Here is a 67987-nt window from a genome sequence, read left to right as displayed (position 1 = left end):
TTGGTTACATGTAAAATCTGTTTCATTAAAAATGATGAATGAAATTGTAAGCTGATTGTATTTAGTACAGATTTAATACCCATATGAATAGCTATTTCTGTCAAAATTTGGAAAGCAATATGATTTTCGATCTCGGAACATAAAGGTCATGGAGGATAATTTTCATAAATTTAGTTTTGGTCGAATTGCTTTCAATACTTATCAACCAGCTGGGAAATGATCTCAGCTACATACACATAATTTCCATTCAGTTTTCCGATGAACACTCAAATACCCAGATAGCATTGGTATGTTGGCCCATAGTTGGCCCATAATCACCAGTTTGGTTGGCCCATTGTTGGCAAACTGACGATGGGCCCACTTGGATATGCTCATCGGGTCCATGTTGGCCCATCTTGTTGGCTGATTGTTGGGCCAACGAATGAAAATTCACACAAAACCATGGCCCATAGTTGGCCCAACGTAGTGATTTTGTTGGCCTTATGTTGGCACCACCGTGTTTCAACATTTAGCTCTTTCTTGACCTTTGTACTAAACCATGGCCCATACTTGGCCCAACGATGTGATTTAGTTGGCTTTATGTTGGCACAACTGTATTTCAACATTTAGCTCTTTCCTGACCTCTGCAATCAGAAACATATATAAACAACACAACAAGTTAATCAAGTGAACTATTTAATTCTTTTTTTTTCATTGTTATTTGAACATTATTGTATTTCTTGAAAATATTCTTGTCTTAGGTCTTTTTGCTGTCGCCGCTGACAGGTTTTTCGAACTGCTCCTGAAAAAAAAACAACCCAAAACTTTCATGAAAATGTCAGATATCATAATTTTAAACATGAGAACTATCGTAAAAGGACATAGTATTTGACCTTATGTTTTATTTGAAACATACAACTTAATGATTGAAAACTTCTTGTTTATTGCACAGAGTGACGTTCGGATGTAGATTCTTACACTGTTATCAAGCTAAAACCAAATGATGAGAAGTATATATGAGTAGTATGTTTTGACAATCAGCAGTTTGACATTAACAACATGTAATTGAATAACAACTGGTACATTATTGGGAGAGGCCAGATGGGGACTAAGAACAACAAATGGAATGGTGATGAAGCCAATAAACAAGGGGGGATTCAGTTGTAACAACAAGCTGATAGGGTGCTTTGATAGAGTCTATAGTTTGATTAGTTCTTCATTGGTCTGTCGTTTTCATGTGACTGCAAAATTTGGTTTTCTTGCAATTACTAGTATTAGATTTTGTGTTAGTGAGCAATTCATTGGTCTCAAATGAAATCAAACAGACTATGAGTTGGTGGGTTACTGGTTGAGGCTCGTGAAGACATGTTGTAGGTGGTTCTGCTCATGTTCTAGGTCATGGCTGCTGGAGGAATGTTCTTAGCGTGCTTGATCAGGGTTGAGATGACGCCAAACTTAGTTTTAGGGGGTTGGTTTGACAAATTTGAAATCTTATCCACCAAGAATCAGGACTTCACAAAAAGAAAACTTTTGGAAGCCATCGAAATCAGCCGCCACAAACCTTTGATCAATAGAGACCAAGGATACTACATACCATCGGCCTATGAAGAACTAATCAAACTATAGACTCTATCAAATCACCCTATCAGGTTGTTACAACCTAACACCCCACCCCCTCCCTTCCTTGTTAATTGGTTTCATCACTAGATCCATTTGTTGTTCTTAGTCCCCAACTGGCCGCTCCCAATTATGTTTATTTGACAAAACATACTCTGTACATGTATATATACTTCTCATCATTTGGTTGTAGTCACTTTTAGCTTGATAACGGTGTAAGAATTTACATCGAAACGTCGCTCTATGCAATAAAGAAGAAGTTGTCATCCATAGAGTTGTATGTTTCATTTTGGACTCACCAACTTCTAGAATGCTGTTCAAATAATGTGTTATTTGGATATGACATGTAACTACTATAACTGTGACACATATATCTGATATGATGATGTTTAGCAATTATTGGTTGTAAAGATGAATAATAGAGAGAGTTGTATATGGAAACAGGAGTGTAACTGACAAACACATTATGTTAATAAAGTAAACACAATAAATTTAAATAATTTAAAATGAAATGAGATTTATCAAAGTGGTTAAAACAGGCTACCTAAAGAAAAGAGTCAATTAAATCTTTTATCTACTTAAGCAATTGCCTTTCAATACAGTATGTGTCAGTTTCTTTAGCCTAAATGATGATTTAAACCAATTATTTCACAATATATTCGCAATTCAGTATCACAGAAATAACAATGCATATTTACCAGTTGAAGGCCTCCAGAAATGTAGTGTCGTCTGCTCTTTGAATATCAGGTAAAGCTATCAATGATGACAAGTTTGGTATTCAGTTTGGAGAAAACAATGCTGTAAACTTCACTGCATCATAGTTGAAAGACAGGGAAATGGATTCATTCTTTTTTGTCTGTGTAATTATTTCAACTGTCATCAAAATCTTTATAAGAAAACATGGCTATAAATGGCCGTGTGCTCACTCTTTTATTCACAATGTTGGGCCAACGGTGGCCCAACTTTGTGAAATAGATGTAAGATCAGGGCAAATAGGCAGAGTTTTTCAAATGTTGGCCCACCGTTGGACCAACGTGTCAAAAGCCACCGTTACTTTTAAGTCATTAAGATAACGTTGGGCCAATGTTGTCAAACTGTTGGCCAACCAACCAACCATATACCAACATTGGCCCAACACACCTTTGCTATCTGGGTACTGTTACAGTTAGTTGTGAGAAAAAATCTATTTATACTTCCATGTTTCACTTCCGCCACGTTATATAAAAACATGATCGGCGACAGTAAACGGGGCAGGACACATCGGTGAATAGCTAATTAAATATCATGATTAATTTTGTTTCATTAATTCAACGAACGATGGAATAAATTTGGAAATACGGCTAAAATATGGAGATAACTGTTCGCTAGCCAGTACATGTAGCTGAAGATGATTTCCAAGATGTTTGCAAAATATAAATATACAACGCTCAAGACCCGTGTTCGATTCCCCACATGGGTACAATATGTTTAACACATTTCTTGTGTCCCCTGCCGTGGTATTGCTGTAACATTGCTCAAAGCGGTGTAAAACTATACTCACTCAATCACTATTATTGAGACTGATCCATCTAAGCTTAAAAGCTCAAACTAAGCTTATTTACAATGTGACTCTAGCCATGTTCACATGGATGCGACTGGACATTGTTGATGCAGAAAACCCCTGCACATAATGCACAAGTTGCTAACATCGAGGCCAGTCTGAACCACCTCCCTTCCTTAGTGATGTAAATATTACTAAATGGGAAAAGATTTACATGTACTTTTATCATATAAAATTCTACCACCAAATCCATGTTTAAATATGAGCTTATTAAACTGTATACAGTGTATCCATAATGTTTAAACAAGGACCCTGAACCCCAAAAAGCATCAACCAAAGTTTGGACTCTTAATTGGCATAATCTAATGTGTGCTTGAAATACCATCAATTGATAACAGTAAAACCCAATGTGTCTCCAAATCCAATCAGACGAAATATCCTGCCACATCATTATGCATAAAAGTATGCTACATCTTCAGAAAAAGAACATAGATTGTGTTTGTTTTTCATCTTTGAACAGTGCAACTACAACCTTGAATGTAGTGGTAGTAAAAAAAATTGAAATAATCAATGATTGGTCGCAATTACTAAAATGACCAAGCAATCAATCGTGTTTTCTCATAATCGAGTGAGTGAGTTTAGTTTTATGCCACACTCGGCAATATTTAAGCTATATAGCAGCGGTTTGTAAATAATTGAGTCTGGACCAGACAATCCAGTGATCAACTGCATGAGCATTGATGTTGACCATCAACGGCATTGGGAAATGATTCCGTGTCAACCACAGGGGCGTGTCACGCTTAGAAACAGCGTTAGAAAGACATATAGGTATATAGACCCTACCCTAGTACTATATAAAAGGAAAGGGATGTAACGACGGAACCACCCCCTCCTCAATCTAAGTTAGATTTCACCACGTAAACTATTTTTAAGGCCCCGTCGAGGCCTACGGATCAAAGCGAGATGATTTCCCTACAAAATGAGCTATAAATAGTCACAATCGGATCATTATTTCAAAAGTTATACGCCACGACTCACCGAAAACAGCTACCTCCGCTATTTCAAGCCAAAATCATGGATCACCCAAGACGGCGAAAACTCACCTTTTAAATTCGTTTATTAATTCCAGCCACGTTGACAGCACCTATGTAGGGCTAGATTCGATCGGCAGCGCCATTCCACGGGTCTAAAAACTTATTGCAACATCTACAAATCATTTCCTCGACAGTAAGCAGGCATTTTATCCAAAACCATTGGCAATCATACTCACTTGTCGGCCATAGATGGCCTTGACATTTAAATGACCTGAGCAGTAAATTTGTAAGAATAATTTTAGAGGTTAAATATTTATAAATATAATTTCCTAAAAATGAATCAATATCGAATGCATTTTTACAACCTCTAAAACTATTCTTAACAATTTACTGTTCCGAACACCATCCAAAATAAAGGATTATTGCAAAGTTCATATTTCGCGCCCATTAGCAAACCGTCAAAATAGTACAGTATATTATATTTTCCACCAATCGGATGGCCCAATTTCGTTTCTGCGGATCTGCTCAGATCACTTGAATGTCAAGGCCATCTATGGCCGACAAGTGAGTATGATTGCCGATGGTTTTGGAGAAAATGCCTGCTTACTGTCGAGGAAATGATTTGTAGATGTTGCAATAAGTTTTTTAGACCCGTGGAATGGCGCTGCCGATCGAATCTAGCCCTACATAGGTGCTGTCAACGTGGCTGGAATTAATAAACGAATTTAAAAGGTGAGTTTTCGCCGTCTTGGGTGATCCATGATTTTGGCTTGAAATAGCGGAGGTAGCTGTTTTCGGTGAGGTGTGGCGTATAACTTTTGAAATAATGATCCGATTGTGACTATTTATAGCTCATTTTGTAGGGAAATCATCTCGCTTTTGATCCGTAGGCCTCGACGGAGCCTTAAAAATAGTTTACGTGGTGAAATCTAACTTAGATTGAGGAGGGGGGGTGGTTCCGTCGTTACATCCCTTTCCTTTTATATAGTACTAGGGTAGGGTCTATATACCTATATGTCTTTCTAATGCTGTTTCTAAGCGTGACACGCCCCTGTGGTGTCAACCATGCCAGCAAGCCTGACCACCCGATCCCATTAGATGCCTCTTGCGACAAGTATGTGTTACTGAAGATTCATCCTAACCCGTACCTTCACGGGTCTTCTCATAATCGAACTCAAACAATTTTGGAAGTTATGGAACACTTCTTTACATTAACCATATTTTTTACAAGGTTGGTTTTGTCTCTCTAATTTCAAAAGCACTACAAGCTCGTACCAAGTCATGACTGAAATTATCTCATAGACTCCAGGAAATTTATATTCCTAACATACCAGGCATCATTTAAGGATGTTGACATTCCAACTGCATTTTGTGCAATTTGCAAAAAACCCTGAAAGAACTACCTGTTTTTTGGTGCTTTAACAAACATAACCAGGAAAATCTGATATATATGTGCCAAGTTCGACATTATTAGTTTCTGTGAGTCGTTTGTACGCAAAGCCAATGAGTTCAGCGATTTTCTCGTCGGCTACAGGTTAGACTACACTAAATGAGAATCGCTTGCTCACTGAGCGAGAAGCGTATGTAAACAAATGAAGAGATAGAGACATGTGACAGCTGTGATTGGATGAAATAGTGTAAGATGTTTATGTTTCTTAAAAGCATATCCAACCAGCAATTAAAACTGACCACAATTTTAAGTATTCAGTGCTGTCATTTTCATCACCATGACTTATGCTTATTGTGTGTACAGATATTTTCCAGTAGGTGACATTTGGTGCGGAACTGGGGTTGATGTGTTCCGCTTCCTGTCCTCGCAAAACGAGCCGGACAAGTTGGCCTGATATTGTGTTTTATTGTAGTTTAAAGGCCAGAGTGTACCCATGTGTACATGGAATGGCTGTTGATAGCTTGTCTATTTTTAAAAAAATTATAAGGTTACTATAGAAGTCTATGGGAAAACATTTGGTGGTGTGTAACCTGTAGGGTTCGAGCACTTTTCAGTAATTCATACTTTACATGATTTCCTGTGCTTATTTCACCATGGAAACATGTTAGCATTAATGTAGAGGCAAATTTAAAGGTACTGGGAGTAAAGATAGGGCTGTTTTGAGTGGAATAGATTGTTTTAGTGTCCAGAATATGAACGTTGCTTCGTTTTGTGGTCGAACAGTGGGAAAAGACCCTCATGGTGAGTCTTACCATCAAGTAGTGGTTCCCTGGCTTCTAAATTTGTTGGAACTGATGAATTTGACAACAAATTAGGTTAAAATCACCACTGCCACAACAATGTGAGTGTCTAAGTTAATCTCATGAGGGTCAATTTGAAGTCAAATGATAAGAATATCATGAAATATGTTCACTGCTGACAGCAGAACATGTCACAAACCCTTGTTTTAAATGCAAACAGTGTAGCATATGATCAATTCTTTCTGCCTGTCCCCCTTTTGAATATGCAACGACCTAATTTTCTTTTCCTTTTTTAAAAATATACCCCTTTTTTCACCCATAGGACTTTCAAAATGAATTTCTGTTTTATTAACAACTGTCTCATTGCTGTTATAGATTTTATGATTTGACATTTAATGTAATCTCAACACTATTTTCAGCTTGTAGAATGCCTGTTGGTGAATGGGGAGGTGTATCTTCACAAACACAGCAGAGAAGCCTTCACATCCAATGTGGTATTTCGACAAGCCGGCCGAAGTCTGTTGTTGGCAGTGTCTAATCAAGCATACTCCCTTTGCTTCGATATGCTTCACCGCCTTGTAGAAGTTGCAGTACTTGGACATGTAGGTACATATAGTACATTTAAGTGTCCCAGTCCAGTTAAGGCACCACAATGTCTCACTACCAAATTCCATCACTCGGTCATCCTCATACATTAGTGTCCCCTTAATGCCTCAGTGTAGTATTTCAGCTTCCCAGACATGAAATAAGGGCTGTACATCTATCCCAATGCGCTGATACTTAAACTACCCATTGTAGTATCAGCAATGTGCTGACCCTTAAACTACCCATTGTAGTATCTGCAATGCGCTGACCCTAAACTACCCATTGTAGTATCTGCAATCCCATGCTATTATTAACGCCTTGTTGTAGGTCCATGTATGTCAACAGTTTTAAATATAATCTATTCCGCTAACCCTTAAACTACCCGTTGTAGTATCTGCAATGTGCTGACCCTTAAACTACCCATTGTAGTATCTGCAATGTGCTGACCCTTAAACTACCGATTGTAATATCTGCAATGCGCTGACCCTTAAACTACCCATTGCTGTATCTGCAATGCGCTGACCCTTAAACTACCCATTGTAATATCTGGAACATGCTGACCCTTAAACTACCCATTGTAGTATCTGCAATGCGCTGACCCTTAAACTACCCATTGTTGTATCTGCAATGCGCTGACCCTTAAACTACCCATTGTAATATCTGGAATATGCTGACCCTTAAACTACCCATTGTAATATCTGGAATATGCTGACCCTTAAACTACCCATTGTAGTATCTGCAATGTGCTGACCCTTAAACTACCCATTGTAGTATCTGCAATGCGCTGACCCTTAAGCTGCCCATTGTAGTATCTGCAATGCACTGACCCTTAAACTACCCATTGTTGTATCTGCAATGCGCTGACACTTAAACTACCCATTGTAATATCTGGAATATGCTGACCCTTAAACTACCCATTGTAGTATCTGCAATGTGCTGACCCTTAAACTACCCATTGTAGTATCTGCAATGCGCTGACCCTTAAGTTACCCATTGTAGTATCTGCAATGCACTGACCCTTAACTACCCATTGTAGTATCTGCAATGCGCTGACCCTAAACTACCAGCTGTAGTATCTGCAATGCGCTGACCCTTAAACTACCCATTGTAGTATCTGCAATGTGCTGACCCTTAACTACCCATTGTAGTATCTGCAATGCGCTGACCCTAAACTACCAGCTGTAGTATCTGCAATGCACTGCCCCATAAACTACCAGCTGTAGTATCTGCAATGCGCTGACCCTTAAACTACCCATTGTAGTATCTGCAATGTGCTGACCCTTAACTACCCATTGTAGTATCTGCAATGCGCTGACACTTAAACTACCAACTGTAGTATCTGCAATGCGCTGACCCTTAAACTACCCATTGTAGTATCTGCAATGCGCTGACCCTTAAACTACCAACTGTAGTATCTGCAATGTGCTGAGCCTTAAACTACCCATTGCAGTATCTGCAATGCGCTGACCCTAAACTACCCATTGTAGTATCTGCAATCCCATGCTATTATTAACGCCTTGTTGTACGTCCATGTATGTCAACAGTTTTTAATATAATCTATTCCCTGTCTTTCTTTTTAACGGTTTGTCTTCAACTCATCCAATTTAGAAATTGTAAAGCCATAAAAAAGATCTTTCAATTGGCCAATACGACATTGTCGTTTATTGGTTGCTCAGTCATGTGAGCAGAGCGGGTAACACAATGGCTGATGCTGCCGCAAGGGCAGCTCTAGAGAAGCCTGTGACACCAGTACAATGATTATAGAACTTTCATCAGATGCTACATTCGGGATCTTATGCAACTAATTGGGACACCCGAGTAGATATATATAAATTACACGATATTACACCAACTACAGGGTGCACCAGTTAGGTTGTCAGTCCAGATTTGAAGCGGTCATATTAAGACGATAGAGTATCTCACGTCACAATATACTCATGACTATTTGTTGAAAGCTGACGATCCTCCATTTCCTTATCCAGTGAGATGAAAGAACAACGGTGAAGCATGTTCTGAATTTTCCATTAGAATTTTCCATTTCAAGGCTTCATCCATGAATGATCTTTTTCAGCATCAGCCCGTATTTAGTTTTAATTTGATATGGCATTGTTTGTTGTTGCATACTTTTGCGTTAGTGAAACAAATGTGGACAACTTAGAGCTGATGTATGGCGTACTTATGGCAAAGGCTGAGCGGAAGGAGAAATAACATGGTTTCGGCACTGTGAGACTATTAAGAAAGGTCACATGCAGCGCAATAATATTCCAATTTTGTACTGCCCAAAAATATTTTACAGTAGTGAGCTGAATAGACTTAAGAATTACGAGTTGGTACGTGTGGCATATTTGGCTGTGCTCTAAGAGAGACATCCTCGATAATCTCCAGGGCATACGTTACGATAACTCTCCACTATACCCTGGATGCATCCACGGCTTAGGGCGATGATTTTATTACCTCCCTTGGCTGGCTCCGCATTCTCACAGTAGCCAATCAGCTAAGCCGCCGTTACAACCGAGCTTGCCAGTGTCAACAAGGATAGCGGTCGCAGTCGCGAAGGTTTGTTCGCAGTGCCACTCAGATTTTTGGGGAAATAATAAAGACAAATTGACAGATCTGAAACTTTAAAAAATATATGAAAGAACTCCTTCTACTTCTTCCTTCTACTACAGAGTACCTCTGCATCATTTGTGTTGCCAAGTTTTAATGGTAAGATAATTTAAGAAGCGAAAGTGAGTTTTGATTGGTACGCTCAACTTCCCAGGGTAGGCACCTGATTGGATAAAAAGCCAGCCAATTGAGGTAATAAAATCATCGCCCTAAGCTGTGGATGCATCCAGGGTATAGCGGAGAGTGATCGTAAAGTATACCCTGGAGATTATCGAGGATGTAAGAGAGATAAAGTGCTATTCTATTGGGACAGCTAGGGACACTTGAAAGCACAAAGAGGCACCTCATCGCCCTTTGTTCATTACTGAACCTTTTAATCCCTCGAAACAAGCACCTCACAAGATCTGCCAACACCGCAGACATGACGTAACTGATACTGGTAGCAAGAGCGAGTGCAGCTTAATAAGGCGTGTTAGCTTGCGTAATACTGCTTTCTTTGTCAGGCTCTTTTGGTGATAAGAATAATGAGTTCACGTGGACGTGCAGCACATTGAATACTCGGATGATATACTCCAGTAGAAAATACATATAACTATATAACTAGATATAACTATATATATAACTATATATATATAACTATATATATATAACTATAACTATATATAACTATATATAACTATATATATAACTATATATATATAAAACTATATATATGACAGGAATGATGAAACAAACCAATGAGGAAAAAGTAATTGCTTTTGTATCTACTTATAATCCGTTGAACCCAAATGTGTTCCAGAACATAAAAACAAATATGTGCACCTTAGAACAAGATGAAAAACTGAAATCAATGCTGAAATCTAGAAAAATAATAAATAGCAAAAGACAAAATCAGAATCCTAAAAAGATACTAACAAAAGCTAAATTTATTATAAAGAAACAGAATTTATCAAATCCTACTGTGTCTAGATGCAACAGAGGTAACTGTGAAGCGTGTCGACATATTGTTGAATGACACTCTGTAACTTTCACGAGACACGGAGAATTCTATGTAAAACAGAATTTTGACTGCTCTTGCAAGAACATAATATATACACCTGGAACTTAATTAAGCACCCCCCCCCCCCTATTTTCTGGATGATGAGAAACAAAACTTGCTGTAACTTTCTCACTATTCCAAAGATAGTGGAACCTTAGCTATTGTGAAACATACGATCTATTGGCAAATGAAAAACAAGACTGATTCCAATTCGTGTTGTTTTAATAGCGTAACCAATGTGATTTGGTCACTATTGATTTTTGATGAAAAAAGTCACTGAACAAGTATGGTCGTAGCATTGTCAATGGTTGACTATTACAAGAAATGATGCACAAGGAATGTCACATGCTAACATCTGATGGGTCTGGAATCAGTATCGGGTGTATCCCCCACGTGCTTGGATGACAGCTTGAATCCTTCTCCTCATGCTACTGGTAAACCTTCTGATTCGATCAAGTGGCAATTGCCGCCATTCGTCATGCAAAGCAGCTTCCAGCTGTGCAAGATTCTGGAGAGGGGGTTCTCTCAACCTCACACGGCGTCCAAGAAAGTCCCAGATGTGCTCCAAAGGATTCAAACCGGGGCTCATTGCTGGCCAAGGTAATGCCATGATAGCCTCATTCTGGAGATGTGCGGCCTGGCGTTGTCGTCCATGGGATGAGTAGCCAACGGATGGTTGTCAAAGTGAGGCACGACAACTGGATGGAGAATATCCCGGATGTACTGCTGACCATTAAGATGTCCTCGGACAGTCACCATTTGAAGTTTACCGTCGTGTGAAAGACAAACCCAGATCATAACCGATCCTCCACCATAAGGAACAGTAGGGTGGATATTCCTAGGCACGTAAGCAGTGATGTTATGCCCCCACACTCTCATTCGACCATTTGTAACGTGGAGGAGGAACCTGCTGTCATCTGACCAGTGGACCCTCCTCCATGTCCTCAGGTTCCACTGCCGACGGGCCATACACCACTCCAGACGTCGTCTCTTAAGGAGATCAGACAGAGCAGGACGTTTGATGACTCTTCTGAACCTCATACCAAGTGCCCTAAGGCGATTCTGACGGATCTGGTGGATAATTGTCTGTAGGGTAACCACAGGCGCTTCAAACCCGAACTTGTGGCAAAGGGTTCTCGCCTTACCAGACGTGCCAGGCTGCGATCATCACGGGCCGTTGTCTTCCTGGGTTGTCCAGGCCTTGAACGATCTCTCACGATCTCTCACATCTCCTGTCATCTGATGTTTCGGACAAGTCGGCTGATGACCGAGTGACTGTAGCCCAGTTGTCGTCCAATAGCTTTGAAGGACATGCCTGTTGCATGTATGCCTACAATTTGCCACCTTAGTGCTTCAGAAAGTCATCTCCTCGCCATTTCAGTATTCATTAATGGAGACAGTTACAAATTTGTCTGCTTTTATACCCATAAATTGTATATCAGAGAAACTGAATTTTGGGAAAAGTGTGGGTTGTATGCTTCACGTGCACAAGGGATGCGTTGTGACGAGTGCAAAGGAACTGAAACACCTTTTTAGACTACTAGAGATGTGTTGTAATACAGAGATATCATTCATGTTTAACGATGGTTAACAGTTGCTCTACTATCATGAAATATATCAGGGGGTGCTTAATTAAGTTCCAGGTGTATATGTTATAACATGCACAGGCTGTAATGAACAGTATATTGGTCAATCAGAAAATTTAAGAGCCTGGGTTCGTGTCCACAAACAACATATATAATGGGCTGAAACCCGATGTATCCCACTGAGTGAACATTTAGATGTCTGTGCGAAAGGAAAGGATGTTAAATTTACAATATTTTCTTTTTATCAAGTTCAAAATTCGGACAAAGTAAAACGAATTTTAAAAGAACACTATTTCATAGACAAGTTCAAACCAATGTTAAACCATTGCAAGCTGTGACCTTGTCGCTCTAGAATGTTGTCCCTATATGTCTGCGGATATATAGAAATATATATATATATGTCTGCGGATCTAAGTCGACCATATCAGCTTAATGTCTATTACTATATCGATCATCTCCTACGTATATACAGGGCGTTGGGGTAGCCCAGTGGTTAAAGCGTTGGCTCGTCACGCCGAAGACCCGGGTTCGAATCCCCACATGGGTACAATTTGTGAAGCCCATTTCTGGTGTCCCCCGCCGTGATGTTGCTGGAATATTGCTAAAAGCGGCGTAAAACCAAACTCAGTCAGTCAGTCCTACGTATATACGAGATATTAAGTACTACGTAGGGGATAATTTGTCCTACGTAGGAGAAAATATGCCTTACGTAGGAGATATTAAGTCCTACGTAGGAGATAGCGAGACCAAACATTTTTTTCATCGTGGCCCTACTACGCTTCCGTAGTACTAAACCCTAACTTGAAACTCTACATATTACTGTAAGAGACAGTTATCATGAACATAGAACCGTTCATTGAGAACCGTTCTCTGTCAAGTTTGTACAGGAGGTGGTGCGTGTGTAAACGTATGAAGTAATATCCGTTACATGTTCAACACGAATGGCGTTATGAATTAGCTTCACAATATCATCTGCGACTGAATATCTTCGATATTCAATGCGCGATCAATGGTAACAAGAGTTTTAAAACTCCCAGCGTTGTTGAGTGAGTGACTCAACATGGATTTATGCATAAACACCATACAGGGCATTGACTAGATTAATGTTCCCAAAGGAAAGTCCAGCACGAACAAACACAGGCGTTCACTACACGCTCTCGCTTTATGAGATATACGACGACAGATGGTTGTTGTGACAACATGTACTCAGTGAAACGCTACACTTCAAAGAGTAAATAAGCACAAGAACTTCCATTTATTTTCCGTTGTCAGATCACATAATGCCAATGTCATCGCTGGGCGTGGGACGTGGAGTGACTGAAAAGCAAATCAGCTCGGAATACTTTCTGTGTTTCAAAGACAGCTATTTAACATTAATAGCTGGTGTAAATCACATAATGTCAATGTCATCGCTGGGCGTGGGACGTGAAGTGACTGAAAAGCAAATCAGCTCGGAATAGAAGCTGTGTTTCAAAGACAGGTATTTTACATGAAAGACTAGTGTAAATTTTGTAGTAATGACTTTTTAATAACGATCGAAATGGGTTGACCAATATGAATAATCTCTACATATGCCTATGAGTATGAAGTCAAGTACACGTAATGCCTTGCAAATGGTATTATTGATAAATATAACTTGATAAACGTTAAGCCATTATTTGGGCTGTGGGGTAGCCAAGTGGTTAAAGCTTTAACTCGTCACGCCGAAGACCCGGGTTCGATTCCCCAAATGGTTACTATGTGTGAAGCCCATTTTAGGTGTCCCCCGCCGTGATATTGCCGGAATATTGCTAAAAGCGGGTAAAAGTAAACTCACCCACTCACTTCATTATAACCGACACTGTCCATGTATTTCATGCAGCCCCGACTATTTTGCCGTCGCCCATGTGCGTGTATGAACCATACAGAGACGCATACAAATTGCATGTTACAATAATGTCAGTAAAAGCTGATATCATCTAAATGCGTTTTCATGCAAGATTAAAGAATTACAATGCCTTTAAGGAGATATGCAAATAAACGATAAGAAGGCATCTCGTAGCATGCTGATCTGTAATCAACGAGTGAGCGAGTGAGTGTGGCTTGCGCTGCTTTTTGTCATATTCCAGCAATATCTCGGGGGTGGCCTCACACAGTATGCAAATATGGGAAACTGAACCCGGATCCACGAGCGAACTCTTTAACCACTAGCCAAGCAAACCGACCCTCCATAATCAACGAGGACACGTGACCAGAACATAATTTGTTAAACATCAAGCACATTCCTATGGTTGTTTTCATATATGGACACAGCAGATAATTTCATATATGCTTTCATTCGGAAAGTGAAGTATGCGTATATATAAAATTTTATTTTCTAGCATTGCCATTGAAAAACATTTTTTATTACTTCCTTTTTCAAACTGTTTCTGAAGAGAGAATACAATGCAACCATTCTGAATAACTTGTTTGAGTGGCATTTTTAGAAGTTGAGACGTACAATATGGATCACGTTTTGCTTGACAACGGTACAAGAATCTGTATCGAAACGTCGCACTCACGAAATAAAGAAGTTGTTAGCCATAAAAACGTGTTCCACATTCTGAATAACACATATAAGATTCAGATTTAAGATTCACAAATCGTAATCGAGACGGGAAGCTATATGAGGACCATAGGAGAACACATAACTTGTCAGTTGACACGATTTATCATCAATGAAGATCTTACCGGACCCGAGCAGCGCAAGCTCGAAGGGCCCGCCAACTGGTCTTGTATAAGAAAGTTGAGGCGTCATGGGTGACCAGCGGGGTCATGCATCCTCATTAAGATGGGGGACGGGCCGGCGAGAAAGGTGGCCAACAGCACTTCGATGAAGTGTGCGAGTCTACTAAACTCAAGGTAGTGATTAATCTGAGTCAAGACAAATGAATACTATGACAGGCATGAGATAACTTGTTTGAAATACCCATAATGCCCTTGCACGATCTCATGAAAAGTTACTGTCGATAGTCATCATGACTCCATGCTTAACATATGTTAACATCAGTATAACTGTGCATAAAACTGTGTTATTTACAGTAACATTGCGCTTTTGCAGAGATTCACATGTGATGTAAATGAACAATTTATATAATTTAGATAAATATGATAATATGCGCTCGTGAAGTTGTCAATGCCTCCCTTCACGTCTTCAGTCAGTGACACGCACCGCCAGATGTTAACGGTGAACGCGCTGCGAATGTTGTGAAGCACGTGCACATGAGTGTGTGGGATGCACGAGCAGTGTGTCCGTGCTCTACATGCTATGTAACGGGTCTGTCTACTACAGACAGACAACACGTACTTGCAATAGATCGTCCATACAGGTAAACTGTTAGCTTCCTCCGATGATAACGAGTCCCAGTGTACCAACTTGACTTTTATGCATACTATGATTTTGCTTGCTTGGTTCCTCATTTCATTAAAATGCACATACGAATACACATTTGTTTGCATCTCTAACCAGGTGTAATCTTGAATACGAGTGGACGTTGCTTAGCATAGCATTGACTACATGCATAATACGTTGTGTAGTATATGTGCAACATATACAGTATTGCAGTATACATATTACAGTAAGGGCTGGACAGAAGGGCAAATAATATCGGTCTGTGACTGTGATACAGACTGGGACAGGGTATGGGAAACCAACAATTTGGAAAACAGACCATTGTTTGGGTCTTTCAATTGTAAATATGATTCAAATAGCTTAACCTAGATTTCGATATCCTTCGAATGTACATTTGGTTGAAACTGGAAAATATACATTTATCCCGAGACAAGAACGAATGTATACATATAATTCAAAAGTATGACAGCACGAGTATCCATTTTGTCTTTTGTCTTCTACCCGTCCCTACGAGACGAACAACTGGTCTCTGAAATGAACATATTTTACAGAAAAAAAAGTTCATAGTAAAAAAGAGAAATATAATACAAAGTCGCCCTGAGACATTTTCCTGAAGCTGTGGAAATCTAGACTTGTCACATTTTCTAGACTTGCGTGGACTTGGATATATTTGCTTCAGGGTCTCTATGACATACTACGTCCCTACATACGCTCAATCACAAGAATCATTGGTGTTGGGGCTCGTATTGCAATTCTCGTGCGTTTGCATGTGTTGTTGACGCGGCATGGACGCCTTGTGACATCACTATTTGATTATGATTCACAAACACATGTTCATGATATGATCGGAATCGTGCCACGGATATAGCAGATATTTATCATGAAAACAGGTTTTTATGTAGGTGGCTTGAAACTTGCTTTTACAAAGGCCAATAGATTCAATCACAATACTTTTCGTTTTACAACTTCTTTTCTCTTGACATGCCGACCTCAAAACTGATTTAAATTCTAATCGCTGCTTAAAGAGTAAGACAATAAATAGTATGCCAAATTATCGTTACCATGACAACCCTGTAATAAATACGATGCTAGGTATGGCAGTACTACTGCAGTGGATAGTGTCTGTCGTAAATTTTATTAAGTTGCTTCAACGCTATCACTAATCACTGGGTATGTATACAATTATGTGTGATGGAGGAGATCTTGCGTAGCTAGTTTTCACAATAATCTGAATACATGTATGTAGCGTGAGATACCGGCAGATACCTATAGAAGAAAGTGTTTGCCATACCTGTAACAACGATGTCCCTTGTATATAGAAGGGATATAATATGAGGATGAATGGCATGTACTTTTATCTTGGCCCGTTCATGAAGATAAATACTGCGATCTTTCACAATAATCTCCCTGGATATCAGATTGAGGGTACTTTTTAAACATAACTGGTATTTCAATTATTGTATTTATACAGTAACATTCTTCAAACGTTCTCCACATACGTCCGTCAGATACATCGCGCACTACCCCTTTCTCTTTTGATCTCTCAAACGACTGTTACAAGTTCGGAGAATCCTGGTCAAAGTTGAAACGTCTTAAGACTATTCCCTACTATTCTGTAACATGCACATTGTACCTAAAATGGGTAGAGCTTCCGTTCAGGGGAATATCAGAAGGACAGCGATACACTTGTCTCCAATGTTGTAGAAGACACTCCACTTACTTAGGAAAACAATGACCCAATGAGATATTGCATTCATGTCGGATTCAATGTTTTCGGCCCCTATCAGATGTGAACTTAAACATGCAAGGTCTGCGTCTATGTCAGACTAAAGGTCTACGAGTTGTTTAGCAGCACTGGGGCGTAATAGTCATATAGGCCTGCTCCAAACAACAGAATATATATCTTGTGAGAAGGACTTCTCCGACGGGTAAAGGTACAGCAATGCAACATCACGAAAAATCATTTTTTTTCACTATTTTTCATTTCATGTCTCACAGAATATATAATTTGATGGGCGAGAGTTTTTAAAATCGTTCTAACTTAGTCGAATTAAGTCAAAATGAGTTGAAATTTGTGTCATGATGCTTATAATCATACACTCATTCATTTACAACCTCCAAAACATGAATTCTGAGCGAATTAAACATTCGCGCCCATGGGCCAACACATTTTCTAATATCGCTCTAAGCTTGTCGAATTAAGTCAAAATGAGTTGAATTTTGTGTCATGATGCTCATAAACATACACTCATTCATTTACATGAACTCTGAGCATTGACGAACGAGTTTTCGCAATTTTTATTTTTTTATTTTTTCATCCTTGGCATATATTCATAACAACTGCATGTTTAATTTGGTCAAATAACTTGTCAGAAAGTGCCCACAGTGCGGAGAGTTTCTGGACTTTTGTGAGTCCAGAATTAAATTGTGACGTGTTTTATAGTATTTTAAAAAAGAAATTGATGTAATCCATACATTTTTATATGAATTTATATTGTAAATAGGTAAGTTACTATTTTAATTTTGACGAATGAAAAAATAATTTTGATTGTTAGTGGCTGTACCTTCAAAAGTGACTGAAGGGGCGTAAACTAATTGTCCCTCTGTGGTTTTAAGTGTATAAGTTCTGGTAGTTTTAACTGTTTGGTACTCTGTCTACAAATCAACGGTAGCCAGAGGGTTGGTATAAATCCAGCCGGGGCACCTTGCAGGTTGCAGAAATACCAGAAATACATAACTTTGGCTCCTGGTGATCTGTAGCCCTACTTTAGATTGTAATGTTCTGTATAGTCACATTTTGATTCTAACGTACCAGTGTTAGGCCTATATCTGTGAACATCTAGATATATTACTGTGTTTTGATGACAGGTTTATTTTGAAATGTAATGTTTGAAAGTATCGTAAAACTGTTTTATTTGATGAAGCCATAACATGGCTGAAATACTACTGATGTGACCCATATTTAACTCACTCAGTCTTTTGGTCTTCTGTTTATCTCTAGTCGTTTGACCGTTAACTGTTCACTGTATCATTCTCAATAATCATCAGGGTATATGTTACGATCTATTTCCACTATACCCTGGATGCATCCACGGCTTGATTTCATTACCTCCCAATAAGGTGTCTACGCTTGGAAGTTGAGCGTACCAATCACAACTCACTTTCGCTTCTTAAATTATCCAACCGTTTAAACTTGGCAACACAATTGATGTAGAGGTACTCTGAAAGAGGTAGAAGGAGTTCTTTCATATAAGTTTCAGATCTGTCAATTTGTCAGTATGCTTGCACCAAAAATCTGAGTGACACTGCGAACAAACCTTCGCGACTGCGATCGCTATCTTTGTTGACACTGGCGTAACGGCGGCTTAGCTGAGTGGCTACTGTGAGAATGCGGAGCCAGCCAAGGGAGGTAATACAATTATGGGGCCAAGCCGTGGATGCATCCAAGGTTTAGTGGAGATTGATCGAAACGTATGCCCTGGAGATTATCGAGGATGTTCACTGTATGTGCTCTTAATGTTCCTAATGCTGGTTTCCGCACCATATCATGGAATTCGTTCTGTCCATATATGTTTTTTTTATAAACTCAATGTTACTTTGCGAGTGTTATAATATTTGAGTCTGACTTTTGTTATTGAAAGAGCAAATGTCATGGGAGCAGAGAAACAACGAATAGGTGAAGGTGAGTGAGTGGGTGAGTTTAGTTTTACGCCACACCCTGCAATATTCCAGCTATATTGCGGCGGTCTGTAAATAATCGAGTCTTGACCAGACAATCCAGTGATCAACGGCATGGGCATCGATCTGCGCAAATGAGAACCGATGACATTTGTCAACCAAGTAAGCGAGCCTGACCACCCGACCCTACCCTACATTCAATCCCCGCACCTGGTCAGTCTCCAACATCGCGGTTAGGACAAACAACTTTGTTGAAGGTATACATTTCTTTATAAATATTTATTAAATATATTAATAAAGATTATTATACTATTTTGGCATTTTCAAATTTCAATTTTTAAAATGTTTCGTAAAATGATGTGTTCTTCTGTTCAGGCTGGCGCAGGCGAATGACCAACAAGGTGGCAGAGCAGTCATTGGGGATTTACAGGCTCACCCCAGAGCTCGACTGTGAAGCCAGCCTCCTACCCTTCCAGACCCGGTTCATTCAAGAGCTCCACTGTGAAGCCAGCCTCCTACCCTTCCAGACCAGGTTCATTCAAGAGGGACGTCTGAAGACATACATCCGAAAGTCATCATCAGCAAGACAGGATAAGGTCTTCCAACTGTTGAGTTTGTTCAAGGATGGTGACTTGTCTATGTCCCAACCTCCCTCTAGATGTTCTGTGATCCATGGGCCAATTATTAAGTGAATGAATGAATATGACAATATGTGTAATGATGACGCTGCTGTTATAATCTTTTTGTTATCATCTTGCTAATGTGATGTTAATGACATGAGTGAGTGAGTGAGTGAGTGAGTATGGTTTTACGCTGCTGTTAGCAATATTCCAGCAATATCACAGCGGGGAACTAAAAATAAATATATGTGTTGTTTTTATTATTATAATTATTATTATTGTTGTTGTTATCTAGCTAATGTTATAAGGACATGAAATATAAAACGTCATACTTTGTTTTATATATGTTTTTATAATCTTGCTAATGTTAAAAGTAAATGAAATATAAAATAAAAGTTGACGTCATACTTTGTTTTAAATATGGTGCCGTTTTAGTCCAGAAATCAGTAGCTGTGTTCGCCAATATGGTGCCGTCTTAGCAAAATACAAATTTGGTGCCGTTCTGCTGTGGTACCGTTTTAGCTATTACTAATTAAGACACTGAAGCTGCATGGACACGTTCATTCTACTCTCCATTGTTTTGGTGTTACCAAATATTTATGCTGCCTCATCTTATCTGTATGGCATGTTTGTCGAAGTGCATTGCTTACAACTCTGTACTATATGTTTTCAGAGTGTAGTATGGCCACAGATACGGATAAAACACACATCATGTAAAACACAACAAGTGTGAATCAGGTGCACAGTTGGTTTGTCGTTCGGCAGTGGGTCTGGGTGACCTCGAGTTTCCTCGAACATCCGTGTCATCACAGCTTTTGTTAGCGATTCATTCCTGTCAGCTTTTCAAACGCCCTGTGTTTGTGTAACCATACCCAACAAACCGCGTAGCATAAGCAGCTTGGGGACTTTGATGAATAAAAGAGTCACGCTATATGATTACTGTTTGGTGTGCACTATGTCTCGTACAGTAGTGTTTTATGACGAGAGCAGCAGTAGGCACAGACTAGCGAGCTCATACACGTTTTAGCAAATAAGACGACGCTTTTAGCCGAGATGATTGCAACGATCTTATTCATAACGTCACAGGCTCATGAACAACAATATAGACGACACAGATTCTATGGAAAACCCCCACACCTGGTGTGAAACGAAATACACAGACTTGCATAGTTAGACATGATGAATAATACACGGCTGAGAAATACAGGGCCAAATGTCAGCTCACATAAGGCTGCTGTAAGGGAATGAACATAAGATAATTGTTAATGTATGTTTACGAAACACACTTACGTCCTTGGTTAAAATCTTCAGCACCCAGGTTTCAGCGGGGATGGTGAAAAAATCTGAATGTTTACCACCGCATATATGACAAAATCGTACTGATCGTACGGTAAAACGCTGACTATAAATGCAGTCCATTTGGTAGGCTGATATTTGGCGTTGAGTGATTCAGTGTCCATAATTTCATTCGGAAATAATCCATTTGTAATAGGCGGGGTTCTGAACAAACTCCTGTCGCCCAGTGACAGCTAAGTTCAATCAACCTCTTTGGACTTCTTGTTGTGTGCTTTTATTTTATAATGTGTTGCTCGCTACTCAAAACTCAGTGACCAGTTCATCATCATAAACCTTATTAAGCGTAAGCTTATTAACAGAGGCAGACTGGGAAGTAATAATAGTTTATTACAAAAACCTGGTAGAAAAATAGAAACAAAAACTCAACAACTTGTCAATGCCACATTGCTCTAACTCACATACACAAATCCCTTAAACTACTCTTAAAACACCATCCAAACCAACTCTTCTAACCCGAACATTACCCCACAACTACAGTCTAAAACCCATTTCGTTTCCTACGCTAATGCCCCCCCCCCCCTCCACACACACACACACACACACACACACATACACCTGACCTAACGTTAGAATAAGATCACATGACACCCCCATATTGCGCTTAGCATCCTGCTGTATAACAGGGCGGGAATGATCCTGTAACATGACCTCGAGACATCAGTACTACTAGGAGACACCTCATATGATGTTCAAAGCTAGACACTAGACAATTCAGAAAGGCAGTTCACTTATACAGCGCTCTAGGATGACCTTTGATGTGGCTGATCCACGAGTACTATATGTTCAGTGATATGTCAAGAAATACTACTGCAGGTTTTAGTTTGTATCCTTATAAATTGTGGTACATGCATCAAATATAACAAATATGTATTCACCGTGGAGAAGTGAAGTGAGCAAAATAATATCTAAATATAGCATACAATGGACAGTGCCTATAAAGTATGCCGATGTAGGGTCGATGTAGGACCATTGAACTTTGCCAACGTTGGGCCGAAGTCGATCCGATCAGCAAAACTTCATCGGCCCATTGAAGTTTGCCGACGTTGAGGCCGATGATGCACGCGATGTTGGGCCGATGATTGCATGCAACTGGGCTATTTCCTGAGGTATCAACTTTTCAAATCATGCTTGGAGATAACATATAGAGGTGTTTGTTCATGCAACGATATATGATGAACCTGTGCTTCAAACGTGAAGCTACATATATATTATACGCCCAGGAAATATCGGTAAACGTACGCAAATCCGGTCATATCATGTATGTTCAACTGTATTTCCATTTATTTTAATGGTCCCGTGATAAGCCATGTAATGGTGGAAAAGAGAAAAACATTTCTATGATGAATGAAACAATAATCAAGTAGAATACCAATCTCTATGCAACATAAATTAAAACAAATAAAGGAAACATTAAAGAAAGTATATGCCACAATAATTAAGGACTAAATACATTCACATAATTATTTTGAATAGATCCCCAGCTGAGTTAGACATTTCTATTGCCTGTGTCTAGCTCGAGGAAATACAATTGAATCAAAACTTGTGAAATTCATATGCCGAGATACAGCTTGTTAATTCACTTATAAGGAAATATAGTTCTGTTACGTTTCCGTGCATTTCCCCACTGATATCATCATAGATTTGTGGGTTTCAGGTCCGTTAATGTCACATAGCTGTTACTCTTTCGAATCTTTGGAAAAAGTCATAGAACGACAAGTGCAGGCACACGCATGTGATAATGTTCAGTTGAATGCTAGGACTTTTGTTTAAACACATACACATAACGGACATCATCTATTATCTAAAAGAGCGTGAATTTATTGTATCATTTATATCGAGTTATCCAATTCCTTTCTAATGTAAACACGAAGAGAGACTAAATTGAAATCCCTGAATTTACTTTGGAATTGACAGTTTTAAGTGGAGCTGACGGATGTGGGGTTTCCTATGAAGTGAATGCTGATGGAAGTATATTGACATTAATCAATTATTTATACAAATCAAATTTGCTTCATGCAAATGTACAGTCATAGGTTTATTTTAAGAATGGTTTCAATTTAACCTCGGTAGATATAAACGTGTTGGGGAGTGTACCCACAAGTTAAGCATTTTTACTCATTTTAAATACTACTATCATTATTTCAAATCACTTATATCACTATATTCTCTTTTAATTACAATTCAACAATTCGTTGGCGAAGTTAACTAGTGCTCAGCCTACCCAGGACACTTGAAATGTTAAAGTGGGTCGTTTCCTTTACTGTGGTACCAATCACCGCATGATCAAGAGCCATTGCTGGCAAAACAAGGTAGCTACATGACCGCTGAAATACATGCTAATTTCTATGAACACGGTAATAATCCATTTACCTATGATTGTTTGTTTCAGTATAATTTTACGCCACTTTTATCAATATTCCCGGCAGGGGACATCAGACATAGGCTTCACACATTGTACCCATTCAAACCCGGGTCTTCAGCGTGACGAACGAACGCTTTAACCACTAGGCTACCCCACCGCCCCGCAATTACCAATGACCGTGCATTTTGGAGAGTATGATATATAGGGTAAACCTGGTCATACAAGATTTGATTTCCAGGGTATATAAACCTGTGTCATAAACCAAAATATTTCACACATTATAGATGAAACCGATGACCATATTTACACAACTCTGTCACATGAATTGTGTTCTGCCAAGTGCACTTCTGTTTCGTGACCCGGATAAGAAATGTTTGACGGCCAAATGATTCACTTGCATTAAAACGTTGGCCAATGACACATATATTTCTCGCATGGTTGAATTAGGGAAATAGTGTTCCTTAGTGTGGTGTTAGTCTCTTTACAGAAACCTCGTGGAAGTTTTAAACACACGTAAATACACGATATGTAACAGCATTAGTTTTGCAACAAGGTCTTCATGTTCGACGTCATATTGCATGCATAGCTGAAATCCAGCCATCTTGGCCTCTAAAGCCACTGCATCAAATGTCTTATGATCTCAAAGATGTCAAAACCCTTTTTCATTCCTTCGTAACATCCAGGCTTGATTACAGCAACAGCCTTATATTTGGATACAGAAACAGCAGGTTGGACAAGCTTTAGCAAACACAAAAATCATCAGCTAGAGTGATTACCCATACAAAGCAGTACGAGCATATAACACCTGTACTCAATCAGCCAAGGAGGTCATTACTATCTACGTCAACTGTCTTAGTTTCTCTCCCAATCACACATACTGTCACACACGGTGATAGAACATTCTGCAAAGCAGGAGCAAAGCCTACTTACGTGACAATACCAACAAGTTTCCGATCTGAACTGAAAACCCTCATGTTCAAAAGAGCATACAACCTAGGGGCTTTGAGCAGTTTTCTTGATTAAGGATAATCCATAAATAATTGATTATAAAATGCTCAACTGAATATCATTATTATCTAATTACCTTACACATTTCTATACATTTCAGACCAATGAGCACCTACAAGTTCAGTGGCAGTGTCTCACATTTCCCCAGACAATGGTTACAATGACACAGGTAAGAATGGTCTACTTACCTGTTTTCTGTGTACGTGTGTAACGCTCAAGTCACCACAACAGGCCCTGATCAGATGAATTGCCGTTCACATGAATGAACTGTCCTGTAACAAGCACGTTGGGAAATACCCTCGTCTGAGAAAGCAATTCCTCCGTCCTATCACCAATTGAATAGAATATGCAATAGAGCAATGAGCAGTCGTGCATGCACATGTTTCTATGGTGCTTTTATGTAACTAAATTCATACTGTATAAGCTAACAATTTCAAAAAAACTCTTTGTGCTGGAGTGGTGCTTTCAGTTAGCTCATCTATAGCCCGATTTTATATTCTGTTGTTTTTAAATGATTTAACATTTTACACTGTACTAGTTTTAATCAATTTGTGATATTCTAGTCGTTATACTGTCCTTCGCTGTCAGGTTTTTAAATAAGTATACATATGTTCATATTTAGTACATAACTTTTTGCCGTCACAATATGGCTGAAATATTGCCGATGTGACGTTAAATATTAACTCACTCACTCACCCATTCAGTTAACTCAAAATTGAAACTCAAGCGGATTAAGGCTAAAAGGAATTATAGCCTGTATCTGAACTGTGTTCACTTATATTAGTGAAAGCTAACTCAAATAACTGAGTTCACCAGGTAAATAAAGTTTGATTTTGTGAACTGTGTTCACTTTGACTTTGATGGATTTTGATGAGATTTCAGACAGGGATTAAGAAGGCATTACCACAACGCAACAGAAATCACCTTCCAGTTGAAATTGTGCAGCAAAGAGCATGCACTGTCTGGCTATAAAATTCCAGATTACTTTTAGAAATCGGCATTCGTTTAGAAGGAGTTTCACTAGCCACGTCTTGACGCTGCGACACGGAAAATCGCCATTGAAAGAATGCACGCTGGAGATTACCAATCTTCTGTTGCCAGGCGTCTGAATGATAGTCTGAGCACGATATCACGGCTTACAAAACTCGTCACAACCAAACAGGCATAACAAATGACCTCCCCATACAGGCAGACCTCGAGTCACCACTGTAGCCAAAGATCGCTACATCCGGGTACTACATTTGCGTACTACCACGGGTGAGAGGACAGCAGCCAAGGTGCCTGGACTTCGGAGGATACCCGGTCAAGCTGTACGGAACAGGTTGAAAGAGATTAAACTGAGTGCCAGGAGATCCAGTCGGGCCCGTTCTACGTCGTCACCATGGCGCTCAGCGTCTTCGTTATCTAAAATTATCCACTTGGTTGTATAGACATTTCTTTCTTCTAAACTGATGCAAAAATTCATTTCTTAAAGTCTATTTCTGGACGAGTTATACGTATTTGAAAACACAACATTTTTGCAACAGATTTCTGAGTTATGCGTTTCTTTTGGGAATAGTATATATTATAAATAAGCAGTGTGTGTTTTATTTGTATTTTCGTTTTTTGTTGTTTTGGCTGTGTTTTTGGGGCAGTATTCTGAATCATTGAATTCTTCCATTTCAAGAGTCCTACATCATGGAAGTCATGCAGATTTGTAGATATGTACCCTTATATAAACAGGTTATGAATTCTGTCCTACTTTGATATGACTGAAGCATTGTCTGACTGCGTTGAGATATGCCAACTAAGCGTATTGTGTTATTACGGGATAAAACAGAGAACACGCGAAATACCAGGGATGATACATGTATGGACATTAATCACCAACACTATTATAAGTTATGCCGTGAGTTGGAACAAAAGGGAAAGGGAGTCAGTTATCCTTCAACCATCAGACCTGAAATCAATGCATGAAACGCCTATCCTTCCTTGTCAGTCAGTATCGTGTATACCTACAAGGATCATCAATACAGGTCCAAACACGAAAATGTAAAATGTCTGACCACAAAAAAAAGGGATTCGACACTATTCTCTTTGTATAACCTGTTCAAATCATCTCCGCAAGTAACTGAATCTGCACTTTACTGAGAACTGACTGTTTTATCCCATATATAACATATGTTCTCTGTTTCAGTATATTTGTTGAAAAAAACGAGTATCAAAATCCATCTTCTAACAAACAGCTCTTTAGCAATTTGCTTTGCTTCACTTGAACGCCAGACCGCCTCCGTGGTGTAGTGGTTAGAGCGTCCGCCCGGAGAGCGGAAGGTCGCGGGTTCGATCCCGGAAAGCGTCATACCAAAAGACGTTAAAATATGGTACTTGTTGGTCCCTGCCTGGCGCTCGGCATTAGTAGGTACAACAAGGACTGGTCGGCTCGGAGTCAGTGTAATGAGTCTGAGTGGGGTATTCATGCTTCACTGCGGCATGGTTTCTCAGTGGGCTAGCACTATAAAGCCAGCTTCAGTCTGGGCTAGTACAAGCAGCCGCACATACACATACACACGCATGCATGTCGTCATATGAGCGAAATATTCTCAAGCACGACGTTAAACCCAATTTCACCTCACTTTCACCTTACTTGAACGCCATCACGACTGTGACGAAATGCGCTAAATTTGTGTCACATTAAAGCGCAGTTTAATTTACAGGTGACCAAAGTGAACATTCACACCACATCACATTATTTTAACAACAGTTAATCTTAAATATTTATATTCACCTTAACATCTTACCATCATGCATACCATTTCACACAACTGCGTTTTTTACCTCAACATTTTAATTTATCATATCCTACTCCTCACCCGTTTTAGTGCTCTTATCTATTTATTTGTTTACTGTCTCAGTGCTTACTGAAATGTGATATGTTGCGATTCCTTGTTTTGTTCTGTCTTATGTGTTTTACGATGTAACCAACATTTCCTTCGGGATAATAAAGTATTATCTTATCTTACTATAATCGTTTTTTCGTTGTGTTTTTGTACTCTCTCTTGAGTTCTCATTGACTGAATTCAAACATACAAACGTGTTTCCCCTCACAGTCAAACAAGCACAACACCATTAACATCATGTAAAACCAGCATGTGCGCACTGCATGCATTAGCCAACTGCACGTCCCAAACATATAAAGAGGTCACGTATTTCAACACCATGTGAAGTTGTTTTCACTCTCCCCCGCAAAACAATATCCTAACAAATGCACACTACCTTTTTGTTCAATATTTATTTTTCACCGAAATATACCTCGAAGATAATTAAAATGAACATAGCAAAGAGAACTCAAAATCGTATCACATAGTATATCAACGTGATCAAACAAAATAAGGATTTCTTATCAATAAGTTTTCATATTATTTACAAAGAAGCGGTTATTTGTTACAGGTTGCATTTATCACAATAAGGCGTTTGAAGTTAATGTTTTGCCTAATTTGCCTCCACGAGGGTAGTCTTAGAGTTCGCCATTATGTTATCATGTTATTGAATCATCTGGTAATCCTGAGTTCACAGGACGCCTTTCACCATCAGGTCCCAAAGCACCAAGTATACACTTTCAGCAAAATTTCTCTGTGGCTATTATAAAGTGAAAAGTCAACTCGCATTTGCGAGATATGTTCGTATATATATCAAAAGGATATATGGAAAAGTACCCGGGAAGATCCGGGGTAGAATAGGTGTTCAGCAACCCATTCTTGTAAAAGGCGACTATGCTTGTCGTAAAAGGCGACTAACGGGATCGGGTGGTCAGGCTCGCTGACTTGGTTGACACATGTCATCGGTTCCCAATTGCGCAGATCGATGCTCATGCTGTTGATCACTGGATTGTCTGGTCCAGACTCGATTATTTACAGACCGTCGCCATATAGCTGGAATATTGCTGAGTGCGGCGTAAAACTAAACTCACTCACTCACTCCATATATGGAAAAGTAGCCTTTGTCTGGACGGTTTGCTTGGCCAAGCTGTCTTTCGAGAACCTTCAAGAAACGTTTTGTGGTCCAAGGGAGATAACTCTTTTTGTTTTTTAACCAGCTGATCACATTCGTCACTACTCGTCCTTTTCCGTACCTCTGTCGATGAATGTTATGTGCGAAAATACGACAAACCAATCAGAACGCGCGTAATGAGTGCGGTACTTTGATAAAAAATAATCCTCAGTACGTACTTCAATCGTTTATGGCATTATGTGATTTTCAAAATCATGAAAAATATGTATCAGCATATTAAAAATACAAAGATTATAGCTTACAGAATTGTGTTGCCTGATGTGAAGTTATTAATAAAAGAAAGGGGCCATGGACGATGAGAGATTCAAATACACGCGTATATTTACATAATGGTTGTCCTGGGCCCAGTTGAGTCTTTTTCTGACGAACTTGCAGGCTTGTTTTGGTGATTGTACGTGCGCTTTCCGACATTTTTAGGAATCATAATTTCATAAATTGCTAATTATAAATTGTTTCAAAACAATATGTTTATTTTATTATTAACTAATAAACTTCAATCTTTACCACCGGACTTACATTTCACATCTTTGGGGATATTTTAGTCTGACGTTTCCGGGGTCACTTAAATTTTTTCAGCTAATTCATTTGAAACTTCCAACAGGGATATGGCAACAAGGTTACACGAATGTTTGGTTTGAGAAATATTTTAAAGTCATTTTTGTGTATCTGTTTTGGAATTAAAGGTAGCTGAAAAATATTATTCTATTAAACAAATCCCATATGTCATTTTTAAACCCTATTTAGCTGGTAATACTTACGTTAGAATATGTGTTTAACAAACATATTTCTCCTCTTCGTTGTATCCCTCCCGAGGGACACGAGTCGGTATTCAGCTTGTCTCGGAATAACACGAGTTAGTCACGAATGCGAATAACCATCTGAACTTAAATAAGCGCATGAAATTCCATATAAATCCTTCACAAAGTAACACCTGCGTCATTATCTTATATGCCGGCCTTTCCTCAACTGGACAATGGATAGAAAATGTGAAACGTCTGATATCCGAAATGGGATTCGACACCATTCTTCTAAGAGAGGCTGACCTAACTGATCATTTGTTAAAAGTATGTATCAGTTGCATGCTGCCGAAACCAGCGACGTGGTGTTGCTCCTTCATGTATCGTAACTTTTTTGAGTGGCATTTTTAGAAGTTGGAGAGTCAGAAAAGGATACACTTTATGGATGAACAACTTCTTTATTCAGGTGATTGAATGGTGCGCTATTCCTTTTATACCGATACATGTTGGCATGCTGCAAGTGCAGTAAACATTTAACTTTAACTGAAGACTCAACTTCCATGAATTGGTATAAGGTACTACGTCCATTGTTGCACTACTTGTTTTGGTTGTTTAAGCGATATATTATCAACACTTTTGCAACACTATTTGGAGGTTAAACATGTCAAAATCTTAGTTTGATAAATTCTTTAAAAAATGAATTAAAGGTTTAGACTGGACCTTTGTTGCTGCTAGGTAAATATCATGTCACCGACTTCACTGTATTTACCACTGCTATTATATTTTATACTTCTATTCTACTATGTACTACCATAGTTTAATGCAAATTTTGCTGATAAGTGTGAAGGGGTTTCTTGTGAAATGTTGCATTAAAGCGTGTATTATCCTTGTTGGAAAGTTGGATCTGAGTACAATAAAAACCAGGTTGAAACACCAGCGTTAGGCTTCATTGTTTGAACAGCAAAACGAAGATAGTCCTGCTAGTTGGTTGTTATCTTGTCGATTCATCCTGTAACCTTGCTGCTTCTGTAGTTCGCAGGTCGCCATTCATCATCAGGCATTAAGGCAAGACGTACACTCTGTCAATAAAAGCAATTTATAAGCAACAAATGTTTCATCCGCAAAAACTGCAAGGCCAGTGCCGAACAGGACATTCTACAAAAATCCTGTCTAAGTTCTACTTCCCTGCTACCAAATCAAAGACCTTCAAATTCAAACGTGAAAAGCAGTGTAATGGATAGCATAATCTGAAATGTCACCAGAATTTTTAAGACGGAAGAAAAACAATGTATCACCTTCTTCAGGGAATTAGTCGCCATGTGTTTCCTGACAGTCATTACCATGTAGACGGGTATCGGTAGAAGGGGCAGCACTGCAATGAGCCAGCCGATTGTAGAGGCGTAGCTAGGATACACGTACGTGCCGTAGGTTGGTGGCTGATAGCGGAGAAGTGTCAAGATGAAAGTGATCTGGATATAAAACAAAGTGTCGTGAGGGTAACATGTATAATTAGTGTGTATTTGGCGCCGATACATTTCAGGAGACGTGTTTATTGACTAAAGAAAAATCTTAAGGTGTTACTGCGATGTTCTTAAACAAAATACCACTTTAAAAATTGTCCAAGTCGGTGTAGGATACGCTCAACTTTTGGTGAGTGATTGAGGAAGTCAGATTTTACGCCGCGTTTAGCAATATTCCTGCACTATCACGGCGGCGGACGCCTGAAATGGGCTCCACACATTGTGCCCATGTGGGGAATCGAACCCGGGTCTTCGGCGTGACGAGCGAACGCTTTAACCACTAGGCAACCCCCCTCACCCCACATATATTTTAAACACATATACAAGGTATCATATGTCTATTTGAGACTTCAATGCGATCATTGTATCGTGCAACTGCATTGTACTTACTATCAATATTGCCGGCGTTACCAGAGCCCAGAGGATCTTTACAGGCATCGGCAGTGGCTTGCCAATCATCATCTCAACGTCTTTACTAATTCGTGTTATACCTGACAGAACATATGATCACACTGACAAACATTGTAAGGTAGCGTTCATAACTGAAATTTTATTAATATGTGTACTGTACCTACTTTCTGACAATGTTACGACCGGCTCTCTACCCCATGAATAAAAAGCAAGTAATCATTTTGTACAAAGTAAATACATTTTAAAGTTAAAATATACAGTGACAAACTATATATTGTCATCCACGATAAAGAAAGTTTATCTTTGAATACGTTTGAATACGTCTGTACCTTGAACATGTGTCTTGAAGACATACTTCTAGCAGCTGAAAAAAACTGAATAAAAACTATGGCCATAAAATCAATTTGCCCATAAAATCGGCATTTGACTTTACCCCATTCAAACGCTTGCTGAAGACCCACCTGTTTTCCTCTCATTACAGCTAACTATGTATATCCTTGTATGTTTAAAAATGCGTGTTACAAATGCACATTTAATATCATTATGTAAACTACAAAGAACGAGTTTCGGGATTCTATCGACCCTTGCGGATCTTTCACTTCCAACACAATATATAGGGACGAAATTCAACTTGTTCATTGACAAGAAATGAGCTGTTTGGTAAATGTTTATAAGGAACTGTTGTATGCAAATGAAGTGAATAGAAAATCTTGGAGGAAAGAAAGTTTTCTGATGGTGACCTGTAAGTCCATTCTGGACCAGACAATCCGGTGACTGATATTGTGAGCAACAGCGACCACCAACACACAAACAATTAATCATGAGCACATGATGGATTGAGTTAATTTTAAGAGTAAGCATACACCCTTGATATCAATAAATAAATGTACGCACCATATATCCACGAAACGACAATACACTCCATTGTACTTATCACCATGGGCCCGAGAGATAACACATACCAGTCGACCAGCTGAAACATGTACGGCCCTCCCTGCAACAGGAAGTCAGCAAGTCCATATCGTCCTTCAGGCAATATATACTATTATGGTTAACAAATTTTACTCACTTTTACGTTTAGTACTGCCACTGTCGTCGCTGCCGCCTCTTCCTTGCTCTTATGTCTGCCACAGATGCCAATACAGTAACTCCCTCTACTACTACTTCTACTAGTACTGCCGCCGTGATATTGCTGGGATATTGCTAAAAGCGGCGTAAAACCAAACTCAGTCAGTCAGTCTACTAGTACTGCTGCTGCTACTACTACTACAAATGCAGTGTCGTAACCTCTGACAAAACTACTACTGCTACGGTTGCTGCTGCTTCTGCTAGTACTACTGCATCTAGTACTACACTACAGTCACTGATACATGTTGTAATACATAACTCTTTGCTTTCATATTGCCAATAGGGTTCATTCTACATTTAATGACCTTGCTGGAATATTCATATCTGGACACAGCCACTGTTTCATTAATTAAAAGTTCTCCATGTTCTTCAATATTGGTTTTCATGAGTCACTGAGTCGTAAGCATTGTTAAATACACTGGGTGTTTTGACCTACTGGATTGTTCAACAAGTAAACATAGTCACCTGGGTACAGAATATGATTCCAATCAGAAATACTGTCAGGCAGCATCCTCCTGTTAGAAACGTCCTCTTCTTGCTCAGCTGTCGCGGATACTGGTCAATCAGGGCAGTAATAATGACTTCAGTACTCAGGAACTGTAAGGACAACAGTGGACGGTGTACCTCGATGCAAACCAGGGACCCGTTTCACAAAGCCCTCTTACCGGTACGACCTCGTAAAGCAGGTCGTAGACCACCTCTTATTTTTTTTACCCCGATTCACAAAGACCTCTTATATTTACACTGTGCCGTAAACAGCCCAAAATTTAGGACCCCCATTGACCTGTCGTAAATGCTTTAGGAGGTCGTAAACACTACAAAGATGGCGTCAACGATTATGGCACTGCAAGTGATTAAAACGCGCTAACAAAGAAGACCTGAGAAAGTTTGAGACAGGTCGAACGTGCTCGACACTCTGGATGATGTTGACATGATGTCGAGATATAGATTTCCCAGGAATGTTGTTTTCTAACTGTGCAGAAAGTTAGAGCCCCAACTGAACAAACCTACAAGGCGTTCACATGCTATTGCGACCTCCCTGCAAGTGTTGTGTACACTGAGGTATTTGGTAAAAGGGGCTTTCCTCAGTGAAATCGTGGATCTCCAATGGAGTTTCCAGAGCTAGTGTGTCAAGAATACTCCGCGACACCACTAGTGCTCTGGCCGAGTCTCTGGACTTGATTAAACCCCCCTTGGTGCCACAGGGACATATACATATGTTTGCATTAGGAATTAAGATACAGAGTCGTGCAAAAAGTATTCGGTCACTTGACGTAATTTCCATAGGCTTACATGTTAATTTAGTGTAGCATAAATAATTTTCATGAATATAATGGTCTTAAGATCCAAGTCAAAATTTGGATATTTGTGAGGAATCATCTTACCTTCAATTGCATAATTTCTGTTCCATTTTCCGTTGCTTATTTATCGAATGGCAACAATTTAATCAACATGCGTACAGTGCCGTGAACGCCTTGAACATAGCGGCCTAAGGGATTGGGCATTGTGGAACCAGTTGATAGCTGTGATGACATTAGTTAAATAATGGGCGGAAAATTGAACTGAAACTATGTGCGCAGAGCAGAGATGATTTCAAACTTTACGGAGATCTATCTTAAACTCATTTCATGAAAAGTATTTATGCTACACTGAAATAACATGTAAGTCTATGGAAATTACTTCATGTGTCCGAATACTTTTTGCGCGGGTCTGTATGTCCTTCCTCTTTAACCCTCACTTTGAAGTCCAATAACATTCTAAATATATCACGTACACAAATATACTTCACTGTTTTGTATTTTGCGGGAAATTCCCTGTTTCTTGATACCATCCACTATACCATCCACAGACAAAGCTAAAGCTGTTAAAATAACCTTTCAAAATAGGCTTCATCGTAAATGTCGCCATGTTTGACACAGTACGAAATCACGATTCATAGCATTATTTGCTGTACAGTATGTTTTAAAATGTGAAAATCGGATAATTACTGGGAGTATTGAATTTCAAAAATACCATATTAATGATCATTGAAATCAGTTTTTCATGATATCACTAATGATAAATCTGAAACGCTGCCGGTGATCCTTAATCGGTTGGGACGTTTTCGAAAATATACTTACACGAACGCCGAAGTGCGCTTTCCGCTATTATTGGATAGTGTTAAGCAAAATCAAGTCTCGCGAAGGCCGGTATTGAGACGCCTATTACATCACGTATATTTCATAGTCAGCTGCGACAAATGCATCACTGAATTCCCCATACATTTTAAAATCAAATTACAACTGGTCTTTGTCACCATTACCAGCTGTCTAGATAAAATGAAACGAGAGATATTGGGTGTGAAAACGAACGCTGTGCTCGGAAGACTGCGCTAGTTTGAAATGTAAACAAAGAAAAATTCCGACTTTACACTGCGGAGCATTTACTAAAATTTTCCGACATGCAGCCGTCTATTCATTGCTTGCAATGGCTCAATACCTTTAGAATATGCATGGAAAGAGTACCATAGCAAGAAAGAGGAAATTAAAAATAGATACAATCCAACGATTTGATACTTCATAAGAAATTGTCAAAGTTTCCGTGCAGCGTGACGCCATAACAGACGCAAAATCACGCAGAACGACAACGGTAATTATCAGCATGTCTGGCTTCTTCTCTTACTTACAATGATGAAAACATATAACAATACACATATAGTCAGATAGTCTGATTACTTACATCTCATATTTATGTACAAACCATCCCTGAATCAAGGGAAGAGTCCTCGCAAAATCCTGTGTATCCTTGTCAGCGAAGCCACCATTTTGTAAGAAATCGGTCATCGGTTGTGATGTCACACGTCAACATTGTTGTACATATTAGGCAATTTCTTTGAGGTGAAGGTCGGTTGAAAAAGAGTAAACACAATCGCCCTATCCTTCTGATAACACTTTCAGTACTGTGAATTCCCATATTTAGGCCCTCGCTAAATTTAGCCCATGGGCTAAAATACAGGATTTTCCCCCGTATTTAAGCCCATGGGCTTAAATTTGGATTTAATAGTTTGGTGTTTAGAGTTGCGCCCCTTTTCAAACGCATGGTGAACCTCGACGTTTTCATCTTTAGTAGTGCCTCTAGAGGATATCACGTTTACAGAACATCATGGCACCGGTTACAGGGCAGTTATTAGTGACAGAAATTGATCATCTTAACCCTTATGATGTGCATGCAGTTGCAGTTAAACTGAACCTTGTGGTCATTCAGTTTTGAACTTATAGATCAGTTTCCTGATAAAGAGGTTTTTGAAAACCCGATTCTTTTTATTTTATCAATATATTGCGCATTTTCGAATTTAAGCCCTAAGCTTAAATATGGTTTAAATATTTCATCACTAGAACAGTGATTTTCCGTATTTAAGCCCGGGGCTTTAATACCGGAATTCACGGTACTTTGACGTTTATTTTGCGTATCGTTCAGATATTTTTTTTCATGAAACCAATTTCAGTACATCAGGGCATTTAGCCTTGTTTAATTTCATATCATACGTGCATATAGGGTATACGTTTTTATTCTTTGAAAGTTTTTGATTGTTTAAAAAAATGTTACAAAATATATTGACTCATTTAGAAAATCAAGATAAGCAGGTGCCCGTTCGGTCTCGCTTTATGCGTTGCTATGCAACAAAGTACCTCTTATACAATGTACGACATGGATTTAGGACCGCGTCGTACGACATGGATATGAGGTCTTTGTGAAACGGTCGTAAAGGAGGTCGGAAGAGGGTCGTAAACAAGGTGGTATGGGCTACGACCTCCTAAATGTAGGAGGCCTTTGTGAAACGCGGGCCAGTAATATGTTCATAAACATCAGTGTCGTACAGTCGTATTCTACTCTCGATTCAAAGCAATCCCAAAGCAATATTCTGCCATTTTATATTTGGACCACAGTTGCCATAACGAATTAAAACATTGAATTGAACACTACATATTGTACCTGTGAATCCAAACCAACCATGAACAACATCAGAAAGAACATGAATGACCACAGCTGAGGGACCGGAAGTTGTGCGAGAGCGTCTGGATAGGTCACAAATCCCAAACCTGGACCTACAATAGAAACGCGATATACAGCATAAACCAATATATTCAGAATGTTGAAACTAAACACTTTGTTTTGCAAGGATAATAGCGTCTTCAAGCTGTTAGTGGATGACTGTAGTCCGGGGTTGAACTTTATGTTTATATGGTTCATTTTGCATACAGGCCCTGATTATCTTACCCAAATTATTATTATCATTAACACTGTAAAATTGTGAACTTCGCCTGTATTTCACATCCGTGTCAATCCGTGTGCCTATTGATAATCGAAACAAGGTAATTGTGACAACTTAAGCTTCTGACATATGTGTTATCGATCAACATCAAACAAATTGCCACTTCCCTTCCACAGATTTACCAACCTGAATTTGAACTACATGCAATGTATACCAGTGAGACCACTTCATGTGCATTAAATTTAGATCCATTCATAAAGTTTCAGAGTGTCAAAAACACTCTACAAGTTTGAACCATCAGATTACGGATTTCAGCTTTACATTTGTGTCAATATTCTTACACCTCCAGCCTTTGGTGTGTACATTTAACACATTTTGAGGTACAATCGAGCCTCTCATGACTCTTGTTCATTTGGATCAAGCTTGCAACAGTCAAGTTGTCAGTAAAGCTTTCAAAATGTTTTATTGGAGTTTTGTGAAGAATATGGTACAGTTTGATGTATCAGTGACAAAATGATGTCTGATTCACTTCTCTGCAAAAAAGAAAAGAAAAAAGGAAAAGAAAAAGAAACGCAAAAGTTAACGAAGTCGCTCTTGCGGAATTCTTCCCCACTCTTCCTTCATTACGATGACCAGTTGTGGAAGTATCGGAGGCGTGTTTTGACGTTGACGCACACTTCCATCGAGTTCATTCTAGGTGTTCTGTCGGGTTTAGATCTTGTGATCGGGAAGGCCATGACAAGACATTGACGTCAGAATCGGCAAGGCAGCGGACCGTGACGCGTGCTGTATGTTAAGTAGCGCTGTCATGCTGGAACAACGCCCTCTTTCGGTCCAGAATCGGAAGCATGTGACGTGACAGCCAGGTAATCAACAAGCGTGTGCAGTGAAATTTCAATTTCACACGTACAACTCGCACACCTGGCTGGTCAATCAGCAAGTGGTCCTCCCTCGTAAGAAGCAGCGAAAAGTGACAACAAAATAATGATCGTTTGTTAAACAACTTTTTTATTCGGGTGTCCAAAATTATGAGACAAATCACCAGAGTTGGTCTGTCGATTTCACGTGACTGTGCAAAGTTTGATTTTGTTGCATTTATTAGATTTTGTGTTAGTGAGCAATTCCTCGGTCTCAAATGAAGTCAAACGGACTATAGTGTGTGACGAAAATACGTCGCAACCCCGGGATGATCGAGCCGGTTGCCGCCTGAGTAGTCTACCCTTTCTTACACTTGAGTGTGTGTACCACACTTGGAGAGGACCCAGCGACAGAGGCCTAGATGACGATGCATCTGAGAGTCTTGAGACCTTCATGTGTGACATGAACGGACATTTACAGTACATTTTAATGAGTTTAATATTCATTGGCTGGCACAGATTGTGAATATGGTTGTACGAATCATGTAATCATGTATGATCTGTTGTCACTTAATTAAAGTGTAGATATTAATGCTTAGTTTATTATAATATTAACGTGTGTGTGTGTGTGTGTGTGTGTGTGTGTGTGTGTGTGTGTGTGTGTAACGTAATTGCTTGTCCGTGTGATATAGGGTGTTAAGAAGCGAGTGTTGGGAAAGTGTTGTGAGAGTCGGGTGAGACTTAGACTGACGTATGAGTAAGTGAATGGGGTTTACCTGTAGGGATTATGCAGTGTGTGTACAGTGAGTGTGGAGATGGATGTTTCATGTGTGGAAGCGTGTGTGTTGTAATATCTTTTTGAATAAACTTATGTTGTTAATTTTCATACTGTGTTGTGTTGTGATGTTGATGATGACGCCCTAGGGCTATTCCGTGACAGTATCCTTACACTGTGACCTCAAGCAGTGGCCTTATCACTTGCCCCGTAATTCAACTGTGTCCCAAACACAATATACCATTGAACTAGTTAATATGAAACCTCGTTTTCAGCAGTCCTCTAATCACTTTCCTTTACTCTTTCACATAAATAGGTGTTTGTTTTTTAATACGAAAACCCCAGATTACCTACCCCCTGTGACAACAGTTTCAATGGGAACGCCCGTTCTCTGTGACATGACTCCGAGAGCAGCAAAGGTCACCAGGCCACAGAAGATACTGGTTCCTTCTGAGATAATCGTCAATATGATACTATCTCTGTGAATATAAACACACAGGTTATTAACTATTCAATTGTATCACTTTATTATCCTTACATTGCTAGAGATAAAGGTGGCACATCGACATCCGTACATTCACTTGAATAACCAAATGATGAAACAAATATTAAAACGTCTCTGTCTTCAAGAGGTTTGTAAAGTGGAAGCCCTCTAAACCGGCATCCGTTCGGACCGAGACCAAATTGCCGATACTGAGTGCATGCCGGATTGGAGGACTGCCGGTTAAGAGGGCTTCCACTGTATATTACACCCAGCCTATTCGCCCCTAACACGGAACACCTAACTAAACCACCTCAAAGACCTCCAAACCTATTTTAATAATGATGATTTTCTGGGTTAAAAAATGCAACTTTCTGGGATGTAATCACAGCCAATCATGTAACGTTTCATTGAGAAGCTTTGCCACACGATTGCTCTGGTTGCGCTGAGTCTATGATTATAGCTGTACACACCTTCAGACATTCAGTTTTATACACATCTGATCCTTATAATGCTACGTGTCATTTGTAAAGTTTCCTTGACATTGCAGTGATAGAACACACGTCTATGTCCAAAGTGTTTGTCAGTAATGCACGCAAACGTAATAACAGTCCTGTTGTCTTAAGTAATCATTTAAGGTTTCAGTTTGATACTTTGTCATGTTATCGCTCTGTTGTGTTTTAAACTCACCGGAGACATGGTTCATGGAAGTTGTTGTAGCTCGCAGCAGTGCCAATCATCCCGAATCCAACTCCCAGTGAATAGAACACTTGCAAACATGCTTCCAGCCACACCTATGTAAAGTGGTAATGTAATTCATCGTCAAACAGAATTATTTTGCTTCATTGTTCCTATCAACATTCAGTAGATGGGAGAGGTATGCTAATTACTGTATTTAAACAGGGAGTTGATATTTGTCTGGAAGCATCAGAAGAAGCCAGAATATCCCAGCATAGTCTCAACATAGACTGCTATTGAGTGAGTGACTGAGGTAATACTTAACGTCACATCAGCAATATTTCAGCCATATAGTAACGAGATCAAATTTGACACTGATAAAGATTTATGTCCGTTACTAAACATGTCGTCAAAGGACAGTAAAACAAGTGAATCAGTGATTGATTATTTACATCAACAATATTTCAGCGATAACGTGAAGAGATAAATTTGACATTGATAAGGACAACATTTATACGAAAAAACCTGTCGTCAATAGACAGTAGCAACTGATAATAAAGGATCACATCAGGTATACACATTCGTTGTCCGTGTTTCGTAAAGCCGCAACAGCAGCTTCGCAGCTCTTCGCGGATAGCGTACATGTAGTCCAGCTCCAGCATGTTACAGACATAAACGCATGATGATGATATGCTGGGAAGAATACGATATACGACGCTATTAGCAGTGATTTATGATGACATTAATGATTACATTACATAGTCACAGAATGTTATAGAAGGAAAACATCGGAAGTTATGGAATGAAACATAAAAGTGTTTTCAAGCATGTTACACGATTCAAGAACTCGAAATTGAATACTATTTTATCAATGAATACGCAATGCCATTTTAGAAATTGGTCAAATATAAAATGTAAGTCGGGCCTGTTTGGTCAGTTTTCATTAACACTGGAAGCCGCGGGTTGTAAGGAAATACATAGAAATGCAAAGATTTGAATTTCGTCAATTTAAACACACCTGTATGTCAAGTAGTTTGTTGAAGTCAGGTATGAAAAAGTAATACACGCCATTTAGAGCACCTGGTTGCAGCAGCGTTGTGATGCAGATGGAGATGAGGAGGACGTACGGCAGCAGCGCAGTCACGTACACAGCCTGCAGGGAGGGACAGATCAAGTTATTGGACATGCTGTGACCTTCATGGCATCTATATTATCTGGATTACGAAGACTTTGAATTATGTATTAGCTGGTGAATCAAATATTATTTACATTAAATATAACGGATATTTACACACAACAGCTAGTAAGTAAGTGAGTGAATATGGTTTTATATATATTCCTGCAATATCACGGTGGGCATCAGAAATTGGCTTCACATATAGTACCCATATAGGGAATCGAATCCGGGTCTTTGGCCTTAACCACTTGGCTATCCTACATAACTCCCATAATCAAATGGATCATTGATGTGGGATAGTTCTTTCGAATTTGTTTCGGTAGATAAATCCCAGTAAAAACGATTGTATCATGATACATAATATTATGATACAGATACCTGCCAAGATATTGCGATAGGCACAAACAGTGACTTAATATTTAACGTCACATCGGCAATGTTTCAGCCATATCGTGACGAGAATAATTTTGACGTTGATAGAAAATATGTTTATGTTACAAAATCTGTCATCAAAGGAGAGTGACAAACTAGATTATCACAGTTAGAATTGAAAGTAGTGTCTTAACTTATAATAAATATCATTTTTTGGACAAAACAAACTAAAAACAGGCTATATATCGCCAACAACTGAAGGTAGATCACCATACTGGGGACCTCGGGGACTTACAGTACCTTTGTTACCTGCATGGACCCTAGCTGGATTTACACCATCCCATCAGCCGCTGGCGATGGTAGGAAAACTGAGCCATAATTTAAAATAAGAAATATTATACAATTAAAAAGCTTGGTAGACCTAAATTGACTTAAAAGTTTGGGGACCGGCACAGATAAATTGGACAGCTCGTTCGGGACCAACGATCTCACTGAGTGATACTGGTAGTAAATCAAAGTGGGAGTGATTGACATCAGGAGCATGGGTGTACACAGTGTCGTTGAGCCGGACAACCCGATCCTCCCTAGTGACTTCTTGCGACTAGCGAGTCAGCACAGTACGCTTAGGGAACTTATGTCTTGTTTCCTGTTGAACAAAGAACTCGTGTACAGTTTGTAAATATTGAGATCTGAACTTTGAAAGGATCTACCCGTATCTGAGTGGATGTTGTGTGGAATAGTAGGCTCGGAATCAGTGTATTCAATACTAAAAGGGGAGGGTTACAGATGTTATCAGTGATATGAAGAATTTCTGTGAACATTACCTTACCAACAGACTTGACTCCACGAATAAGACATAAAAAGATTACGACAGTTGAAAACAAGAGACATCCAACAGTGTGCCACTGCAGAGACCCCACATCCTCCAAGCCTGTTGAGACACCCAGGACATTGTAGCTGAAAGCCAAACACAGGGTATGAAATGTGACAAGAATCCAATGGTATGATGAAGGGGAGAAACCTACTAATTACTTTTGCCATCTGGAGAAAAGAAACTACACAAACAAACTTATTAATTCTTTTATTATTGATACTGGTTATGAAATAACAGACGGAGAAGCAATAATGAATGAACAGAATATTTTTTAAGAAACATTGTATAAATCAAGTAATGTAATCGATGACGAGAGTAAAGCTGTATTCCAAACTATTGCCACTCCTTCCTTAAACAAGACCAGTCAGATGAATTAGAACGTGAAATACTTCTCGAGGAACTTTCACTTGCTGTTAATATGAAAAACAATAAAAGCCCTGGCCTAAATGGTTTCCCCATAGAATTCTTTAAGCTCATTTTGAAAGTGATCACGTGTATAAAGAATCAATTTAATGCGAAAGACTCAGGATGGCTGATGTTAAAACTTTTATTGATTCATTAAAAAAATCCTGTTTGAAGAGATACGTTTTAAAATCAAACTTCTAGAGACTAGCCGTTTTTCTAATAGAACACATTCTTCGGTTAGGAGCGAAGTCATTCAAACAGCTGGACACCCAAGCATAACAAAAGTATTGCTATGTTCCCCTTGGAATGATCTTATTAAACTTACAAAAGGATCAAGAACATTTTACGATAGTCTCATATCTAAATCCAGTTTTCTAAACGTATGCGATAAATGGGAAAGTGAATTAAACGATCATATTTATTAGAAGACCATATTTGTGCAATATAGACCTTTCAAGACATGTACACAAAGCTTTTGGATTTCCAATACAAATTTACACATAAAGTTATTTATACAAAACGAGAGATATTTAAAATCAACTTCAAACCATATATACATATATATATATACATTCTTTTTAAACAGGAGCACCATGTTGTCGCAAAGAATCTTTATACGGGAAACGTATTTCGACAAAGCGTGTCCTGATAAAAATATCATGATAGATATATCGTACTGCCAAAACTCCTCCGCAGGTGTGTGAGCTAGAGTCACATTTTCCCACTTTTCAGATTTGGTGATGGTATATGACGTATTCCTTGCATGGGCTGTCTTGTTACTGCTGTACGTTGTATTCACGTAGTCAATACACAGGTCGGTGTTCCAGCTGTTGCCACAAGTTGTCCAGGGCAGGACGCTGGAGCAGGACTTCACCATGTAGTAGATGGGCCAGGCCAGATACAGGTTGTAATAGGGCATGTATGCAAATGCAACAACAACAGCGCCAACGCCAACTCCTGGTTGTCGATACAACAAAACCCCAATTATACGCCTTCTTCAGGAACAAGAATACAGTATAAATATATATGTATATATATATATATATATGTGTGTGTGTGTGTGTGTGTAACAACATATGTTATATTTAGGATTAATCCCAAACAGAACATATGCTACATTTGACAACTTTCTAAAAGGCATTGTGTTTTCATTATATCTGCTGGAAAACGCAACATGTCGAAGGCATGCAAATTTAAAACGTCAACACAAGGTAATATCCTAACCATTTACTTTATTTGTCCCCCAAACTGATTACATCAGGCGTTAAAGGCCACACAGTCGAGACAATTGTGGGAATGGATCACTGAGAATAAGGTGAGTGAGTGAGTTAAAACGTAACGTCACATCGACAATATTTCAGCCATACCGTGAAGAGAACACATTTGACATAGAAACGGACTACATTTATACTATAAAACATCCAGTGAGCTGCAAACAAGTGGTAATAAGGGATCACATCATGTATACACATTCAACACACAAAAGATAATCCAAGATCATACGTGATTATCAAAAACATTATGAAATGTAACTTCAAAAGATGGAAATACAAAATAATATATAAACATTATATATTTGTCTCAAATGTTAATTCCTTTCATTAGTATATAGTATACACGGTCATATTAAACAGAATTGTCACTGACCTTTAAACATGGGACAGAAGCTCCAGACTTGTTTGGCAGCCTTTCCCGAATACTGAGAGATGGTCGCCTCCACAAAGAATGATGGGAACCCGGTGGTGACCAGGATTAAGACGAAGGGTATGAGGAATGCTCCTGGGGAATATGTAGTCACGTGTTCAAGTAATAACAGAGTTCCAAAGGGTAATTTGTCATTGATTACAATCGTAAGTGACGAAAAGCAGAATGTGAAAAAAAGAAACACTTGGTTAAAGTGCTATTTCACTGGGTGGGTGGGGTAGCCTAGTGGTTAAAGCTGAAGACCCAGATTCGATTCCCCACATGAGTACTAGCTGAGTTAATAAGACTCTTCCAGGTTATATGCATTACATCCATGAACTTAAGCTAGGCCTTCCAACTGAACATGCCTTGAGATTGACTGACTGACTGAGTTTGGTTTTACGCCACTTTTAGCAATATTCCAGCAACATCACGGCGGGGGACACCAGAAATGGGCTTCACACATTGTGCCCATGTGGGGATTCGAACCCGGGTCTTCGGCGTGACGAGCCAACGCTTTAACCATTAGGCTACCCCACCGCCCCCCTTGAGATTGAGAAGGTATGTTACAGATACGAAGTTTCCATAACAGCAGGGCACAATTCGCTTTGCAGTGTAGTCTACCTTGGTCATACCGGGTTCTCCCTTCAAGTTAACAATGTATCCAGGTATCTCCTGCGCCATTCCTGTATTCCACATCAAGCTGACACGTCGTTATATGAAGGGAACACTGTTTCATCAAGCATAACGTGGGAATTCAAGACCTGAGACAATACATTTTTTTTTCAAAATGACTTTATTTGCCTGTTTATTGGATAGTGTGTGTGTTTCCAAATTGTGTCACACATCATACAGGTCTAGCCATTTGCTGTCTCCAAGAATCATAAAACATAACTTACATATATTCTTACCTCCACCGTTCCTGTTGCAGATGTAGGGGAACCTCAGTAGCTACCATAAAATAGGATGTGTTTAAGGCCCCATTTTAGCGATCGCATACATTCAGTTTAATCAGGCCCCTCCCTTAAGAGGGACTCCATTAAGAAGTAGACTAACCTTGCGGCAATGTTGGTCTTCAAACACATCCACCTCTTATTCATCAGAAATAACGTGGGAATTCAAGACCTTACACTTTACAGCTTTTCCCAAATGGCTTCATGTACATGTTTATTGGATCGTGTGTGTGTGTGTGTGTGTGTGTGTGTGTGTGTGTGTGTGTGTGTTTGAAATATGTTATTGATTATACAGGTATTGCAATTTGCTGTCTTGCTAATCCTTTGCAATATCCTATAATAACCTACATATATTCTTACCTCCACCGTTCCTGTTACAGATGTAGGGGAACCTCAGTATATTCCCTAATGCAACACAGTAGCCAACCATTGTCAGCATGTAGTCCAGATGTCTGCTCCATGATTCTCTCTGTGGTGTGGGCTCACGTCTGTCTCCTCCTTGACAATGTAACTCTGTCATGGGAACTCCTGCATCACTGTCCTCCTTGCTCGCCATGGCTAAAACTGATATAAAGCAAACATGATATGTTTGTACTTAATGTTATTGAAAACAGATAACTATACCCAAGATTTATTTTGATAGTAACATAATCTATGACAAGTGGATCATATATTGCAAGTAGTGATCACCGTTTATGACGTTTCTCTCACACAACTGTTTGTAGAATGAGGTATAAAGGACAACGTTTGATCAAAGGTAAGTTAAAAAAATGGCTTGGGTGGAATATTATTCAAAGCCAATTCTGGATCTTTATCTAGTTTCCGTTTTTGCAAAACTGAATACAGCCTGTTTTGGTTTTGGAAAACTTAAACCCGTTCTCCGAAGGCTATTTATGTATTGTATTAGGGCAAAGTTGCAATTATCTTCTAAAGGTCCAATGCTCGTATTGCTGAGCGGTGGTCCCGTCTGGAAGTACACAGACTTAAGCTGAATGAATCAAAGTGTGAAAGTCTTCTCGTTGGTTCTCAGGATAGAAGGGTTCAGGCAGGAATCCGTGAATTCCACTTTGTCGGCTGGGGTCAAGAATATCGGGTCACTCTCAACTCTGATCTTTCACTCGAGTGTCATGTCAACAAACGTACTAAAACCTGCTTTCTTGTCCTCAGGAATATTGGTAATGCTCGCAAGTGCCTGACAAAGAACTCTACTGTCACATTGGTCCTGGCGTTAATTGTGTCACGTAATTATTGTTATTGTAATTTCCGTCTGTATGGAGAAACTAAACAGCAGCTTAACAACTTACAATGGGTTCAAAATGTTGCAGCAAGGATAGTTAGACTGACTGAGAAATCAGAGCACATCGCTCCTGTTCTCCATAGCCTTCACTGGGTCCGTATAAACACCGTATCACCTACACATTCCTTTGTCTTGTCTTCCAGTCTTTGTCCGGTCAGGCTCCTACCTACATAACCGATCTGATTAAACACCCACACGCCAGCAAGACCTCTACGTTCACAAACCAAAGCCCTGCTCCATGTTCCCATGGTAAAAACATCCTGCTATGTGGAGAGAACATTTGCATATTCAACCACTGAAGCCTGGAGCTCTCTGCCCCAGTTCCTTTAAAGAATCATTGTCATCGTTTAAGACCGAACTCAAGACCTTTTTCTGTTCAGACTTGCCTTCTCTGTGTAACTTCTGTCATCTCCTCTCGGACATGTGCGCTTAGAGCATGTACTGTGCATGGATTCAGCGCGTTACAAGTGGACTATTATTGTAAAATCAGGCATGCGACCACGAAGACCCATATCATGGAGGTCTCTCAAAATACCACATGTCCATGTTATGTCATATGCCTCCTCTAAATAAAAAAAAGAATGAAACAAGATGGGTTTTTTTAATTTCTTAAACCAATGCGTACAAATGATTCCAATATAATGAGATTTTCAATGGTGCTCCTCTGATGCCTGAAACCAGACTGAATATCAGTTATCATTATTGGATTCCAGGTACCAGACAAGATGCCTGTCGATCAAGCTTTCCATGGTTTTACAGATGCATCTTGTTAAATAGAAGTGACAAAATACTTTCACACCCATTGAAAACCTCTGCTAAAATCAGTCTATTGTAGAATTGTGACTATCATAGGCATATATTACAACTGTAGGGTGTTGACTGTAAATAAATTGAGTCTGGAATTGGAAGGATTTGTGTTATCCTTTCCTGGTTTAGGCACAGGAGCGATAGTTGCCTCGTGCAAAGAAAGGGGATAAAGTATCCGTTTCTTAGATATCATTAAAAATGAATAAGAGCGCTAAAAGAGATCTTACAGGTAGATGTTTCAGCATTTTATGGTGGATCTGGTCCCGAAGATGCATCATGAGCTTTGTTTACAGCCTCTTGCAGTTAGCTGAAGGAAGACGACTCATTGTAATATTCTAAATTATCTGATTTGAAATTCAGAATCTGAATCTTCACTTCCTGTTGCTTTTGATACGTTTGAAACTTATGGTCATAATTGGCAGATGAGGAGTTTTTATTGATTTTATTGTAAAAGTGGAAGTGTTAATTTTTAGGTTTACTCTTAACCCGGGTTGTGGAGTGCTAGTAGTCAACATGGAAACACATGTCTCCAGCTGCTACGTCTTTTTTGTTTTATTGTTCTACGAGTCCTTGCTCTTGGTATCCTCAAATTCCGGCAAATTTTCCTGAGTAGGATGTTTATTAAAAAAAAACTGTTTCATCCTTTTTGTAGGTAGCATGGGAGATTTTGTCAAGAGAGACAGAAGTGGGCATGGTGCTGTGTATTTTACGTGGTCCAGCTATGATGTTGATGTCGATTATGTTCCAGTCATCTCTACATCTGTTGCATAGTATGAATATGGGCTAAAATATCTGTTCAACTGGTAACACGACGCCAACTGCAATTACAGTGCAACTTTCACGGCATCAATAAATAACGATGCGGTTTCGAAAGCAGCCACATATATCATAGATACTGTTGAGTGATGTTTTCCTCTAACAATGAAAGTAACACATCTTGCAAACAAATCATTACACGCAAACATTAATACCAAGTACGGCAATGAATTACAATGCCTTTCAGAAAGCCATAAATTGTAACATATGTTAAATGAGATTTAACATTCCTATATAAGTAAAAATTCCAGTACTAGTTGTGAGAGGGTGATCAATCAGATATTTAAGTTTGAGATGATGCAACAGAAAATAACCATTATTTCCACAAATCCTAACAAGAGCATAGTCGATGTGAATACATAGTCACCCTATTTTGGGGGAGTATGTCGCAGACAGTATAACATCAGACAAAAATGACATGAATTCTGGACGAAACAAACACGTGACTGAAAGATCCATTTTGTAGGGATACATTGCTACTCAGCCTGCAACATGCAAGTCTGTCCGTCCGCTTTCGACAAAATACAGTGAGTTAGGTTTTACGCCACTTTTAGTAATTATCCAGCAATATCACAGCAGGGGACACCAGAAATGAGCTTCACAAATTGCACCCATGTGTGGAATCAAACCCGGGACTTCGGCGTGACGAGCGAACGCTTTAACTACTAAGCTACCCAACCGCCCCTACGAAATGCACATACATTTTTTTCCAGTAAAGACATACATGAGATTACAGATTAGAATTCACTCGGCACAACAGTTAAGTTGTTTGTCATTGAGTTTAGAAAGGGTGTACATATTGGTTGATATGTGTCCAATTGATTCGACATCACATGGGGCAACATATTATGGACAACGTTTAAGTTACTACGAATAAAATTCTTGGCGAACATTATTGTCTTAATCCTGCCAGTTATACCGTTTTCGCAAATCTCTTGGCTACAAAAAATGAAGCAATTTTGTCTGATCTTGCATGGTGTGTACATCACGCACTGAAACTAAGAAATTCTATTGTATCATTATTCTACCAGCATATTGAATGTTAATATCGATGTTTTGAATAATTCAATGACTGATTACAGCAGAAAGAATATGTTTACATATTGTATTTATGATTTATATATAGGCCAATGGCCTTTAATGCAATAAACGCTTTGACTTGACATTCAGTTGTGAGTAAGTACCCATTTGCTGAAAAACTGTATCAGAAACCCCAGACTTAATGGTCCGGAAAATTAAACTGAATATCGCCATGCCAACTAGAAGCCATACCAGGTTATCAGACCTACAGCTGCAATACTGAAGTCTGGTCTCACATCTGTCTAACGACACTAATTCTTGTTTGGGAAACACATAACCAAGGCATTGCAATTCTAAACCAGTGAATTAATTGCCTCTAGCTACCATAAAATATTTTCCATCACAAGGGATAAATACACTCATGTGCAAAAGAAACGTCCCCAAGTATTTGTCAACTACCAAACAACACAAGCACAAACACGAATAGATATGCACGTTTACTATGCATGACGATGATGTATGTAAAGCATGTCTGACATAAAGAAAGAGAACGTGGTAAACCTAACAGTGGTACAGGGAATGTTGTCACATGGGGGTCGATTGTCCAGTATTCGAGGGCAAGCCGAAAACAACAAATGACAAAACAGAGGTTGAAATGGGAAGGCAGATCGTCAATACCGCGCATGTCCACCCCTTACATCGGTGCACGTCAGAACACGTCGTCGGACCGAGTGTGTATGTCTCCTGATCACGTGACTGGGGATCCGACGCAATTCGGTCTGTTATGCATGAGCCAATGCATTTTTCGTCAATGGAGGGTGTGGAAGCTGTAGAATCCGACGTCCAGGATGGCCCCACAAGTCGGAGACATGTCAGGGGATCTTTGTAGCCAAGGCTGTACGGGCACGTTGTTGACGTTGAGAAAGGCCGTTGTGACAAAACCGGTGTGAGGTGTTCTATTGTCTTGTTGAAACAAGGTTCTTGGATATTGCTGGAGGAAAGGCAGGGTATGGGGCCGCAGAACTTCATCAATCTACTGTCAGGCTGCCATTGATGATAACAAAGTCGGTCTTGGTGTTCCCACATGCCACCCCAAACTATCACACTCCCTCTACCATATGGTTCCGTTTCCTGAACGCAACAGCGTCCCGGTCGTCAGTTCTGTTCAAATGGAACCTACTCTCGGCGCTGAAAAGGACCCGTTGCCGGTTCCGCTGCTGCCACTGACGAACATTCTTGGCCAAAACCAATCTTCAACGTCGATATTCCGGCGGTAACGTCATGCCCCTCAACGGTCTATAGGCTGCGATTTCCATGTTGACGTTGTCGTCTGGACACTGTCCACGTGCTGACGCGATGACCAAGGCTAAGCACTGATAATGACGTCACGGCGAGGAATATGTTGCTTAAATGAAGCGTCAGTATATAACGGTTCTCTTGTGGGGTAGTGACTTCCGGTCGACCGCTCCTCGGCCTGTCTGCTGTCTGGCCAGTTTGTCTGTAACGTGTGACCAATGTTCCAATCGTTCTTCTTGCACAGCCGACGGTTCTTCCAACATGGTCGTGCGTTGCCCAAAGCTGCAGCATGCCAATCGGTCTTTCTCTATTTTCTGCTGTTAATCGAGGCATGTTCTGTTGGTTTTTCAGATGATTGTGATTGCAAAGAACAGTTTCCAACGTGTTGTATAACCGACGTCCATACGGGTGATTTCCTGCCCGCCATTTTCCCCGCGTCTGACATGCAACACGTGCATTTCCTTGGGGTGTCATACATTTGTGTGTTTGGGCAATGTGTTCCGAACTGTTTTTCATGTTTTGGGTCATATCCAGCAAATATAATATAAATAAAATTCTGGGGACGTTTCTTTTTGTCAAAACAGTGAACGATCTTTTTAATGTTAATTAACATTTAATCATTGAATTTTTAAAAGAAATAGAATTATTAGATAAATTTGGATACATGGTTTGTAAATAGATAAATAGTTTATTATTGGTAGCTTAGATTAGTAACTGAGATTGTTAGTGGCTGTACCCTCAAAGGGGGTTGAAGTATTGTAACATTATTGTTCTCCTGGGAGGGTACGTAAGTCCCAAAGCATTCAAGGTAGATTTAAACATTTTATTATGTTTAAATCGTTGTATAAATGTTCTTTTAATTGATGGCTAGATTGTCATTGCTGACTGCTGAAGGGATTATGTAAATCCAGCAAGGGTCTATGCAGGTAGCAAAAATAATGTAAGTCCCCGTCGTCCCTAGTATGGTGATCTACCTTCAGTTGTTGGCGATCAATAGCCCATTTTTACATTGTATTGTCTAAAATAGTTTTCTTTTTGTCATACTCTAGTTATTTTACAGTCCGTCGATGACTGGTAATTTAGCTACTTGTATTTTTTGTGTATTTACAACATTTCTCGTCAATATATGGCTGAAATATTGCCGAGGTGACGTTAAAGATTCACTTACTCACTACCATAAAAATATGGAGCCAGGTTCGGGTCAAAATCTCAGAAAAGCGAGTGCACGATCAGAATTAAGTTCAGAATCACGTCCAATTAAAACAAGTTGGAATTTAAGAAAGAGGACAAACCGTCCAATGCCTCATTATGCCACAGCAACATTGATAAAAAAAAAAACGTACGGAAATTGGATTTTAAGGCTGTGGCCTTCCACTGCCGTTGAAAATGTTGCACATTCTTCCACACTGGTTGTGCTCAGCGTGCAAGTACAGGTAAGTGATGACTCCTGGGTTTCGTGAATAAAATAATCATGTCATCTCGCCACAACGTGAACATAAAGACAATAGCTATATGTCTTGCCCGATGTAGAACAGCTGTATCATACGACAGTGGCCGGGTGTTGACCGGTCAAATCTAGTGATACGATAGTGCATCGACTGTTTTAGTGAAATTATCAATTATTATATGGTTAAGTATTATTTACATGCTAGTTTTAAGTTTAACTCTGTGATAGTCTAGCTATTTTACTGCCCTATGTCGACAAGTAATCGATTAATATACAACTCTAATTATGGCTGAAATACTGCCGATGTGACTTCAAATTTTAACTAGCTAATCGTTATTTGTATATGATGTGAAGAAATGAAAGGTATCGGTAGAAAATGTTTGAGCTACAGTTTTGATGTCTAGGTTTAAATGTATATTGCAGTAAGGGCGGACAACTTACCTATCATCAGCTGTACATGTGCTGTGTCGCCCCTGGTATGTTCCTATTGTCCAAGCTGAGAATGGGCTCTATCATCGGACGATATAGCGTTACAATGGAACCTAATTGATTTCGAACTGCTTACATACATCTCGTTAGTATACAAGTATATCATACGCACATATAAATAGTTATAAACATCACAAAGCCACATAAATATTGTTTTTTACATCGGCATTTAAGAACTCTCATTGCAAGCAGTACCGTCCTTCGATGACAGGTTTTTATAATTTACATGTATTTATGGTGAATTCTAAACTGTTTTAGTCACGATACGGCTGAAATATTGCTGATGTGACTATAAATCTTCACTCACTCACTCATTACTAGCAAACTGAGTTATTGAGTACACGACAGTCAAATATAAAGTTATACCAAACGAGGCACGTGGTAAAAAATCGAAATAAACAGTAACACCTAAAAGTAGAAAATCAAACAGGTTTCCGCTTGAGTTCTGGTTTGGAACATAAGGAACATGGCTGGTCGCGGGTGTAAGTACCTGTGATAGAATCTGATAAACACATGGCTGGTCGGGTGCAGAATCAGAATCACGTTCAATTAAGAAATCCTAACGCAAGCTTAAGGAACTTGCAATTTAAGAAAAAGGACAAACCGTCCAATGCCTCATGCCCACGTTATGCCACAGCTACATTAACCAGAAACGTGCAAGGAAATAAGATTTCACGAATGTGACCTTCCACAGCAACACGTTTTTTGTTTATTGCCGATGGAAAAGTTGCAAATTCTTACACACATTGAGTGTTTCTTCAGTGGACAAGTAACAAGTGATGACTCCAGGGTTTCGTGAATAAAATAAGCATGCCCTGCCCTGCCCTGCCGTCTATCGCCACAACGTTAATGTAAAGACAATAGAGATATTTGTTTCCCGATGTAGCACAGCTGTACCATACGACGGTGGTCGGGTGTTGACCGGTCAAATCTAGTGACACGACAGTGCATCGATTGTTATAGTAAAACTATCACCTGTTATTAGGTTAATTGTTATTGGAATGGTAACAAGCTAGTTTTAAGTCTAAATCTGTGATTGTCTTGTAATTTTACATTTAGAGATATCACGAAATATGTTCTTGATATCTCTATAACATTTTGAGATATCGGTAATTATATTTGGATATCGGAAATTATCTTCAATTATTTACCGATATCTTTAAAACATTATTGATATCGTTAAGTAGAACACAGATATCTTTAATATTTGGAGATATCTTTTATTTCTTAATAAATGTGAAAACGGCTTGCCATATGGTCGCGGGGGTATGTATCCCTGGAAACAATAGAATCTGATGGAACATGGCTGGTCGCGAGAGTTAGTATCCATGATAGCGATATAATCAGATTGAACATGGCTGGTCGCATAATAACAAACTAAATCCGGACTAACAACTCAAGTAGGCATGACCAATAGTTTGGTTTAATTTCATGTATTTATACCCACATGACAGTCCGACTTCTTTTGCATTTGATCGCGCATGGAAGTTGTACTGATCGGTTTGTAATCAATATAGGGAAGTAGAAGTGATGTCACAGATCTATTGAGTGCTGCTTTAGCTGCAGCATCAGTCATAGCGTTACCAGAAATTCCAAAATGACTGGGTATCCAGCACACGATGTCTTCTTGGCCAGAAGCAAGAACGTTAAATAATTCAATAATTTCAATGTAATGTGGATGTTTAGAAGATCCCCATAATCTCTTGATTGTGTAGATGTATTTTGACCAATGCTGCATCAGTATCAACAGATGTTTACCCTGAGAGTAACAGATTCATAGTTGTCAGGTTTGGTAGGGCACACTAATGAACTACACATTAAGTTGTACATTAATGTATATTTGTAATGAAAGATAATCAAGAAAAGTTTAAAATTCTGTCTTTAAAATGTAGAGGCCTAAATAATAATTTTAAAAGAAATCAACTATTTAGATTCCTAAGAAAAAGGAAAGCACATATTTTCTGTCTTCAAGATGTACACTTCACAAAAGAACAGGAACTGTTAATCAAACAACAATGGGGTTATAATGAATGTTACTTTAGCCATTACTTTAGCAATGTTTTGAATGTTTATCATCAATACATGAGCGGCAAATCGTGAATCAAGCTGTAAAAATTATATCTGACCCAAGTCACTACTTAAATTCAGAATACAACCTCCTCCTTTCAGGCCGTCGCTATAAAGTTCCAACTGTGAAAACTAAGAGAGCCCGTACATCCTTAATTCCAAGTACCATATCTCTTTTAAACAAATGTGAAGATACTTAAATCAGTGAATTTATGTAAATATGTTTTGTATCTCTCTGGTCTGTCATTAGCTCTGTTGATGTAATACAAATTCCTGAAAAGGCATTAAAGTATTATTCTATTCTATTCTATTCTATTCTATTCTATTCTATTCTATTCTATTCTATTCTATTCTATTCTATTCTATTCTAATGCAATGCAAGAGGGACTGGCATCCCCTTTATTAATGATTCTCAGTTTGATAATCTACAGACTGTAATAGGCAAGAAGGAAGGTAATTACATTGCATTAAAACTAAAAATAAATGAAATTGTATACTTATTAGTGAATTTATATGGACCAAATACTGATGATCCAGATTTCTATAAACACATGAAAACAGCTGTCGAGAATATGGAAAGTGAGAAGACAATAATCTGCGGTGATTGGAATCTAGTATTAGATACTGAGAAGGATACATATAAGTACAAGCAAATAAATAATCCCAAAGCTAGAACTGAGCTTATGGAGATAATGGACTTGTTAGATTTAAAGGACCCATGGCGTGAGATTCACCCAAATGAAAAGCGTTTTACTTGGCGACAACCATCTCCTTTAACGTAATCTCGTTTAGATTTCTTTTTTGGTCTCCCATAATCTGATAATCTCGGACACAGATATTATTCTAAGTATTAATTCTGACCACTCAATAATATCTATTACAATCAATTCATCACAACTGGAAAGAAGTAAAGGATTTTGGAAATTTAATAACTCATTATTGCACTATGCAGAATACATTAGAATGGTTACTCTGTGTGGAAGTGGTGAGAGCGTCCGCCCGGAGAGCGGAAGGTCGCGGGTTCGATCCCCGACCGCGTCATATACCCAAAGACGTTAAAATATGGTACTTGTTGGTCCCTGCCTGGCGCTCGGTATTAATGGGTACAACAAGGACTGGTCGGCTCGGAGTCAGTATAATGTGTCTGAGTGGGCTAGCACTATAAAACCAGCCTAAGTCTGGGCTAGTACAAGCAGCCGCACATACACATACACACGCATGCACGTCGTCATATGAGCGAAATATTCTCAAGCACGACGTTAAACCCAATTTTCCCCTCACCTCATTAGAATGGTTAAGGCTGACTGACTGACTGACTGAGTTTGGTTTTACTCCGCTTTTAGCAATATACCAGCTACATCACGGCGGGGAACACCAGAAATGGGCTTCATACATTGTACCCATGTGGGGATTCGAACCCGGGTCTTCGGCGTGACGAGCCAACCCTTTAATCACTAGGCTACCCCACCGCTCCAGAATGGTTAAGGAAACAATAAGAGCTACTTTACAGAAATATGACATCTCTATTCAGGGAGAGGAAGGTTTGAAGAATGAACTAATGATCAGTTATTGTGGGAAATGTTGCTACTTGAAATTACAGGTATGACTATTTATTATTCATCAACAAAGAAGAAAAAGAGAAACACACAATAGACTGAACTTGAGGGTAAACTACAAGAATTTGAAACTAAAGTAGATACAGAGGAAAATATGACTGAGGAAAATATACTGAATAAGATAAACGAAATAAAAATAGAATTAGAAACAATAAATAAGGAGAAACCAAAGGACTTTTTATTAGATCAAAAGCGAGGACCTGGATAGAACATGGAGAAAAAACAAGTAAATACTTTCTGTACCTCGAGTCAAGGAATTTTTTAAATAAGTTTCTTTCAAAGCTTATTTAAAAACGATGGCTCTGTAATAGATATGTAAATGATATTCTATAAGAGACAAAACGGTTTTATCAAAAGTTATACTCCAGTGAAGATTATCTCCCAAGGAATCATCAAATATAGAAGGTAAAATAACGTATGAAGAATGTCTGACGGCATTGAAAAAAATGAAAAAAGAAAAATTACCAGAACCTGATGGGTTCACTACTGAATTTTAAAAATTCTGTTGGAATGATCTAAACACATATTTAATTAACTCCTTGAACTATGCTTATGAGCATGGTTCCTTATCTGTAACCCAGAAACAAGGGTTAATTACATGTTTGCCTGCAGCCAATAAACCTAAACAGTTTCTCAAATCTTGGTGTCCTATTATTCTACTAAATACCTCATATAAAGTTGCATCTGCAGTAATCGCTAACAGAAGTTAACCAATACTTCCAACAGTCATTAATGAGAATCAAAAGGGATTTGTAACTGGTAGATATATATGGGAGGTAACTAGACTTATGTATGATATTATGGATTACACAGAAACATTTCAGGTCCCTGGATTGTTTTTATTATTATCGATTTTGATTTCTATCAATTGATAGAAAATTTATTATGAATGTGCTTACGTTCTTTAATTTTGGACCAGGTTTACAAAAATGGATTTCAATTCTCCTACATGATATAGAATACAGACAAGGGGATCCGGTCTGGCCATATATATTCATCCTATGTGTAGAACTCTTAGCCATTATGATAAGAAAAGATAAGAAGATAAAGAGTATCAAGATGGGAAATATTGAATGTACTTTAGCTCAGTTTGCGGATGATACTTCACTAACACTTCATGGTACTGAAAAAGGTATCTATGCATTGCTTAATGTTTTAACTGTGTTTGCAAGATTTCTGGATTTGAAGTTAATACTGATAACAGACAAGACTGATATGGATAGGATCCACAAAGGTTCAGGGTACAAGCTTTGCAAGGAGTATAATGTAGATTGGCCGCAATCACAGTTTAATCTGTTAGGTATCAAATTTGATGTTGATCTAGAATCTATGGTAGATATCAATTATTCTGACAAGCTTGGGAAAATTGAGAGAGAGATGAAAACTTGGGAATCAAGACTGCTAACATCAATGGGAAGAAATGTTGTTTTGAAATCATTATTATTGTCAATATTGTCAACATTAAATCATCTCTTCTCATCTATATCAAGCCCACCAGATGATCCAATTCAATCCTTTCAGAAGAAATGTTTAACTTTATTTGGAAGGGCAAGAAAGAAAAAATTAAGAGAATGGTTACTACTACCACTGTTGAATATGGAGGTTTCAATATTCCAACAGTTAAAAAATAGTATAAAATCACAAAAACTTTCATGGATTAAAAGACTGTTGTGTGACAATTCTACATGCATAGAAAATTCCTTACTATGTATTCAAAATATTCAGAGATTATGGTTTGCCGATGGTGTTCATATTAACAAATGCATGTTAGCCAATGTTTCAAATAGATTCTGGAGGGAGGTTGTGGAGACATGGTCTGACTATTTAACAATTTGTTATCAGAATGAAATTATTAGTTCAGAGGTCCTAAATCAATCACTTTGGCACAATAACAATATTTTGATTGGCGGCAGAACAGTCTATCACAGGAACTTGGAGGACAAGGGAATAACATACTTAAGAAATATAGTAAATGTGGATGGCAATATACTGTCTTTGGTAGAACTGATATTCCAAGGACTTAAAGGAGCAATCATCGGATATAACAAAGAGAAATTTCACTTGTATATATATGGAGAACATACTTTCCTATCCCTATTTTAGCTTCTTATATCTCCAAAATAGCTAGTAGTAAACATTTCTATAAAACACTATGTCAATTTTGTTTTAATAAAACAAATGGCCAAGTAAAATGGGAAGAAATATTGGATAACGATTTCCAACAGAAGGACTGACTGACTGAGTTTGGTTTTACGCCGCTTTTAGCAAAATTCCAGCAACATCACGGCGGGTCCAACAGAAGGAATGGGAAAATATTAATTCGATGGCTAATCGATGAACTCAAATCGTTAATCTAAAATAGTTTTAGTACAAGATAACTCAGAATATTTTAACAACTAATCATTACTTGCATAAGATTGGTTACATTGATTCACCCATGTGTTCGTTTTGTAAACAGAGTATTATACATTTATTATGTAATTGTACTCATTCAAACAAAGTGTGGAAAGAGTTGGCTAAATGGTTAGGAAAGTTGGGTGAAGGATACATTGATCTAACACGAGAACATGCTATTTTTGTTTTCAAGGGGAGAAATAATAATCCACTTAATGCCATTTGTCTCATGGTGAAGCAAAATATCTACAATATGAGCAGATAAGGGAAACAAAATTTTGTTTAAAAGCATCCAGAAAGAAATATTAAGTTACTACCAATCATGCAAATTTATTGCCTTTACAATAAACAATAAGTCCAATTTTTTTTACATTTCGGTCCTCTTTCCACACACTATTTTTGGACTTGTAGTTCAATATTCAATTGTAAACTCCAAAGAGTACACCTTAATGAAATAATGGGTAATGTAAAAATGACTTATACCTTGCATGTTACCAGATGCAGTCAAACCTACATAAGCTGTATTTCATATACAATACGAAACAACACTATGTACCTATGCCTACATATGTATATGCAGCATCTGCAGAGAAATAATGGAAAATGTAATATCGACTAAGGCCCTATGCCTATCATATATAGTCGAACCTGTAAGTATCATCTATGTACTATGTACCTATGCCTACTTATGTATATGCAGCATCTGCAGAGAAATAATGGATAATGTAATAACGACTACTTATGTATATGCAACATTATGTACAATAATATGTACACAATATGTACAATACAAAACAACACTATGTACCTATGCCTACTTATGTATATGCAGCATCTGCAGAAAAATAATGGATAGTGTAATACCGACCTACGCCCTATGCCTACCAGATGTAGTCAAACATGTAATTATAATCTATTTATGTACACCTATGTATATGTGAACATCATTATATGTCATGTAAACATCTACTAGGAAATAAAAACATTAAACTAAAAAAAACAAAATAATAATAACAAAGTTCAGGCCTAATCTTCAAATATAATGAAATTACTGCAAACATGACACCACTTCAGTTGACCTCATTGCTTGTTTTACGTATTTGGAAACGCCGGAGAAGGACGACATCGGTATGTTGAATAGTATATATATCACCGAATTTCTGTTCAAGGTATATAAATCACGGTTTGCCAGAGCATGGAGTGATCATTTTACCATTTGAATAATTTCCTGATTAGATAAACAATTGGATTTATGTATCTTAATCGGGACAACGCACACCTGTTTGGCATCGGTTTCACGTAAATCAAAGATAATATTTCAAAACATAATATATTATTATATTCGAATATAGTGCCACTATCGGACTTTTGCTCGTTCATTATCACATGGCTATTTCTCGTCATAATTAATTAATTATACAATGAAAGATGAACCTAAAATAATATTTTTGTACGGAACTATCAGACGAATGGTTGCGGGAACAAAGCAAGACATGTCATGTTTATTTTAGTTTTGGATGCATTCCTTGCAGAAATAAAGTTAACAGTTTTAATATCCTGTCATGATATTTTGGTAAACAAAAAGTGAATATATTATGGAAAACAAAACGAGTATATCGTTAAATGTTTGTGACAAACGCCCCTATTGCGAATCATTAGATAACTTAGATTTATAACTTTCCTAAAGTAATACAGTCAGTTGCACGAGTATGTCATTTAAATAATTTTATCTGTCATAGCGATAATATCTGATGGAACATGGCTGGTCGAGAGGGTAGGTATCCGTGGTAGTGATAGAATCTGATGGAACATGGCTGGTCGAGGGGGTAAGTATCCGTGGTAGTGATAGCATCTGATGGAACATGACTGGTCGCGAGGGTAAGTATCCGTGACAGCGCTAGAATTTGTTTTGAATATGGCTGGCCGAGAGGGATCAGTATCCGTGATAGCGATACAAATCTGATGGAACATGGCTGGTCGTGGTGGTTGGTATCCGTGATAGCTATATAATTTGTTTGAAGATGGCTGGTCGAGAGGGATCAGTATCCGTGATAGCGATACAAATCTTATGGAAAATGGCTGGTGGCAGGGGTTGGTATCCGTGATAGCGATATAATTTGTTTGAAGATGGCTGGTCGAGGGATCAGTATCCGTTATAGCTATACAGATCTGATGGAACATGGCTGTTCGCGGGGGTATGTATCTGTGATAGCGATAGAATCTGATGGAACATGGCTGATCGAGTGGGTTGGTATCCGTGGTAGTGACAGAATCTGATGGAAAATGGCTGGTCGTCGGGGTATGTATCTGTGATAGCGATAGAATCTGATGGAACATGGCTGATCCAGTGGGTAAGTATCCGTGGTAGTGATAGAATCTGAAGGAACATGGTTGGTCGAGGGGGGTGGTATCCGTGATCGTGACAGATTCGGGATCATTGTGGTCCATTTCTCTGAACGAAAAGTCTTTCATTAGCACAGTGTTCTATCGCCAAAACGATTTTGAAAGTGTCCCATTCAAGAGATAAGACTATGTTCAAACAAAACTAGCCAATACATTGTGAACGTTACCTGTATTTTCCACCCATAATATACTCGGCGTCATTAACGTAGGGTCAAGCTATTGGTAACACTATTTCTTAAAAGTTGTAAATTCTTCGAGTCAATTTGAAATACATCGTGTTGTGGGGCTATAAAATTTATATCAAATGGTTTGCTTGTCAGTACGGTTATCATCATGTCATGATGGAGGGCGACTGTTACAAGGACTTGTCATGTATCGAGAGTGGTTATCTACTATCGCTTTCATGCCACCACCAAATGCCCGTCAGTCTGAAGTTTCAGAATTCTTCGTTTCGTTTGTTGAATAAATCCAACTTTTGAATTCAAGATGGACACTGTAACATGATGTGTATCACGTGTGATTGCGATCCCTGTGAGTAAAAATGTATATACAAATAAATATACATGAAATCTACTTTGTTTAAATTTGTTCAGACAGAACATTTCAATGTTAACAATGTAAGTATATCCAGGAGCAGCGTTCGTCGACGTTTATGGGCAGTTCGTCCACCCTTAACACCTCGTCACAGGCAGGCGCGTTTGAGATGGAGTAGACATCATGGGTGCTGGAATCAACGTCAATGGTCTCGTGTGCTCTTCACAGGTGGAAGCTGATTCAATTGTCCTTCCATGATTGTCGGCAGAGGATGTATCGTCACAATGGAGAGACGTACTCCACTGCACATGGTCGACGGTAATCTTACCGACATCGTTATCGGGACGAGATTTTTGCTCCTATAGCAGTACCATTCCTGCAAGCTATGTATGGCTTTCATGGCCGACCCTCTTTACTGCCAGACGACAACGCTAGGCCTCATAGGGCCATGGTTGTCATGGAATTCTTTAGACAGCCGGGTGTAGAGCGGATGGAGTGGCCGGCATGCTCACCTGACGTCAACCCAATTGCACATGCCTGGGATGAACTCGGTCGACGTGTGTACACACGTCACCCAGCACCAGTGGATCTCCCAGGACTCCGGAGAGATCTATTAGAGCACTGGAAAGCGATTCCGCAAGCTTTCTTTATGAACTTGATAATTAGCACGAGAACAAGGAGCACATGTGTCCTGGACACGCGAGGAGGGTACACAAGATATTGAATGACCGAGGGCTTCATGTCTTTCATTTTCATTTAGGGCCGAGGGGAAGGGGTAGGGGGAAGGGTTGGTCTATACAACTGATGTTTGCTTGTGCTGTTTGAACTTTTTGTCTGTATGTAACGATGTGTCATGTTTGTCAACAGATTAAACATTATGACAACACTCTTAGTTCTCTTATTTCTGAGAAACCTTCCTTTACATGTGCTATATATCATTTGAACCGTTATTAATGTATTAATGACGCCTAGTATAGACCATGCCCGGAAAATAATCGATGCAAAATTACAAAATGTTAGACGTTACGTCCTTGAATATGTAAGTAACCAGTCAAAACATACGAACTTTATTATTTTTCAGACTCACTATCCTGCCTTCAGGCTATTCAAAACAATCCGTGTCAGCATCCAGTTTTACTTGACATCATTGAATTACATACTACACTTGCTACTGGCCAATATGACATCGTATTTTGTTGGTTACCCAGCCATGTTGGAATCAACGGTAATGCCTGATGGTGCAGCCAAATCAGCACCCATCAAATCTGTGACACCACTTCTCATACCATACACTGTTTATAAACCCATGATTAGATCCTACATCCGTGATCTAATGCTAAAGAAGTGGGACACTTAGGTGGGTATAGATAGATTACATGAAATTAGACCAAATAGCGGTTATACCCACTTGGGATGTCAGTGAGTTGAAGAGGTAATTTTACGACGGTGTGGTGTTGGTCATTCACCATATACACATGAATATTTAATGAAAGGTGAGGATCCTCCGCGTTGTGTACCTTGTGATGAGACAATCACAGTCAAACTTGTCCTGCTTGTATTAATGTTTACATGACAAGGGACACATGCCATAGTGTCAAAACAATAAAGGATCTTTATTTTGATAACGTTCATTCGCATATAATCTTGGATTTGTTAGAGGAAATAGAATTAATTCATAAATTTTGATGTACAAAGTGATGTCTTTTATAGCTTGGTAGGATATAATTATTATCAGCGATTGAGTGCGGCTGTACTCTCGACGGGGGTTGAAGTAGCGTAAAAGTATTGTCCCCCATCCTCGATAATCTCCAGGGTATGCGTTACGATCACTCTCCACTATACTCTGGATGCATCCACGGCTTGGCCCGATAACTATATTACCTCCCTTTGCTGGCTCTGCATTCTCACAGTAGCCAATTAGCTAAGCCGCCGTTACATCCGAGCTTGCCTATGTCAACAAAGATAGCGATCGCAGTCGCGAAGGTTTGTTCTCAGTGCCACTCAGATTTTGTGGGAAATCATACAGACAAATTGACAGATCTAAAACTTTATAAAAATATATAAAAGAACTCCTTCTACATTTTTCAGAGTACCTCTGCATCAATTGTGTTGCCAAGTTTAAATGGTTAGATAATTTAAGAAGCGAAAGTGAGTTGTGATTGGTTCGCTCAACTTCACAGCGTAAACATCTGATTGGATAAAAAAACTAGCAAAGGGAGGTAATAAAATCATCGGGCCAAGCCGTGGATGCATCCAGGGTATAGTGGAGAGTGATCGTAACGTACGTGTATACTCTGGAGAATATCGAGGACTGTGTCCCCCTGAGAGGGTACATAAATCCCATTTCTTTCAAAGTATGTTTATATCTACCATTGTTTTAATTGTAGAATATTTGTTCTTTTAATGATCGGCAAAATTTCCAAAATAGCGCCAACCCCAGAAAGGATGGTGTAAATGCAGCAGGGGTCCATGCAGTAGCAAACGTATTGTAAGTCCCCATGTTCCCTAGTATGGTGATCCACCTTCAGTTGCTGTCGATCAGTAGCTTGTTTTTATTAACCCCCACCGCGCGTTTAGCGCAAAGCGGGAGATATAGTACTAGGCTTCGTCCGTACGTACGAATTGGAATATCTTAAGAACCGTTGACTAGATTCTTTTCATATTTGATACCTAGGTGTATCACAGTATGCAAAAGATCCTATTCAGGCTTGGTGACTTTGACCTTCATTTCCAGGTCACAAGGGGACTTTAACGTTTTACCCTTGTCAGCAAGAACCCATCACTGGATTTTCTTCATATTTGACACCAAGCTCAATCTAGGGAAGACGCAGGGCCCAGTCGATGTTGGTGACCTTCACGTAGGTGCAAGGTCACAGCGGCACTTTGGAAATATCTCAAAAACGGTTCGCTCTATTTTTTTCATATTTGACACAAATCATCATCTTGGGAAGGTGCAGATTGACTGGTCATGCTTTTGTTGGCATTTAACTTCATCTTAATCTATAAAATTCACTTTCATAACTTTTTAAGTTTGATTTGATAATTTGCGGCGGGGGATTATGTCACCATAGTGACAATGGTTGTTTTATGTTGTGTTCAGTAGTAACCTATTTTATTACAGCATACTAGTGTTAAACCAAATCTGCGATATTCTTATATTTTTATTGTCCTTCGACGACAGGTTTATATTGTATAGAATTATTTTGGTTTAATGTATAGATTGTTCTCGTCACGATATGGCTGAAATACTGCCGATGTGACGTTAAATATTAGCTCACTCAAATTGTTACATTTCCTTTTTACATTACCCGAGAGACACTTTCCATTGACGCGTCCTTTGAACAGGCGGGAATTGTATTTATTCTAGATTGGAAATTAATAAGGCTGTTACGTGATGATTCGTATTTCTCATAATGAAGATAAGGCCCGGTACGTATTATATTGTGTGTTCAGGGTGTCTATTGCGATTTGCAATGGTTATGTGAATTATTCGTAAAATCCCTTTGGCAGTGCTGGGATCTCAGGTTACAGGAATACTGTGTAACAACAGGACCAGACACTTTTTCCATCCATCAGAAATCTCTTGACTGAGCCGAATAAACGATTCGTAAAAGCTTCTGTCAAACGTGCCCTTTCTGCTCATTCTAATGTTAGTGATTCTCCAGTTACGCCGTAAACATGGTTCTCTTACTTTCAAAATCTTCTTAACCAAGACACAACTATTGAGTCAGACTTTGATAAGACAGTGAAAGACTTTATTAACACCTGTTCACATTTTCCTGTAACTGAAGAGCTTCTTTCAAGGGAAATTATGATTGCAGAAATAGATGATGCTATAAACTACCTAAAGAGCGGAAAAGCTCCAGGAGAAGATGGAATACCCCCGGAGTGCCTGACGTGTTCCAGTGACGTGCTCATATATTATCTTCATGTTTTATTTAATAAAATATTTGAATCTGGAAACTTTCCTACAGCTTGGAATATAGGTATGATTGTTCCACTCCATACGTCAAGAGATAAGGCTGACCCTAATTATTAACGGGAGATTATATTGAACGTTATGGGGAAAATATTTACAACAGTCTTAGAAAAACGTTTGAGGGCTTGGATAGAACTGAACGACTTAATATCCGAAGCCCAAGCTGGCTTTAGGTCTAGTTATTCTACCACTGACAATATATTCACCCAACAAGCATTGATCTCTAAATATTTGTGCACAGCACGTGGTAGGTTTTACTGTGTATTTATTGACTTTAAGAAGGTATTTGACTATGTAGACAGAAACAAGTTATTATTGAAATTAGCACTAAAGGGTTGTCATGGGAAAATGTTTAATATACTTAAGAATATGTATTCATCAGTTAAATCATGTGTGATACCAAAATCAAAAAGAACGAGTAACTTGACCACATCGGCAGGTGTTCGACAAAGATGTGTTCTTAGTCCTTTACTTTTCACCATGTTCATAAATGAGCTTGTGACTGAAATGTATGATAAATGTGATCACAGTATATTTGTTACAAAAAATATTTATGATATAATGCTACTTTTGTTTGCCGATGATGTTACACTGTTCTCTTATACTGTTTCTGGGTTGCAAAAGCAAATAAATGTGCTCCAATCTTTCTGTGAAAGATGGAGAGTTCAAGTCAACTTAGATAAAACCAATGTTATTGTATTCAGAAACGGAGGCATTGTTGCTAAACGTGAAAGATGGGTTCTAAACAACATAAATCTAAAAATTATACCATATTATAAGTATCTAGGTATTCTATTTTATTCTAGGTATTCTAAATCTAGGTATTCTAAATTGGGCAAAAGCATGCCAAACGTTAGCAGCTCAAGCTTCACGTGCAATGATCTACGTGCATCTATTTACATTATTTCGAAAAAATAGTTGCATATCCTTTCTAGCTGCTTGTAAAATATTTGACAGCAAAGTTTCACCAATTTTACTGCATGGGTCTGAAATATGGGGGACAAAATACTTTGAAGTTATAGAAAAAGTTCACTCACAGTATCTAAACAAATTCGCACCCAATAAGGCTATACTTGGCGAAACAGGGCGCCACACGATGTTTGTTTCAACACAGATAAGGGTTATAAAATACTGGATAAAAAAACTTCATATGAATTGTTCTAGATATCCATACCAATGCTATATAATGTTAACAAAATTAAATGACGCTGGAAAGCCAAACTGGGTGTCAAATCTCCGAAATTTGCTATTTTACACAGGATTTACCCACGTTCGGTTATCTCAAAGTGTGGGTGATTCTATATTGTTTACAACTATATTCAAACAACGGTTGAAAGATATTGATTGCCAAAATTGGCATAGTTTTATGTCATCTTCGCACTATTTAAGTAATTATAGTAGCCTTAAGACTTTGTTGCAGCTTGAAAAATATTTATTGTGTCTCTCGGATTTGTCTTTGCTAAGAGCCTTATGTAAATTTAAAATATCTCTTCATGATTTTAATATTACTCACCTACGTAAAAACAAAAATGAATATGTATATAAATCACTCTGTTTGCAATGTGATCTTAACGTTATAGAGCTCGAGTTCCAATCCACGTCCTGTTTATTTGTAAAAAGTATCATGACCTGAGATTAAAATATCTCCCAAGCCTATCTAATATTAAGCACTATTCAGTGAAACTCTTTTGTAATATATTAAATACAAATAATGAGGATAATTTACGAGCACTCGCCATTTTTCTTAAAAATGTATTTCTATTGAGATGTAAATGAAAATAGAAATATTGCTGTATTGTTCACCACGTGACAAGTTCTATCAAATACAATTCTAGGCTATGAGTGAGTGAGTGAGTTAGAATTTAACGTCACCTCGGCAATATTTCAGCCATATAGTGACGAGAAATGTTTTACATAAACAATAAATTAAAGTTGCTAAATAATCAGTCATCGAAGGACTCTAGGCTATGAGGCCGAAATACTGTATAAATATATATCATATATCATACGATTCCGATTATATCATGTATGTGTTTACGAATCACTATCTAATAGAGATGATACCAGGTGTCCGTGAAAAGGTGGGTGTGTCCTGGCCCAGCGGTGGCACGGGAAGATATGGTACAAGTCAAAATAGTAAAATACATCAGACATAATTTTTGTCACTTACGCGTCTAGTTTGGAAATGTACACAAAAACATTTTCAAAGCTATATTGAGACCTTGAATGTTGATAACCTTGATCGGACAACTTCATAAGAGTCATATGATGTTGGGAAATGTAAACACCAAAGGCTGTCAGTTCTAATCACCTTTCTTACTAGAGTTGACCGAGATTATTTGGACCCAAAATACATCGAATGAGGACATCATCTCTCATTACTTGGTGCTACTCCACTAATTTTATCGTTTCAGATAGTTCTATACCCACATCAAATAATGATGCGATCTGCTCCTTGACAGCGGGGTCGGTGAGGTAGCCTCTTCGGCGGTAATAGCGTTCCCACTTCAGGCCGAATACTTGAGTTCGATTCTCCACGTGCTATAGTGTATGGCGCCCATTTCTGGTGCCTCCCGCCGTGATATTGCTGGAATATTGCTAAAACCGGCGTAAAACCATACTCACACTCTCTGTCAATTTGCTTTGATTCCATGTGCGGTCGAAACTTCCACATAATTCTTGATGATAATATGACGACGCTCGAAGTTGTTACAACATATACTAGCGGCTTCATTCAAAATACACATTGCACCATATGTTAAGTGTACGTTTGGTGTTCATGTGTGCTCATATTCGGCTCCATGGGCGTTCCCAAACAGGTTGTGAAGAGTTTAAACACCTACGCACTTATACAATCACACACATAACACGTTTATACCCAAACCTTTGCACTTTCCTTTT

General features: G+C 38.8%; 1 protein-coding gene across 1 annotated transcript; it reads right to left on the bottom strand.

The window, feature by feature from the left end:
* Positions 1–30359: 30359 nt before the first annotated feature.
* LOC124270753 (sodium- and chloride-dependent betaine transporter-like) lies at positions 30360–43238 on the bottom strand. The gene is made up of 11 exons (XM_046705789.1): positions 42963–43238; positions 41831–41963; positions 40476–40610; positions 39470–39573; positions 38653–38777; positions 36387–36499; positions 32880–33011; positions 32181–32280; positions 31287–31366; positions 30696–30824; positions 30360–30434 (listed from the first exon to the last, which is right to left on the bottom strand). The coding sequence occupies exons 1-11, from the start codon at positions 43202–43204 to the stop codon at positions 30360–30362; spliced, it is 1368 nt and encodes a 455-aa protein (XP_046561745.1). The 5' UTR covers positions 43205–43238.
* Positions 43239–67987: the final 24749 nt, after the last annotated feature.

The sequence above is a fragment of the Haliotis rubra genome, unplaced genomic scaffold, assembly GCF_003918875.1.
Source record: "Haliotis rubra isolate DU_JTF1 unplaced genomic scaffold, ASM391887v1 Scf1540, whole genome shotgun sequence".
In the NCBI taxonomy this organism is placed as follows: Eukaryota; Metazoa; Mollusca; class Gastropoda; order Lepetellida; family Haliotidae; genus Haliotis; species Haliotis rubra.
This window is presented reverse-complemented; position numbering and strand designations above follow the sequence as displayed.

Bases quoted from the DNA above. Each gene is read 5' to 3' on its own strand.
- LOC124270753 (XM_046705789.1), bottom strand. From the start codon at position 43,204: ATGCCCTATTACAACCTGTATCTGGCCTGGCCCATCTACTACATGGTG. The intron at 41,964-42,962 runs GTACGATATATC...TTTGGCTTTCAG, and splicing joins CCTGCGGAGGAGTTTTGGCA to CTACAATGTCCTGGGTGTCT. The intron at 33,012-36,386 runs GTACAATATGTA...TTGTCCTTACAG, and splicing joins TGGTTGGTTTGGATTCACAG to TTCCTGAGTACTGAAGTCAT.